This window comes from Sardina pilchardus, chromosome 1 (genome assembly GCF_963854185.1).
Source record: "Sardina pilchardus chromosome 1, fSarPil1.1, whole genome shotgun sequence".
NCBI lineage: Eukaryota > Metazoa > Chordata > Actinopteri > Clupeiformes > Clupeidae > Sardina > Sardina pilchardus.
The window spans coordinates 45627763-45680835 of record NC_084994.1 but is presented as its reverse complement, the minus strand read 5'-3'; the positions used below and the strand labels follow the sequence as shown (position 1 = coordinate 45680835).

Here is a 53073-nt window from a genome sequence, read left to right as displayed (position 1 = left end):
TGGTGGAAGTAAATAATAATACAAATCATCAAAAGTTTTCAGGAAGACTGCAGCATGCATCAATAACCTAGAAATACACGGCATGAGACAACACAGCCATTTAGATATAATGTCAAAAAAGCCTGAGCTCCTGTTGTCCAGATATACCTGAAGTCAGTGTTTACAGAAACTAGCCACATGATCTTGTACCACATTCTACCATGTGTGACCACTGTAAAAAAAGACAATGTAAGCATGTACTATTTTCTACACCTCTCATAACCAACAGAATTCTGCATGTATTCTTTGACCAGAACAAGCCATAACCTTTACATTTCACACTTCCATGGCTCCACCCCACCCCCACCTGTTCTCCTTTGTGAACTTTGAGCAGTGTGACGTCTGACCATGTCCATTTGAGGACCATCAGCTGTGTGAAGAGAGCTCATACATATGGAATTCCCTCCCACATCAGATTTGCATTCCAAAAGCCCTTGCAGCTGATTGGTTAGGAGTGAGCTCTAGAAGCTAATGGGGCAGGCAAAAGGACTATATTATGAACACACAACAGACTGGGGTCTCAATACTGAAGTCACATTTGGGACACGAATCTACTGGACTAAATCTGTCTTTGTATTGAATGATTGTTTGATTGCTATTATTCTTTAAACTGACATTTGAAATGTCAGGATCTGACCAGCTCACGTCAGTGAAGAAGGAGAGTGAAGAAGAATTTGATGATTTCCTACAAGAGTATCTGTTTACAACTCAGAAATTGAAAGAAGAACCTGGGCTGGAACATGAATGTAAGATGAATATCCATGAAATATCCATGTCAACACAGGAAATTAAAAAGGAAGACATATCTTCAGATCCTCATGATCACAGAGATTATTTTCCAAGAGGTGAGTTTCTTAACAGTTTGTATCATGATTAAAGAAAAGTTGCAATGTGAATATATATTATTGCAAACACTAGATTTGTCATTCTGTTGTAGGAGACATTCAAAGTAATCAAGCTATGAAATCAGAACACAGGAAGGAAAAAGGAAACCAAGTGTGTTACAAGCACTCATGTAGCAAGGAGACTTCATACCAGAAATTACACCAGGAGTTGGAAACCAGGAAGGAACTGCTCACTGACCATCAGATTACAGATTCTGGAGAAAAGCCACATCTGTGTTTGCTGTGTGGAAAGGCTTTTACACAGAAGGATGATCTCACGCTACATCAGAGGATCCATACTGGAGAAAAGCCACATCAGTGTTTGCAGTGTGGAAAGGCCTTTACACAAAAGAGTCATCTCAAGGAACATCAGAGGATCCATTCTGGAGAAAAGTCACATCAGTGTTCTCAGTGTGGAAAGGCCTTTAGACTAAAGGGTAATCTCAAGACACATCAGAAGATCCATACTGGAGAAAAGCCACATCAGTGTTCTCAGTGTGGAAAGGCCTTTACACAAAGGAGTCATCTCAAGGAACATCAGAGGATCCATACTGGAGAAAAGCCACATCAGTGTTTGCAGTGTGGAAAGGCCTTTACACAAAAGAGTGATCTCAAGACACATCAGATGATCCACTCTGGAGAAAAGCCACATCAGTGTTCTCAGTGTGGAAAGGCCTTTGCATTGAAGGGTAATCTCACGGTACATCAGAGGACCCATACTAGAGAAAAGCCACATCAATGTACTCAGTGTGGAAAGGCCTTTACACAGAAGGGTCATCTCAAGACACATCACAAGATCCATTCTGGAGAAAAACCACATCTGTTTTCGCAGTATGGAAAGGCCTTTATATGGAAGCGCGATCTCAACATACATCAGATGATCCACTCTGGAGAAAAGCCACATCAGTGTTCTCAGTGTGGAAAGGCCTTTATATGGAAGAGTGATCTCAAGACACATCAGAAGATCCATACTGGAGAAAAGCCACATCAATGTACCCAGTGTGGAAAGGCCTTTAAACAGAAGGGTCATCTCAAGACACATCAGAGGATCCATACGGGAGAAAAGCCATATCCATGTTCTCAGTGTGGGAAGTGTTTTGGGTTCAACTCAGATCTCAAAAAACACCAGAGGATTCATACTCGAAAACGAAAAACATACCACACTAGGACTTTTACACAACTGGCTCAATTGAGCAGACATCAGAAACCTCACAAGAACTGAATGACAATTGGATGTGATTTTCCTCTAAAACAAAGAACTTAAGTGAAATGTGAGGACACTATATCAATTGTCAGAATTCAAAAGCAATTATTAGAATATCTCATCTAAAGATGAGAAAAGATTATCCATTCTGAAAAAAAAACACATCTTACATTTCTCACTGTATGATGAAGCCTTTAGACACAGGTCTCATCTCAAGGCACAGCAGAGGATCCATTTTGTGGGAAACTCTAGGACATTTTTATCCAATGTGGAAAGGCTTCCGCTCAAATTGCTCAAATAGAAATACCAGAAGATCCATACCGGACAGAAGCTGTAAATGGTCTCAGAACTGGGTAGCCAGCTGTTCAAATATAAAAGTGTTAGTGTGTGATAAAGTCTTCATTCTAAGATCCAAAATTAAAAGACATTTGCAGGGTACTTTAGACAACTAAAACAAATTGCTTTCTATACAAAAGGGATATTATGCTGATTGTGTTATGCTACTGTTGGAGCATGGATCTGTAGTGGAGTATGTTTTTCTTTTGAAAGGTTGAACTCATGCTTTTGTCTTTAGATTATGCTGAAGCCATTAAATGTCTGGCACAGTCTTGCCAGCACCTTGAACTTCCGTGTCCATGTTTATTATGAGTCGTGAAGCGTCATACATACATACACACACACACACAGGTACACACCTTCATATTCATACACATACACAAACACAAGCATAAACACACACACAAAGACACACACATATACACACACAGTGGACAGGCAGGCATAGCCACGCACACACGCACCTGCATGCACAAACACAACCGCATGCATGCAACCCCCCCCCCCCCACACACACATACATAAACACACACACACCACACACACCCACACACACATTCACAAGTGAACATACACACACACAGACACATAAGACACACACAAACACAGGCTAGCAGACGGGCACACACACACACACACACATCCCTTTACCCCCACCATACTGTACACACAAGCGAAAATCCACAGAGAAGCACACATGCACAAAAACAAACGCACATACTGTATGCACAAACTAATTATGACCGCCTGAATTTGGTGGTCCACGATTCCCGGAACATCGTAGCACCAGGGCACATGAAACTTGGTGGGCATGTAGCCGCAGTAGACTTTTACGCAAAAATGTTGTGTGGTCCCCGGGGGCCTCTCCAAAATATGCAGTTTTTCCTAAATAACCACCTGAACCGTGGCACCGAGGATGACAAAATGTTTTTGGTATGTTGATCTCAAGAGCCCACATCAACTTAGCTTATAACCACTCATTTGTGATTTGCACCCCCATGGAAAAAATGCCAATGCAATATCATAGGCTATTGCTGTAATCACCGCTATCTTCAGATGAAATGTTATGAACTGCACCAAATTTCATGTGTTTGATTAACCTGACATACTCTCGAGACCATGAAGCAGTCTGGGCTCCTTCTGCAGACAGGTACACACACACACACACACACACACACACACACAGACACACACACACACAGAGACACACACACACACACACACACACACACACACATACACTCACACACAGACATACACACACACACACACAGAGAGAGACACACACAGACACACACACACACACACACTGTCTATATCCCCCTGCTCCCCCACGCTCACACTTTTTATTGCATCACCCTCTCCTTTTCTCCAAACTCCTTCACCAATACATAGTCTTTCACCAATCCCAATTACCAAGGCACGTCATCACTACAGATGTTAGGGCGATGGGCCGGTAGTCATTCAGACAAGTCACAGAGCTTTTCTTGGGCAGTGGCACTATTGTTGTTTTTTTAAAACACAAAGGCACCAGGATAGGGACAAGTTGAAAATGTCTGTGTTCACCTGTGACAGCTGAATGGCGCACGTCTTAAGAACACGAGATCGGATACCATCAGGGCCAGCAGCTTTGCGAACATTAACCCGTTGAACACAGGTCCCTCTAGAGGCCATCGGGCCCTCAGGTCACCCTCATGAAGTCTGTTTCTGACAATGTGGTCTGAGACATTCACACCAGCGGCCTGCTGGAGGTCATTCTGTAGGGCTCTAGCAAAGCTCCTACTGTTCCTCCTTGCACAAAGGAGCAGATACTGGCCCTGCTACTGGGTTAAGGACCTTCTACCACTCTGCCCTGCTCTCCTAGAGCAACTGCCTGTGTCCTGAGATCTCTTCCATGCTCTTGAGACTGCAGTGTGAGACACGGCAATCTTTTTGGCAATGGAAAGTATTGGTGTGCCATTCTGGAGGAGTTGGACTACCCTGTGCAACCTCTGTAGGATCCAGATACTGGCTTATGCTACCAGTAGTAACACTGACCCTATCCAAATGCAAAACTAGTGACAAATCAGTCAAGAAGGATGAAGATGGAAAATATACCAGTTGCCACCACCTGTAAAGCCTGGGGGTCGTCTCACAGTTGGCCCTCTAGTACGCCTGCAGTAAATTTTGTTGACATCAAAGCAGATCAACCTGATTCACAACGCCCTCTGTTACATAACTGGCCAGATCAATATCCCACAAGTGTGACTAACTTGATGCTATACTCCTATGAACCAGCCCACTGAGCAAGCAACATCTATGGACGTCCAAAAAAACAGTGGTGTGATCTGGACTTCTATTTTACAGTCAAAATGAGTTGATAAATGACACTGGGACAATAGTCCAGCCTGACCCGGTTCAGGACGTCTATGGACAACCAACAAACTCCCAAAAACGTTTCTTCCTTGGGCCATGTCCGACCTTCGCATCACCTTCAAATTCATCGAAATCCATCCATTACTTTTTGAGTTACAGCGCACTCCATAATTATTGGCACCCCCGGTTAAGATGTGTTCTTTAGCTTCTAATAAATTCTTTTTTTTTTCAAATAATATAGGACCACAATGAAAAAAAGTGTAAAATCCAACCTTTAATTCAAGTGCATTTATTCAGAAGGAAAAAAATCACACATTAAGAAATAATTATTTTACCTCAAATAATGTGTGCCACACTTATTCGCCCCCCGATTATTCGACTTTGTACAACCCCCTTTTGCTAATAAAACAGCACCTAATCTTCTCTTATAATGTTTCACAAGATTAGAGGGATCTTCGACCATTCCTCTTTGCACAAAATCTCCAAATCATCCAGCGACTTGGGTCCTCTCCTCTGCACTCTCGTCTTCAGCTCACCCCAAAGGTTTTCAATGGGGTTGAGGTCGGGGAACTGAGATGGCCATGGTATGAGCTTGATACGGTGTCTGCTTGATACGGTGTCTTACTGAAAGACCCAGTGACGACCCATCTTCAGCTTTCGGGCAGAGGCCACCAGATTTTGATTTAAAATGTCCTGGTATTTCAAAGCATTCATGATGCCATGCACCCTAACAAGGTTCCCAGGCGCTTTGGAAGAGAAACAGGCCCACAGCATCACCGATCCTCCCCATACTTCACAGTGGGCATGAGGTGCTTTTCTGCATACTCATCTTTTTGTTACGCCAGACCCACTTAGAGTGTTTGTTGCCAAAAAGCTCTAACTTTGTCTCATCTGACCAAAGCAAATGGTCCCAGTTGAAGGCCCAGTACCGCTTAGCGAACTCCAGACGTTTGTGCTTATGATTTTGAGTGAGAAAGGGTTTTTTCCGTGCATGCCTCTCAAACAACTTGTTGGCATCTAGATAGCGCCTGATGGTTGTTTTGGAGACTTTGTGACCCCAAGATGCAACCATTTGATGCAATTCTGTAACAGTTGGCTTTTGAGATTTTTTATTTCTCTTTCCATCCTCCACACTGTGCGTGGTGGCAAAATAAGCTTGTGTCCTCTTCCAGGTTTGTTTACCACTGTTCCAGTTGTTTTACAGTAAGGGGACACCTCACCGATTAGCATTAAGCTTTGTAGAAATCCTGGGAGAAATACGGATTTCAATGAAACCCATGAATAGGACTTCCTTCTTTCAATGATATAAGATTATGATTTTTACATCATTGAACGCAGGAAGTCCAACATTGAAATATGTATTTCTCCCATCTCAAGGCAAACTGAGGGAATGATGCACGGCCATTCAAAAACATGACTGGTTTTCTAAAGATACTATACAAAGCTTAATGCAAATCGGTGAAGTGTCCCTTTAAACAATTCCTCTGACCGTAGATATGGGCAGGTGTAGGCGAGTGGCTATTTTCTTGTAGCCATTGCCTGACTTGTGAAGGTCGACACACATCTGCCTTACTTAAATATATAAATTGCCAGCGTGGTTCTTCTTGTTCCTTACGCGTTTCAGCCTTTCAGATGTAAAAAAGGAGCGATCGTCTCCTGAACAAACTACAAGGTTGCAGTAGTGGATAGGGACACTGGTGGCGGGAGGAAATATGACTGTTTTCGATGAAAAAAACTGGTCAGTCAAGCAAACACTGATTTATAAGCGATTTTATGACTATGAAAAAGTTGCATAGGGTCTCTTTAAGAATTACTAATAAAATGTTAATCTAATGAAATGTTCATGTACATATTCTGATCAACTTCAAGGAATTGTTAGGGGTGCCAATAATTGTGGAACAGGTAATTTTATGAAGAATAATCATTTCTTTATCAAGGATTTATTTTTTCCCCTTACAATTAACTTCAGTTGAAGGTTACATTTTTACACAATTTTCAGTGTGAGAGTATATGAGAATTTATTTCAAGGCTTTTAACACATCTTAACCAGGGGTGCCAATAAGGAGAGCGCTGTATCTTGCTAACAAACAGACAGACAGACAGACAAACGCCGGTCCCCGATGAAAACATATACTTCCTTGGTGGAGGTAAATAATGATAATAATAAAAATCAGGCAGAGACTATTTGCACCCGGGTGTAAATAATGAACATTACTATTTACACCCGGGTGCAAATAATCAACATTACTATTTACACCCGGGTGTAAATAGTGTAATAATCAACATTACTATTTACACCCGGGTGTAAATAGTGTAATAATCAACATTACTATTTACACCCGGGTGTAAATAGTGTAATAATCAACAATACTATTTACACCCGATGTCTAACATCCATGTTCTCTGTCAATAGGCCTGTGTATTTACCAGCTCTACAGTAGGCTAGGCCTAATAGTTTTGAACAGTTTTTAGCTGTTTTGCCATGTCTGGGTTACTTGGAAGTGATTATACAAATATTAGGGTAATGAGTGGTCATGTGGTAGCTTCATCAAAGACAAGCTACTTTAAAGAGTTGTTTTCTGAGTTGTCTTCCAGGCAGCGCTGCCACTGTTGACTTAAAAACACTTAATCCTACTCCTAACCTTAACCCTAACCTTAACCTAACCTTAACCTAACCTTAACCCTAACCTTAACCCTAACCTTAACCTTAACCCACGCCTAAGCGCCTTCCAGGCAGCGTTGGGGGCTCAAAGTCAAAACACAACCTTTCTAACAACTACTGAAGCCTACTTCTACTTAACTCTACTCATAACTGAAATAAAACCAGTAAATCTTTGACAGGTTCAAAAAGCACAAACTCTTATTTGCCGCGAGGTAACGTCATCTAAGAAAAAAGAAGTCATGGTGCGTACTTTGGCAGGCAAAAAAAAAAAACTCATCTGATATTCGAACCCAGCACCTCGAGCATGGTAGCTCAGTCACTTTACCGCTGTACTGCGCCCCGTCGAGGAAGAAGGGGAGAATACTAATTATTGACTCACTTGTTGGGGTTGCTAGGTAACGGTAAACAAAACAAAAAGATCGTGTTTCTTGATTGTGCTTGCAAACGGACGGCTTTACCCGTTCACTGAATAAAGTTTGTGGAAATTTAGCACCACTTTCCCATCTCAAATATAGTTTTAATAATCCTAACTTGTTAGATTTAGGTAGGCCATCTCCTGCCAAGATGGTCCCGCTATGTTGGATAGCACGCATTTCCGGTTTGGGTGCAAATAAGAAAATGCCTCCATTCCACTATTTACACCCGGGTGCAAATAATCACTCCGTAAAAATCATCAAAAGTTTTCAGGAAGAATGCAGCATGCATCAATAACCTAGAAATACACGGCATGAGACAACACAGCCATTTAGATAAAATGTCAAAAAAGCCTGAGCTCCTGTTGTCCAGATATACCTGAAGTCAGTGTTTACAGAAACTAGCCACATGATCTTGTACCACATTCTACCATGTGTGACCACTGTAAAAAAAGACGTAAACGTGTACTATTTTCTACACCTCTCATAACCTACAGAATTCTGCATGCATCCTTTAACCAGAACAAGCCATAACCTTTACATTTCACACTTCCATGGCTCCACCCCACCCCCACCTGTTCTCCTTTGTGAACTTTGAGCAGTGTGACGTCTGACCATGTCCATTTGAGGACCATCAGCTGTGTGAAGAGAGCTCATACATATGGAATTCCCTCCCACATCAGATTTGCATTCCAAAAGCCCTTGTAGCTGATTGGTTAGGTGTGAGCTCTAGAAGCTAATGGGGCAGGCAAAAGGACTATATTATGAACACGCAACAGACTGGGGTCTCAATACTGAAGTCACATTTGGGACAAATCTACAGGACTACATCTGTCTTTGTATTGAATGATTGTTTGATTGCTATTATTCTCTAAACTGACATTTGAAATGTCAGGATCTGACCAGCTCACGGCAGTGAAGAAGGAGAGTGAAGAAGAATTTGATGATTTCCTGCAAGAGTATCTGTTTACTCAGAAATTGAAAGAAGAACCTGAACTGGAGCATGAATGTAAGACTGAAATATCCATGTCACCACAGGAAATTAAAAAGGAAGACATATCTTCAGATCCTCATGATCACAGAGATTATGTTCCAAGAGGTGAGTTTCTTAACAGTTTGTATTATGATAAAAAAAAATTGAATATATATTATTGCAAACACTCGATTTGTTATGATGTTGTAGGAGACATTCAAAGGAAGAATCAAGCTATTAAATCAGAACACAGGAAGGAAAAAGGAAACCAAGTGTGTTACAAGCACTCATGTAGCAAGGAGACTTCATACCAGAAATTACACCAGGAGTTGGAAACGAGGAAGGAACTGCTCACTGACCATCAGATTACAGATTCTGGAGACAAGCTACATGAATGTTCTCAGTGTGGAAAAGCCTTTATTAACAAGTACACTCTTAAGAAACATCAGAGGATCCATACTGGAGAAAAGCCACATCAGTGTTTTCAGTGTGGAAAGGCTTTTACACGGAAGGGTGATCTCAAGCTACATCAGAGGATCCATACTGGAGAAAAGCCACATCAATGTACTCAGTGTGGGAAGTTCTTTGCATTGAAGGGTCATCTCACGCTACATCAGAGGATCCATACTGGAGAAAAGCCACATCAATGTTCGCAGTGTGGAAAGGCCTTTACACAAAAGGGTTATCTCAAGACACATCAGATGATCCATACTGGAGAAAAGCCACATCTGTGTTTGCTGTGTGGGAAGGCTTTTACACGGAAGGGTGAACTCAAGCTACATCAGAGCATCCATACTGGAGAAAAGCCACATCAATGTACTCAGTGTGGAAAGGCCTTTGCATTGAAGGGTCATCTCACGCTACATCAGAGGATCCATACTGGAGAAAAGCCACATCAATGTTCCCATTGTGGAAAGGCCTTTACACGGAAGGGTCATCTCAAGACACATCAGAGGATCCATTCTGGAGAAAAGCCACATCAGTGTTCTCAGTGTGGAAAGGCCTTTGCATTGAAGGGTGATCTCACGGTTCATCAGAGGATCCATACTGGAGAAAAGCCACATCAATGTACTCAGTGTGGAAAGGCCTTTACACGGAAGGGTCATCTCAAGCGACATCAGAGGATCCATTCTGGAGAAAAGCCACATCAATGTACTCAGTGTGGGAAGTTCTTTGCATTGAAGGGTCATCTCACGGTTCATCAGAGGATCCATACTGGAGAAAAGCCACATCAATGTACTCAGTGTGGAAAGGCCTTTACACAAAAGGGTTATCTCAAGACACATCAGATGATCCATACTGGAGAAAAGCCACATCTGTGTTTGCTGTGTGGAATGACCTTTACACAAAAGGGTGATCTCAACATACATCAGAGGATCCATACTGGAGAAAAGCCACATCAGTGTTCTCAGTGTGGAAAGGCCTTTAGTCGCAACGCCAGCCTCAAGGTACATCAGATGATGCACTCTAGAGAATAGTCATGTCAGTGTACTACTGTACATGGGAAGTGTTTCAGGTTCAACTCAGATCTCAAGAGACCAGAGGATTCATACTTGAGACAAAAGCATACCACACTAGGACTTTCACACAACTGGCTTAATTGAATTTGAAGAATCAGAAACTTCAGAAGAACTGAATGACAATTGGATGTGATTTTCTTCTAAAACAAAGAACTTAAAGAGATATTCTGCCATTTTTGGAAATAAGCTAATTTTCCACCTCCCCTCGAGCAAAACAATCGATATTTACCTTTTTCCCATTCATCCAGCCATTCTGTGAGTCTGGCGATACAACTTTTAGCTTCAGCCTAGCATAGATCATTGAAACGGATTAGACCAGTAGCATCTTGCCTGCTAGCATCATGTTTAAAAGTGACTAAGATTCCCGGTAATTTTCCCATTTAAAATGTGTCTCTTCTCAACTTAGAAAATGCAGTAAGACCAACTGAAAATGAAACCTGCCGTTTTTCTAGGCTGATTTGACATGGAACTACACTCTCATCTGGCGTAATAATCAAGGCAAGTTGCAAACGTACCATGGGCGCAATGATATCAGGCACTACTACGGCTTGTTGTGTATGGGGACTATTTTCAGATGATTCAGTTGTATCGCCAGACTCACAGAATGGCTGGATGAACGGGAAAAAGGTAAATATCGATTGTCTTGCTCGAGGGGAGGTGGAAAACAAGCTTATTTCCAAAAATGGCGGAATATCTCTTTAAGTGAAATGTCAGGACACTATATCAATGTCAGAATTCGAAATCAATTATTAGAATATCTCATTTAAAGATGAGAATAGATGATCCATTCTGAAAAAAACACATCTTACATTTCTCACTGTATGATTAAGCCTTTAAACACAGGTCTCATCTCGAGGCACAGCAGAAGATCCATTTTGTGGAAGAAACTCATTTTTATCCAGTGTGGAAAGGCTTCCACTCAAATTGCTCAAATTCCAGAAGATCCATACCGGACAGAAGCTGTAAATGGTCTCAGAACTGGGTAGCCAACTGTTCAAATATAAAAGTGTTAGTGTGTGATAAAGTCTTCATTCTAAGATCCAAAATTAAAAGACATTTGCAGGGTACTTTAGACAACTAAAACAAATTGCTCTCTATACAAAAGTGATATTATGTTAGCTGATTGTGTTATGCTACTGTTGGAGCATGGATCTGTAGTGGAGTATGTTTTTCTTTTGAAAGGTTGAACTCATGCTTTTGTCTTTAGATGATGCTGAAGACATTAAAAGTCTGGCACAGTCTTGCCAGCACCTTGAACTTCCGTGTCCATGTTTATTATGACCGTCGTGAAGCTTCATACATACAGTACATACACACACACAGGTACACACCTTCACATTCATACACATACACAAACACATGCATAAACACACACACAAAGACACACACATATACACACACAGTGGACAGGCAGGCATAGCCACGCACACACGCACCTGCATGCACATACACACATGCACAAACACAACCGCATGCATGCAAACGCCCCCCCCCCCCCACACACACACACATAAACACACACACACCACACCCCCCCACACACACACATTCACAAGTGAACATACACACACAGACACATAAGACACACACAAACACAGGCTAGCAGACAGGCACACACACACACACACACATCCCTTTACCCCCACCATACTGTACACATACGCAAAAATCCACAGAGAAGCACACATGCACAAAAACAAATGCACATACCGTATGCACAAACTAATTATGACCGCCTGAATTTTTGATCCACGATTCCCGGGAAATCGTAGCACCAGGGGCAGATGAAACTTGGTGGGCATGTAGCCGCAGTAGACTTTTACGCAAAAATGTTGTGTGGTCCCCGGGGGCCTCTCCAAAAAATGCAGTTTTTCCTAAATAACCACCTGAACCGTGGCACCGAGGATGACAAAATGTTTTTGGTATGTTGATCTCAAGAGCCCACATCAACTTAGCTTATAGCCACTCATTTGTGATTTGCACCCCCATGGAAAAAATGGCAATGCAATATCATAGGCTATTGCTGTAATCACCGCTATCTTCAGATGAAATGTTATGAACTGCACCAAATTTCATGTGTTTGATTAACCTGACATACTCTCGAGACCATGAAGCAGTCTGGGCTCCTTCTGCAGACAGGTACACACACACACACACACACACACTCACAGACACTCACTCACACACACACACACACACACACACACACACACACACACACTCATAGACACTCACACACACACACACACACACACACACACACTGTCATTATCCCCCTGCTCCCCCACGCTCACACTTTTTATTGCATCACCCTCTCCTTCTCTCCAAACTCCTTCACCAATACAGAATCTTTCACCAATCCCAATCACCAAGGCACTTCATCACTACAGATGTTAGGGCGATGGGCCGGTAGTCATTCAGACAAGTCACAGAGCTTTTCTTGGGCAGTGGCACTATTGTTGTTTTTTTAAAACACAAAGGCACCAGGATAGGGACAAGTTGAAAATGTCCCTACCTCAAATAATGTGTGCCACACTTATTCGCCCCCCGATTATTCGACTTTGTACAACCCCCTTTTGCTAATAAAACAGCACGTAATCTTCTCTTATAATGTTTCACAAGATTAGAGGGATCTTCGACCATTCCTCTTTGCACAAAATCTCCAAATCATCCAGCAACTTGGGTCCTCTCCTCTGCACTCTCCTCTTCAGCTCACCCCAAAGGTTTTCAATGGGGTTGAGGTCGGGGAACTGAGATGGCCATGGTAGGAGCTTGATACGGTGTCTGCTTGATACGGTGTCTTACTGAAAGACCCAGTGACGACCCATCTTCAGCTTTCGGGCAGAGGCCACCAGATTTTGATTTAAAATGTCCTGGTATTTCAAAGCATTCATGATGCCATGCACCCTAACAAGGTTCCCAGGCGCTTTGGAAAAGAAACAGGCCCACAGCATCACCGATCCTCCCCATACTTCACAGTGGGCATGAGGTGCTTTTCTGCATACTCATCTTTTTGTTACGCCAGACCCACTTAGAGTGTTTGTTGCCAAAAAGCTCTAACTTTGTCTCATCTGACCAAAGCAAATGGTCCCAGTTGAAGGCCCAGTACCGCTTAGCGAACTCCAGACGTTTGTGCTTATGATTTTGAGTGAGAATGGGTTTTTTCCGTGCATGCCTCCCAAACAACTTGTTGGCATCTAGATAGCGTCTGATGGTTGTTTTGGAGACTTTGTGACCCCAAGATGCAACCATTTGATGCAATTCTGTAACAGTTGGCTTTTGAGATTTCTCTTTCCATCCTCCACACTGTGCGTGGTGACAAAATAAGCTTGTGTCCTCTTCCAGGTTTGTTTACCACTGTTCCAGTTGTTTTACAGTAAGGGGACACCTCACCGATTAGCATTAAGCTTTGTATCTTTAGAAATCCTGTCATGTTCTTGAATGGTCATGAATCATTCCCTCAGTTTGCCTTGAGATGGGAGAAATACGGATTTCAATGAAACCCATGGATAGGACTTCCTGCTTTCAATGATGTAAAATGATGATTTTTACATCATTGAAAGCAGGAAGTCCAACATTGAAATACGTATTTCTCCCATCTCAAGGCAAACTGAGGGAATGATGCACTACCATTCAAAAACATGACTGGTTTTCTAAAGATACTATACAAAGCTTAATGCTAATCGGTGAATATCCCTTTAAACAACTCCTCTGACCGTAGATATGGGCAGGTGTAGGCGAGTGGCTATTTTCTTGTAGCCATTGCCTGACTTGTGAAGGTCGACACACATCTGCCTTACTTAAATATATAAATTGCCAGCGTGGTTCTTCTTGTTCCTTACGCGTCTCAGCCTTTCAGATGTAAACAAGGAGCGATCGTCTCCTGAACAAACTGCAAGGTTGCAGTAGTGGATAGGGACACTGGTGGCGGGAGGAAATATTACTGTTTTCGATAAAAAAAAAAAAACTGGTCAGTCAAGCAAACAACGATTTATAAGCGATTTTATGACCATGAAAAAGTTGCATAGGGTCTCTTTAAGAATTACTAATGAAATGTTCATCTAATGAAATGTTCATGTACATATTCTGATCAACTTTGTAAACTACTGTAGAAATTTCAAAAATACTTAAATTACATTTATTTCCTAGGAATTGTTAGGGGTGCCAATAATTGTGGAACAGGATTTTATGAAGAATAATCATTTCTTAGTCAGGGATTTATTTTTTCCCCTTACAATTAACTTCAGTTGAAGGTTACATTTTTACACAATTTTCAGTGTGAGAGTATATGAGAATTTATTTTAAGGCTTTTAACACATCTTAACCAGGGGTGCCAATAAGGAGAGCGCTGTATCTTGCTAACAAACAGACAGACAGACAGACAAACGCCGGTCACTGATGAAAACATATACCTCCTTGGTGGAGGTAAATAATGATAATAATAAAAATCATCAAAAGTTTTCAGGAAGACTGCAGCATGCATCAATAACCTAGAAATACACGGCATGAGACAACACAGCCATTTAGATAAAATGTCAAAAAAGCCTGAGCTCCTGTTGTCCAGATATACCTGAAGTCAGTGTTTACAGAAACTAGCCACATGATCTTGTACCACATTCTACCATGTGTGACCACTGTAAAAAAAGACAACGTAAACATGTACTATTTTCTACACCTCTCATAACCTACAGAATTCTGCATGCATCCTTTGACCAGAACAAGCCATAACCTTTACATTTCACACTTCCATGGCTCCACCCCACCCCCACCTGTTCTCCTTTGTGAACTTTGAGCAGTGTGATGTCTGACCATGTCCATTTGAGGACCATCAGCTGTGTGAAGAGAGCTCATACATATGGAATTCCCTCCTACATCAGATTTGCATTCCAAAAGCCCTTGCAGCTGATTGGTTAGGTGTGAGCTCTAGAAGCTAATGGGGCAGGCAAAAGGACTATATTATGAACACACAACAGACTGGGGTCTCAATACTGAAGTCACATTTGGGACACGTATCTACTGGACTACATCTGTCTTTGTATTGAATGATTGTTTGATTGCTATTATTCTTTAAACTGACATTTGAAATGTCAGGATCTGATCAGCTCACGGCAGTGAAGAAGGAGAGTGAAGAAGAATTTGATGATTTCCTGCAAGAGTATCTGTTTACTCAGAAATTGAAAGAAGAACCTGAAGTGGAACATGAATGTAAGATTGAAATATCCATGTCACCACAGGAAATTAAAAAGGAAGACATATCTTCAGATCCTCATGATCACAGAGATTATGTTCCAAGAGGTGAGTTTCTTAACAGTTTGTATTATGATAAAAAGAAAATTGAATATATATTATTGCAAACACTCGATTTGTTATTATGTTGTAGGAGACATTCAAAGGAATCAAGCTATTAAATCAGAACACAGGAAGGAAAAAGGAAACCAAGTGTTTTACAAACACTCATGTTGCAAGGAGACTTCATACCAGAAATTGCACCAGGAGTTGGAAACCAGGAAGGAACTGCTCACTGACCATCAGATTACAGATTCTGGAGACAAGCTACATGAATGTTCTCAGTGTGGAAAAGCCTTTATCAACAAGTACACTCTTAAGAAACATCAGAGGATCCATACTGGAGAAAAGCCACATCAGTGTTTGCTGTGTGGGAAGGCTTTTAAACGGAAGGGTAATCTCACGCTACATCAGAGGATCCATACTGGAGAAAAGCCACATCAATGTTCCCATTGTGGAAAGGCCTTTACACGGAAGGGTCATCTCAAGACACATCAGAGGATCCATTCTGGAGAAAAGCCACATCAGTGTTCTCAGTGTGGAAAGGCCTTTGCATTGAAGGGTGATCTCACGGTTCATCAGAGGATCCATACTGGAGAAAAGCCACATCAATGTACTCAGTGTGGAATGACCTTTACACGGAAGGGTCATCTCAAGCGACATCAGAGGATCCATTCTGGAGAAAAGCCACATCAGTGTTTGCTGTGTGGGAAGGCTTTTACACGGAAGGGTGAACTCAAGCTACATCAGAGGATCCATACTGGAGAAAAGCCACATCAATGTACTCAGTGTGGAAAGGCCTTTGCATGGAAGGGTCATCTCACGCTACATCAGAGGATCCATACTGGAGAAAAGCCACATCAATGTTCCCATTGTGGAAAGGCCTTTACACGGAAGGGTCATCTCAAGACACATCAGAGGATCCATTCTGGAGAAAAGCCACATCAGTGTTCGCAGTGTGGAAAGGCCTTTACACAAAAGGGTTATCTCAACATACATCAGAGGATCCATACTGGAGAAAAGCCACATCAGTGTTCTCAGTGTGGAAAGGCCTTTGCATTGAAGGGTCATCTCACGCTACATCAGAGGATCCATACTGGAGAAAAGCCACATCAATGTTCCCATTGTGGAAAGGCCTTTACACGGAAGGGTTATCTCAAGACACATCAGAGGATCCATTCTGGAGAAAAAACACATCAGTGTTCGCAGTGTGGAAAGGCCTTCATGTGGAAGAGTGCACTCAAGAAACATCAGATTATCCACTCTTGAGAAAAGCCACATCAGTGTTCTCAGTGTGGAATGACCTTTAGTTGCAACGCCAGCCTCAAGGTACACCAGAGGATTCATACTTGAAACAAAAGCATACCACACTTTCACACAACTGGCTCAATTGAATAGACATCAGAAACTTCAGAAGAATTTTTGGAAATAAGCTAATTTTCCACCTCCCCTCGAGCAAATCAATTTATATTTACCTTTTTCCCGTTCATCCAGCCATTCTGTGAGTCTGGTGATACAACTTATAGCTTCAGCCTAGCATAGATCATTGAAACGGATTAGACCAGTAGCATCTCGCCTGCTAGCATCATGTTTAAAGAAAATGAAGTAAGAGGGCTCTAAATTAACTTTTTTCATCACCAGCCAACGTGGCTAGTAGATTTTTTTTTATTACTAGCCAATCAGAAATTCAACTAGCCATTTTTTTTCTGACCAAAATTAGACATGCCCACTAACATACCACTCACACCCCCTGAACCTCCCAACCACCGCCACATTATTTTTTTCGTTCTCCACATTAAATATTAACCTATTAACATATAGAATTATTCAAATGATAATAATGAGAAAGTCATTTTGTTGTAGAAAATAAATTTGTTAAGAAATATGGTTAATATGATGCTGTTTAATTTAGTTTATAAATGGTGCACTGCCACTTTAAGACTCTTGCCAGCTCCACTCACTGGCTGCTGTGTTCCTGGCTGCAGCAACATTTGTAGGCCTACTTTATTTTATCCTCTCACAGTTTACCTTTCAGTAGCCTTGTGGAGCTACTGTTGTCTTCACGTTTTCCTTTTACGTTTTTTATAAAAAGGAGATATCAGTTATCAACAATTCAAGCCTACAAGCCAGCTGGCGCTCTCTCTCCCTTTCATGCGCACTCAAACACGTTCCCAATTACGTTATGAGTAACGTTATTAACATAACGTAGCCTAGGCTAAATTATATTTGCTGCAGAAATTTCAAAGAGTAGCCATCTCTATGTAACATGCTGTTTTGATATTGACATTGTAAACGTTCTCTAAGAAGAGTGTAGGTTAAAGCATTACTTTTAACATCGTTGCTGGAAAAAAATAGCGAACAGCCAATGATAACCTACGTGTGTGGTGGGACGGATCTATGATCAACTATGTTCGGCGGCCGAATTGAAGTGTGTCGCGGCCCGTAGTTTGGGTAGTCCCGCGGCCCTTGCGGCCCACAGGTGCAAAACTGAAAGTTTGTTGCGGCCCTTGGTGGGGTGCTGGCGGCACCGTCTATACCGTTCTAATCAGGACACATTTTTTTCTACCACTCACCACCAGCCAAAGTGGCTAGTAAGGTTTTTTTTATACCCGCCAAAATGAATTTTAACCCGCATTTGGCGGGTTGGTGGATGTTAATTTAGAGCCCTGGGTAAGACCAACTGAAAATTAAACCGGCCATTTTTCTAGGCTGATTTGACATGGAACTACACTCTCATCTGGCGTAATAATCAAGGCAAGTTGCAAACGTACCATGGGCGCAGTGATATCACGCATCTGAAAATAGTCCCCATAGACAACAAGCAATAGTAGTGCCTGATATTACTACGCCCATGGCACGTTTGCAACTTGCCTAGCAGGCGAGATGCTACTGGTCTAATCTGTTTCAATTATTTCGATGATATTTCCAAAAATGGCGTAATATCCCTTTAAGTGAAATGTCAGGACAATTATTAGAATATCTCATCTCAAGATGAGGATAGATGATCCATTCTATTGAAAAAAACACATCTTACATTTCTCACTGTATGATGAAGCCATTATGCACAGGTCTCATCTCGAGGGACAGCAGAGGATCCATTTTGTGGGATACTCTAGGACATTTTTATCCAGTGTGGAAAGGCTTCCGCTCAAATTGCTCAAATAGAAATACCAGAAGATCCATACCGGACAGAAGCTGTAAATGGTCTCAGAACTGGGTAGCCAGCTGTTCAAATATAAAAGTGTTAGTGAGTGATAAAGTCTTCATTCTAAAATCCAAAATTAAAAGACATTTGCAGGGTACTTTAGACAACTAAAACAAATTGCTTTCTATACAAAAGGGATATTATGTTAGCTGATTGTGTTATGCTACTGTTGGAGCATGGATCTGTAGTGGAGTATGTTTTTCTTTTGAAAGGTTGAACTCATGCTTTTGTCTTTAGATTATGCTGAAGCCATTAAATGTCTGGCACAGTCTTGCCAGCACCTTGAACTTCCGTGTCCATGTTTATTATGAAGCTTCATACATACATACACACACACACAGGTACACACCTTCACATTCATACACATACACAAACACAAGCATAAACACACACACAAAGACACACACATATACACACACAGTGGACAGGCAGGCATAGCCACGCACACACGCACCTGCATGCACAAACACAACCGCATGCATGCAACCCCCCCCCCCCCCCCCCCACACACACACACACACATACATACATGTAAACACACACACCACACCCCCCCACATACACATTCACAAGTGAACATACACACACACAGACACATAAGACACACACAAACAGGCTAGCAGACGGGCACACACACACACACACATCCCTTTACCCCCACCATACTGTACACACAAGCGAAAATCCACAGAGAAGCACACATGCACAAAAACAAACGCACATACTGTATGCACAAACTAATTATGACCGCCTGAATTTGGTGGTCCAAAGAATAGAATATATACTTTTTTGATCCCGTGAGGTAAAATTCAGTTCTCTGCATTTAACCCAATTTAACCGAATTAGTGAACACACAGCACACAGTGAACACACAGTGAGGTGAATCACACAACCCAGAGCAGTGAGCTGCCTGGCCAACCAGCGGCGCTCGGGGAGCAGTAAGGGGTTAGGTGCCTTGCTCAAGGGCACTTCAGCCGTGGTGGACTGGTCGGGGATCGAACCGGCAACCCTGCGGTTACAAGCCCGATGCGCTAACCAGTACACCACGGCTGCCCGCGCGCACACACACACACGCACACACACGCACACGCACACACACACACACACACACACACACACACACACACACACACACACACACACACACACACACACACACACACACACACACACACACACACACACACACACACACACACACACACACACTATATCCCCCTGCTCCCCCACGCTCACACTTTTTATTGCATCACCCTCTCCTTCTCTCCAAACTCCTTCACCAATACATAGTCTTTCACCAATCCCAATTACCAAGGCACTTCATCACTACAGATGTTAGGGCGATGGGCCGGTAGTCATTCAGACAAGTCACAGAGCTTTTCTTGGGCAGTGGCACTATTGTTGTTTTTTTAAAACACAAAGGCACCAGGATAGGGACAAGTTGAAAATGTCTGTGTTCACCTGTGACAGCTGAATGGCGCACGTCTTAAGAACACGAGATCGGATACCATCAGGGCCAGCAGCTTTGCGAACATTAACCCGTTGAACACAGCTCCCTCTAGAGGCCATCGGGCCCTCAGGTCACCCTCATGAAGTCTGTTTCTGACAATGTGGTCTGAGACATTCACACCAGCGGCCTGCTGGAGGTCATTCTGTAGGGCTCTAGCAAAGCTCCTACTGTTCCTCCTTGCACAAAGGAGCAGATACTGGCCCTGCTACTGGGTTAAGGACCTTCTACCACTCTGCCCTGCTCTCCTAGAGCAACTGCCTGTGTCCTGAGATCTCTTCCATGCTCTTGAGACTGCAGTGTGAGACACGGCAATCTTTTTGGCAATGGAAAGTATTGGTGTGCCATTCTGGAGGAGTTGGACTACCCTGTGCAACCTCTGTAGGCTCCAGATACTGGCTTATGCTACCAGTAGTAACACTGACCCTATCAACCTGATTCACAACGCCCTCTGTTACATAACTGGCCAGATCAATATCCCACAAGTGTGACTAACTTGATGCTATACTCCTATGAACCAGCCCACTGAGCAAGCAACATCTATGGACGTCCAAAAAAACAGTGGTGTGATCTGGACGTCTATTTTACAGTCAAAATGAGTTGATAAATGACACTGGGACAATAGTCCAGCCTGACCCGGTTCAGGACGTCTATGGACAACCAACAAACTCCCAAAAATGTTTTGTTTCTTCCTTGGGCCATGTCCGACCTTCGCATCACCTTCAAATTCATCGAAATCCATCCATTACTTTTTGAGTTACAGCGCACTCCATAATTATTGGCACCCTCGGTTAAGATGTGTTCTTTAGCTTCTAATAAATTCTTTTTTTTTTTCAAATAATATAGGACCACAATGAAAAAAAGTGTAAAATCCAACCTTTAATTCAAGTGCATTTATTCAGAAGGAAAAAAATCACACATTAAGAAATAATTATTTTACCTCAAATAATGTGTGCCACACTTATTCGCCCCCCGATTATTCGACTTTGTACAACCCATTTTTGCTAATAAAACAGCACCTAATCTTCTCTTATAATGTTTCACAAGATTAGAGGGATCTTCGACCATTCCTCTTTGCACAAAATCTCCAAATCATCCAGCGACTTGGGTCCTCTCCTCTGCACTCTCCTCTTCAGCTCACCCCAAAGGTTTTCAATGGGGTTGAGGTCGGGGAACTGAGATGGCCATGGTAGGAGCTTGATACGGTGTCTGCTTGATACGGTGTCTTACCGAAAGACCCAGTGACGACCCATCTTCAGCTTTCGGGCAGAGGCCACCAGATTTTGATTTAAAATGTCCTGGTATTTCAAAGCATTCATGATGCCATGCACCCTAACAAGGTTCCCAGGCGCTTTGGAAAAGAAACAGGCCCACAGCATCACCGATCCTCCCCATACTTCACAGTGGGCATGAGGTGCTTTTCTGCATACTCATCTTTTTGTTACGCCAGACCCACTTAGAGTGTTTGTTGCCAAAAAGCTCTAACTTTGTCTCATCTGACCAAAGCAAATGGTCCCAGTTGAAGGCCCAGTACCGCTTAGCGAACTCCAGACGTTTGTGCTTATGATTTTGAGTGAGAAAGGGTTTTTTCCGTGCATGCCTCCCAAACAACTTGTTGGCATCTAGATAGCATCTGATGGTTGTTTTGGAGACTTTGTGACCCCAAGATGCAACCATTTGATGCAATTCTGTAACAGTTGGCTTTTGAGATTTTTTATTTATTATTATTTATATCCAAAGCGCCTGGGAACCTTGTTAGGGTGCATGGCATCATGAATGCTTTGAAATACCAGGACATTTTAAATCAAAATAAGCTTGTGTCCTCTTCCAGGTTTGTTTACCACTGTTCCAGTTGTTTTACAGTAAGGGGACACCTCACCGATTAGCATTAAGCTTTGTATCTTTAGAAATCCTGTCATGTTTTTGAATGGTCATGAATCATTCCCTCAGTTTGCCTTGAGATGGGAGAAATACGGATTTCAATGAAACCCATGAATAGGACTTCCTGCTTTCAATGATGTAAAATGATGATTTTTACATCATTGAAAGCAGGAAGTCCAACATTGAAATACGTATTTCGGTAACACTTTATAATAAGGGTACATGAATTCTCATGAACTAATGCATGAATTACGCATTAGTTAATCCATTAATATATCATGAATCATTATGACTTAACATGAATTCACTGATTGTCATTAATGAATTAATACATAAATAACTCATCATCTTAAGCATTAAGTACGGTTGGCACATCATCATGAATCATGATTAATTAAGCATGATCATGATGACTTTTTGTCAGACAAAATTTTGAACATCACCGTCATGGAGAAAAAAGAAAAGTAATTACACATGAATTCATATTAACTAAATGTCATGAATTATCATGAGTTAATTCATTAACTAATGCATTAATTATACATGAAAATCTCATTAATAAACATGAATTAATAGTATGTCATTAATGACATCAGGTATGGACAACAAATTCATCTTGAGCATTACAGTGGGTAAATCATTATGAATAATGATCAAGTAAACTATACATTAACTCATCATGAACTAATTAAGACCATTTTCAGAGAATATCGAAGAATCCACATCGTTCAAGTATAGGCATGTCCTCATTAGCTAAGCATTATCTTTTCATTAGTTAATCATGTCTGTGGCCCCTCACATAAAGTGATGAACAGGTGGTGCTTTAAATGCATGAAGTTTGAAGTCATGCAAAAATGGTCAATTTACATTAATTAATGATGAATTACTCATGAGTTCATCATGTTTGTGGCCCCTCACCTAAAGTGGTAAATGGACCCTTCTTTATCACTGACGAAAGAAGTGGATTCTTCGATATTCTCTGAAAATGGTCTTAATTAGTTCATGATGAGTTAATGTATAGTTAACTTACCCCTTGGAGCACATTTCAAAAACCTAGAAATCACCATGATCATCTGTAATTGATCATTATTCATAATGATTTACCCACTGTACCTAATGCTCAAGATGAATTTGTTGTCCATACCTGATGTCATTAATGACATACTATTAATTCATGTTTATTAATGAGATTTTAATGTATAATTAATGCATGACTTATTGAATTAACTCATGATAATTCATGACATTTAGTTAACATGAATTCATGTGTAATTCTCCATGACGGTGATGTCCAAAATTTTGTCTGACAAAAAGTCATCATGATCATGCTTAATTAATCATGATTCATGATGATGTGCCAACCGTACTTAATGCTTAAGATGATGAGTTATTTATGTATTAATTCATTCATGACAATCAGTGAATTCATGTTAAGTCATAATGATTCATGATATATTAATGGATTAACTAATGCGTAATTCATGCATTAATTCATGCATTAGTTCATGAGAATTCATGTACCCTTATTATAAAGTGTTACCCGTATTTCTCCCATCTCAAGGCAAACTGAGGGAATGATGCACGACCATTCAAAAACATGACTGGTTTTCTAAAGATACAAAGCTTAATGCAAATCGGTGAAGTGTCCCTTTAAACAATTCCTCTGACCGTAGATATGGGCAGGTGTAGGCGAGTGGCTATTTTCTTGTAGCCATTGCCTGACTTGTGAAGGTCGACACACATCTGCCTTACTTAAATATATAAATTGCCAGCGTGGTTCTTCTTGCTCCTTACGCGTCTCAGCCTTTCAGATGTAAAAAAGGAGCGATCGTCTCCTGAACAAACTGCAAGGTTGCAGTAGTGGATAGGGACACTGGTGGCGGGAGGAAATATTGCTGTTTTCGATAAAAAAAAACTGGTCAGTCAAGCAAACACCGATTTATAAGCGATTTTATGACAAAGTTGCATGGTCTCTTTAAGAATTACTAATAAAATGTTAATCTAATGAAATGTTCATGTACATATTCTGATCAACTTTGTAAACTACTGTAGAAATGTCAAAAATACTTTAATCACATGTATTTCCTAGGAATTGTTAGGGGTGCCAATAATTGTGGAACAGGTAATTTTATGAAGAATAATTATTTCTTTGTCAGGGATTTATTTTTTCCCCTTACAATTCACTTCAGTTGAAGGTTACATTTTTACACAATTTTCAGTGTGAGAGTATATGAGAATTTATTTCAAGGCTTTTAACACATCTTAACCAGGGGTGCCAATAAGGAGAGCGCTGTATCTTGCTAACAAACAGACAGACAGACAGACAAACGCCGGTCCCCGATGAAAACATATACCTCCTTGGTGGAGGTAAATAATGATAATAATAAAAATCATCAAAAGTTTTCAGGAAGAATGCAGCATGCATCAATAACCTAGAAATACACGGCATGAGACAACACAGCCATTTAGATATAATGTCAAAAAAGCCTGAGCTCCTGTTGTCCAGATATACCTGAAGTCAGTGTTTACAGAAACTAGCCACATGATCTTGTACCACATTCTACCATGTGTGACCACTGTAAAAAAAGATGTAAACGTGTACTATTTTCTACACCTCTCATAACCTACAGAATTCTGCATGCATCCTTTAACCAGAACAAGCCATAACCTTTACATTTCACACTTCCATGGCTCCACCCCACCCCCACCTGTTCTCCTTTGTGAACTTTGAGCAGTGGGACGTCTGACCATGTCCATTTGAGGACCATCAGCTGTGTGAAGAGAGCTCATACATATGGAATTCTCTCCCACATCAGATTTGCATTCCAAAAGCCCTTGCAGCCGATTGGTTAGGTGTGAGCTCTAGAAGCTAATGGGGCAGGCAAAAGGACTATATTATGAACACACAACAGACTGGGGTCTCAATACTGAAGTCACATTTGGGACACGAATCTACTGGACTACATCTGTCTTTGTATTGAATGATTGTTTGATTGCTATTATTCTCTAAACTGACATTTGAAATGTCAGGATCTGACCAGCTCACGGCAGTGAAGAAGGAGAGTAAAGAAGAATTTGATGATTTCCTGCAAGAGTATCTGTTTACTCAGAAATTGAAAGAAGAACCTGAACTGGAACATGAATGTAAGATTGAAATATCCATGTCACCACAGGAAATTAAAAAGGAAGACATATCTTCAGATCCTCATGATCACAGAGATTATTTTCCAAGAGGTGAGTTTTTTAACAGTTTGTATTATGATAAAAAAAAAAAAAAATTGAATATATATTATTGCAAACACTCGATTTGTTATGATGTTGTAGGAGACATTCAAAGGAATCAAGCTATTAAATCAGAACACAGGAAGGAAAAAGGAAACCAAGTGTGTTACAAGCACTCATGTAGCAAGGAGACTTCATACCAGAAATTGCACCAGGAGTTGGAAACCAGGAAGGAACTGCTCACTGACCATCAGATTACAGATTCTGGAGACAAGCTACATGAATGTTCTCAGTGTGGAAAAGCCTTTATCAACAAGTACACTCTTAAGAAACATCAGAGGATCCATACTGGAGAAAAGCCACATCAGTGTTTTCAGTGTGGAAAGGCTTTTACACGGAAGGGTCATCTCACACTACATCAGAGGATCCATACTGGAGAAAAGCCACATCAATGTTCGCAGTGTGGAAAGGCCTTTACACAAAAGGGTTATCTCAAGACACATCAGAGGATCCATACTGGAGAAAAGCCACATCAGTGTTTGCTGTGTGGGAAGGCTTTTACACGGAAGGGTGATCTCAAGCTACATCAGAGGATCCATACTGGAGAAAAGCCACATCAATGTACTCAGTGTGGAAAGGCCTTTGCATTGAAGGGTGATCTCATGCTACATCAGAGGATCCATACTGGAGAAAAGCCACATCAATGTTCCCATTGTGGAAAGGCCTTTACACGGAAGGGTTATCTCAAGACACATCAGAGGATCCATTCTGGAGAAAAGCCACATCAGTGTTCGCAGTGTGGAAAGGCCTTTACACAAAAGGGTTATCTCAACATACATCAGAGGTTCCATACTGGAGAAAAGCCACATCAGTGTTCTCAGTGTGGAAAAGCCTTTGCATTGAAGGGTCATCTCACGGTACATCAGAGGATCCATACTGGAGAAAAGCCACATCAATGTTCCCATTGTGGAAAGGCCTTTACACGGAAGGGTAATCTCAAGACACATCAGAGGATCCATTCTGGAGAGAAGCCACATCAGTGTTCGCAGTGTGGAAAGGCCTTTATGTGGAAGAGTGAACTCAAGAAACATCAGATTATCCACTCTTGAGAAAAGCCACATCAGTGTTCTCAGTGTGGAAAGGCCTTTACACAAAAGTGTGATCTCAACATACAACAACAACAACATCTCAACAGCTACATCAGAGGATCCATACTGGAGAAAATCCACATCAATGTACTCAGTGTGGAAAGGTCTTTGCATTGAAGGGTCATCTCACGCTACATCAGAGGATCCATACTGGAGAAAAGCCACATCAATGTTCACATTGTGGAAAGGCCTTTACACGGAAGGGTTATCTCAAGACACATCAGATGATCCATTCTGGAGAAAAGCCACATCAGTGTTCGCAGTGTGGAAAGGCCTTTACACAAAAGGGTTATCTCAACATACATCAGAGGCTCCATACTGGAGAAAAGCCACATCAGTGTTCTCAGTGTGGAAAGGCCTTTGCATTGAAGGGTCATCTCACGGTACATCAGAGGATCCATACTGGAGAAATGCCACATCAATGTTCCCATTGTGGAAAGGCCTTTACACGGAAGGGTAATCTCAACATACATCAGAGGTTCCATACTGGAGAAAAGCCACATCAGTGTTCTCAGTGTGGAATGACCTTTAGTCGCAACGCCAGCCTCAAGGTACACCAGAGGATTCATACTTGAAACAAAAGCATACCACACTTTCCCACAACTGGCTCAATTGAATAGACATCAGAAACTTCAGAAGAATTTTTGGAAATAAGCTAATTTTCCACCTCCCCTCCAGCAAATCAATTGATATTTACCTTTTTCCCGTTCATCCAGCCATTCTGTGAGTCTGGTGATACAACTTATAGCTTCAGCCTAGCATAGATCATTGAAACGGACTAGACCAGTAGCATCTCGCCTGCTAGCATCATGTTTAAAAGTGACTAAGATTTCCGGTATTTTTCCCATTTAAAACTGGTCTCTTCTCAACTTTGAAAATGCAGTAAGAGGGCTCTAAATGAACTTTTTTCATCACCAGCCAACATGGCTAGTAGATTTTTTTTCTTACTAGCCAATCAGAAATTCAACTAGCCATTTTTTTTCTGACCAAAATTAGACATGCCCACTAACATACCACTCACACCCCCCGAACCTCCCAACCACCGCCACATTCTTTTTTTTGTTCTCCACATTAAATATTAACCTATTAACATATAGAATTATTCAAATGATAATAATGAGGAAGTCATTTTGTTGTAGAAAATAAATTTGTCAAGAAATATGGTTAATATGATGCTGTTTAATTTAGTTTATAAATGGTGCACTGCCACTTTAAGACTCTTGCCAGCTCTACTCACTGGCTGCTGTGTTCCTGGCTGCAGCAACATTTGTAGGCCTACTTTATTTTATCCTCTCACAGTTTACCTTTCAGTAGCCTTGTGGAGCTACTGTTGTCTTCACGTTTTCCTTTTACGTTTCTTATAAAAAGGAGATATCAGTTATCAACAATTCAAGCCTACAAGCCAGCTGGCGCTCTCTCTCCCTTTCATGCGCACTCAAACACGTTCCCAATTACGTTATGAGTAACGTTATTAACATAACGTAGCCTAGGCTAAATTAGATTTGCTGCAGAAATTTCAAAGAGTAGCCATCTCTATGTAACATGCTGTTTTGATATTGACATTGTAAACGTTCTCTAAGAAGAGTGTAGCCTAAAGCATTACTTTTAACATCGTTGCTGGAAAAAAAATAGCGAACAGCCAATGATAACCTACGTGCATGGTGGGACGGATCTATGATCAACTATGTTCGGCGGCCGCATTGAAGTGTGTCGCGGACCGTAGTTTGGGTAGTCCCGCGGCCCTTGCGGCCCACAGGTGCAAAACTGAAAGTTTGTTGCGGCCCTTGGTGGGGTGCTGGCGGCACCGTCTATACCGTTCTAATCAGGACACATTTTTTTCTACCCCTCACCACCAGCCAAAGTGGCTAGTAAGGTTTTTTTTATGCCCGCCAAAATGAATTTTAACGTGCATTTGGCGGGTTGGCGGGTGTTAATTTAGAGCCCTGGGTAAGACCAACTGAAAATTAAACCTGCCATTTTTCTAGGCTGATTTGACATGGAACTACACTCTCATCTGGCGTAATAATCAAGGCAAGTTGCAAACGTACCATGGGCGCAGTGATATCACGCATCTGAAAATAGTCCCCATAGACAACAAGCAATAGTAGTGCCTGATATTACTGCGCCCATGGCACGTTTGCCACTTGCCTAGCAGGCGAGATGCTACTGGTCTAATCTGTTTCAATTATTTCGATGATATTTCCAAAAATGGTGTAATATCCCTTTAAGTGAAGTGTCAGGACACTATATGAATGTCAGAATTCGAAAGCAATTATTAGAATATCTCATCTCAAGATGAGAATAGATGATCCATTCTATAAAAAAAACACATCTTACATTTCTCACTGTATGATGAAGCCATTATGCACAGGTCTCATCTCGAGGGACAGCAGAGGATCCATTTTGTGGGAAACTCTTGGGCATTTGTATCCAGTGTGGAAAGGCTTCCACTCAAATTGCTCAAATAGAAATACCAGAAGATCCATACCGGACAGAAGCTGTAAATGGTCTCAGAACTGGGTAGCCAGCTGTTCAAATATAAAAGTGTTAGTGAGTGATAAAGTCTTCATTCTAAGATCCAAAATTAAAAGACATTTGCAGGGTACTTTAGATAACTAAAACAAATTGATTTCTATACAAAAGTGATATTATGTTAGCTGATTGTGTTATGCTACTGGTTGAGCATGAATCTGTAGTGGAGTGTGTTTTTCTTCTGAAAGGTTGATCTCATGCTTTTGTCTTTAGATAATGCTGAAGCCATTAAAAGTTTGGCACAGTCTTGCCAGCACCCTGAACCTCCGTGTCCATGTTTATTATGACCGTTGTGAAGCGTCATATATACATACATACACACAGGTACACACACCTTCACATTCATGCACGTACACACACACATGCATGAACACACACACAAAGACACACATATACACACACAATGGACAGGCAGGCATAGCCACGCACACACGCACACACATGCACAAACACAACCACATGCATGCACCCCCCCCCCCCCCCCCCCCCCCACACACACACACATAAACACACACACACCACACTCCCCCCCACACACATTTACAAGTGAACATACACAAACACAGACAAATAAAACACGCACAAACACAGGCTAGCAGACGGGCACACACACACACACATCCCTTTACCCCCACCATACACACAAGTGAAAATTCACAGACAGAGAAGCACACATACACAAAAGCAAATGCACATATGCTAACTAATTATGACCGCCTGAATTTTTGGTCAACGATTCCCGGGAGATCGTAGCACCAGGGCACATGAAACTTGGTGGGCATGTAGCCGCAGTAGACTTTTACGCAAAAATGTTGTGTGGTCCCCGGGGGCCACTCCAAAAAATGCAGTTTTTCCTAAATAACCACCTGAACCGTGGCACCGAGGATGACAAAATGTTTTTGGTATGTTGATCTCAAGAGGCTGCATCAACTTATCTTATACACTCATTTGTGATTTGCACCCCCATGGAAAAAAATGACAATGCAATATTATAGGCTATTGCTGTAATCACCCCTATCTTCAGATGAAATGTTATGAACTGCACCAAATTTCATGTGTATGATTAACCTGCCGTCCTCCGGGAGTATGCTAAGTTTTGTGGAATTTCATCCATGGGGGGCTATAAAATAAATCAATTTGTGTATATTTAGTGATTGTACACCCATCGGCCTGCAGATGGTGCTATTCATTGGTTTCATCAGGTTCCTTTCCACAGGTGTATTACAGTTTTTTTCAATTGCTTACACACAATTTTTCAAACCGAGTTCTTTTTAACAAAATTTAAGCACAGGTATCCAAACGCCACACTCAGTTTGCATAATTCCTAGATTCTTTGCAAAATGAAACACTTCAGTCAAAACAAACACACTTCAGTCAAAACATACACACTTCAGTCAAAACATATACACATATTTGTAAAAATGCTATTAGTTGTCATTTAACAAACACAGTCCTCAATGATCAGACACTATTGCAGCCAGTTTCACACTGCAGTGATAAATGCAAAACGCATTTGTAAAAAGAAAAATTAGGAAATAGCATGTGCTAGATTTTTGCCCAGACATTGTTATGTAAGGGATCATTTAGATGTCCAAAAAATAGTGACAAACCCACAACATTCTTCATGATTAGTTCGACATAGGGAAAGTGTACATAAATAGGTCTATAAACTTGCACTTGCACTGTACAACACTGAAGACTGCTGTAGACTGAATATTTCAAGTATTTCTTTCAATACTTACAGTATTTCTAACCATAATCAGTTACAGTAATCAACCAACAATGAAATCAATTGAACAAATAAAATCTGTAGACAAACAAAAACTACTGCATAAAGTACACTTCGACTCTGAAGAGCAACTACTGTAAAAGCAACAAGACTGTATAGCACACCTGAGTGCTGCGTTTTCAATTTTGCACATGTGTGCTTACACACCTGGTGGATGTGATTATCCAATTCGTTCATTACTGTAGTGTAGTCATTGGCAATCTGGGGCTTTGTAATGACAAGGAAGTAACCTCACAATCCTTATCTGTGTCTAAGGTGTGGAAATGTGTGTAGAGTTGTACAAATCACTGTGTGTAATGTTTTGCAAAAAGGGTGAAGTAGACATTGTGTGTAATGTTGTGCAAATCGGTGGAGGTGTTTAACTCCTTTGCAAATTGTGTGAAAAAAATATTTTAGTGTGTAAACAATCGTAAAAAACTGTAATCAAGCACCATGCAGTCTGCATTGATACTCCAGGTGATTGATTTTATACACCTGTGGAAAGGGACCTGATGATCCCATGAATTGAGCGAAGGGTTGCTGGTTAAGAATGACACACACTTACTCACTCACACACACATCCACAGATTCCACACACGCACACACACACACATATGCAATGCACGCACACATACGCGCACACACACACACACACACACACACACACACACACACACACACACACTCATACACAAAGGCAAACTCACATGCACACACTCATTTATATACACAAGAGCTGCAAGAGGAGATATGTGTATATAAATTGCACAAATAGGAGATACAGGAAAGTTGACAAGCATCATTTACGTCCACCAAGGAGGTATATGTTTTCATCAGGGACCGGTGTATGTCTGTCTGTCTGTCTGTGTGTTGTCTGTTTGTTAGCAAGAGAACTCAAAAAGTAATGGGTGGATTTCGATGACCCAAGAAAGATTACATTTTGGGAGTGATCCGTAATTCCATCGGGATTCTGGAGGCGTTTATGTATTTAGCTTAGGGATGTAATGGCATGGTCTGGCCACGTGGTGGCGATCTAAATAGTTTCAGACCAATCAAAGGTAAACTATGCAAGGTTTTTTTTTAGCTTAATTTGCCTTAACTAATCAGCTTCGGAGTCAATGGGTAATGGTTATTTGACTTATTTTGGGTTGAATGACGACGATGTCTTGCTTCCCCCTAGCGCCTACGAGCGGAAAAACCATGCATGCAAGATTTGTGCCACCGGGGTGGTGGCACTTCCGGCACTTCCTAACAGAAAGTCTCCAGCCTCGCAATCATGCTCATGAAAAGGCAGACTGACCGAGGAGTTTTGTAAAATATACATGCTAAAGCTGTAGGGGAAGCTCTGCAGAGAAATCTGCAAGCATAAAATGAGCCAAAACGAAAAGCGAAAGCAAAACCGGCGATGAAATCCCCAAACCTGCATATAGTTTCCCTTTAACCAAGCTGTTGTCAATGTCTGGCACATTTTCTGTTTGGTCAGTTGGTGGCACTAGACCAGGTTAGCCGTTTGGGCATGTGGATATCATCAGATTTATATTAAATAAAACCAAAATCTAAACTAAATTCCAAAAACTATTCTGACTTTAGTCAACTGGTGGCGTTACGCTTGACAAGCACATTGGGTGCTTAGATATCATATACACCTAATCTGACTAATCTGATTGTGATATCCAACATAAGTGAAGAAAATAGAATAGAATAGAAACTTTAATTGCCACACAACAATGTTGGTGGTGTTTTTGTAGCTCAGTCCGGGGGGTGGGGCTGGGGGTGCTAAGTAGCAGGAGGAACACATTCCTTCTCTTGTCAATTGGTGGTGCTTTGCCAGGCACGGTAATAGGACATTATTACAAAATTATCATCCTGATAATACTTTATAAAATTTCAGATCAAGCAGTCAAAGCATGGAACATTTCTGGCACATTTCCTGATTGGCCACATGGTGGCGCTATGCTATGCATATGAATTACACATATGAATATCATCACAATCATGATATCCAATATTTTGTAACACTTCAGATCAATCCATCAAAAAGATTTCTGCCATATATTTCTGCCATATTTCCTGCTTGGCCAGATGGTGGCGTTGTCCCAGGACCCTTTGTGGCTGTCGCAGAACCTGTTCTGACTGTCCTAGAACCGTTGTGGCTGTCTCAGACCAAATGGTGACTGTCCCAGACCAAATGGTGACTGTCCCAGAACCTGTTGTGGCTGTCCCAGACCAAATGGTGACTGTCCCAGAACCTGTTGTGACTGTCCCAGACCGAATGGTGACTGTCCCAGACCAAATGGTGACTGTCCCAGACCCCGTCGTGGCTGTCCCAGACCGAATGGTGACTGTCCCAGAACCTGTTGTGACTGTCCCAGACCGAATGGTGACTGTCCCAGAACCTGTTGTGACTGTCCCAGACCGAATGGTGACTGTCCCAGACCAAATGGTGACTGTCCCAGACCGAATGGTGACTGTCCCAGAACCTGTTGTGACTGTCCCAGAACGAATGGTGACTGTCCCAGAACCCGTTGTGGCCATTCTGCTGCCAGTGGCACACGTTGAACCTTCTTATGTTGCATCATGGTACCAGCTAAAGCCTGTGCAATCTCAGCCTCCACTATCGGCATGCAGGCTCTAGTAGCAGGATTGCTGTACACCATTTTGGACACTGCTCCCCTGTAAGGCTCAGGAAGAATTATCCTGATTTTCCTGAATGTGACGTTGTGAGTAAGTAGTCTGTTCCTGGGCCTGATGACCAGCTCAGCGATGACCTTGCCCATTGCCCAGACGTCTGAGCGCTTGTCCCGCACACCATTCTGCAGCAGGATTTCAGGAGCGGAGTAAGCAATATTGCCTAAGTTCTGGGCCGACGTTATTCCACCCTTGAAGAATTTAGCCAGTCCTAGATCTATGATGACGGCACGGTTTGTTCCATGTTCCACCTGTAACAGTACACAACAGCAGTAGAAACAATTATAAAGAATGGCACTCTGCAATATCTTTGTGTAATGTGGGTAAGGTCAGATACCATGGGTGCGAGCTGGGGCTAGAACATACTTAAGGTAGAAGAGGAAGGTATTTAAGCAGGTCACAATGCAAAAAGACAGCTTTGAACATGATTCCATGACTTCATGATGTGGAGCAAACATCTCAATTGAGAGTTCGATTCTAATTTCCTTGTCCGAATTGTGCAACTCTTACCATGATGTTGTCAGGTTTAATGTCCTGGTGCACAATGTCTTTACTGTGAAGATGACTCAGCCCTGCACACATGCCCTTGATAATGGTTGCTGTGACAATAGGGGTCAACTGTAGGACACATTTGAATTGTTTTTTAACAGAACATATTTTACAAGAACATGTACTGTATCTACAAGAAAATCCGATTGGCAATAGCAAATTAAAGATCACAAACACTCATATACAAACCTGTATTTTAGACTTCTCTGGGCAGAAGATTGTTGTCTCCAGCTCTTCCCCTGAGATGAACTCCAGAGGAATGTTAAATTTCAAATCCTCAAACCAGGGGACACCCAGAAGCCTCACCACATTTTCATGCTGTACATTGCTGCAATTTTACAGTGCTATGTCACAACAGGTATAATTATCTAATTGTACTATCTTTCTAGTCTATGTCATAACAATGTCAATATCTTTATTTATAAACATTATCCTTATCCTAAGCTCGAAGTATTGCCAATTGGTCTGTGAAGAACACTACCCAGATAGCAAAACTACACTGAGACGGAACTGGGCCACACCTACCACAACATCCGGCACGGATCTGCATAATGGACCTGATCCGGCGTCCAAACGCACATCGGTCCAAAATTTGACTGATCTGGTGCCAATAAGGGCCAAGACTGGCCCAGTTCCGTATGATACTCGTGTTACTGACGTATCACTCCAATGAAGTGATACGTCCATTGAAACTTTCGTATCACTCCAATTCCAGCATAAGAATAAACCTGTGTTGATAAATGTGGCGGCTGGAAACAAGCGTATTCTCGTAGAGAGAACGCACCTGTATACTATAATTACATGCATCACAAAAGCATAGACACTGCTTTTTGCCCAATTGGAAATAAATAAAAAATATATAATTTATGAATGTTGCGTTTGCCAAAGAGAAAGTAATCATCTCCTACTGTATATGGCTATCCTAAGCCATCAAATGTGTCAACATACTGTATTTGGCTACATTACAGCAAATAGGCTATACATGTGCAGGAAAAGTGTGATGTTGAGATATTCCATGTATTCAACTCTTCAACTTTCTAATCCACCGCCGATTTACTGCTGCACTGCTGCACAAAACTTGCGTACACGACTTGAGACTAGACGTGATGGACTATCTTGGACAGAACACCTTTCCTGTACATGTGCAACCATAGGCGATGACTACTTTCTCTTTGGCAAACGCAACATTCATGAATTAGGCCTAGGCCTATATATTTAAAATTATTTTCAAAGGGCAAATATAATAACATACAATAACAACACTCTTTCCTCTGCCTTGAACACGCCTCTACCCAGAGCCGTTGAAGCTGCTCAAAGTTGATTGGTTCTCGACCAAAGGGGGCAGTTCCGCAGTTTTGCGGAATTCAGAAATCCTGCCTGATGAGCAGTTGGCCAGACCAGCGACAGCAATGCCGAAGGTGTTAGGCTACGTCACTGGGAGGGCGTGACAGGCTTACTGCTTATTGGCCCTCATTTATCACCGAGCGTAGAAACCAGCATTGATCTGAGCACAGAAAACATCTTACGACAGGGCTCATGTGTGATTCATCAAACTTTCATATCACCCCAATACCAGCGTAAGAACAAACGTGTGTTGATAAAAAATAGCGGCTGGAAACAAGCGTGATTTAAATATCACGCCCCTATAATGCTCGTTTTAATGACCTCGCCCCTAGAATTTACGACATGAAGATGCATTATACGTCCAAAACAGATCATTTGTGATCTCTAGCCACAGTGACGTCAAGCTGAACCTTGTTCACTTTGACAGCTAGAAGTGTCATCAAGGAAGGCGGGAAACTAGAGCGATTTAAGCGCAACAGACTTTATTTTCGCAGAGAGAACGCATCATACTATAAATATATTCGTTACAAAACCATACGACACTGCCATTTGCCCATTGAAATAATTAACAAATATATAATTCATGAATGTTGCGTTTACCACAGAGAAAGTAATTATCTCCTATATTGCTATCCTAAGCCATCAAGTGTGTCAACATAATAGGCTATTATAGCAAATAGACTACACTTGTGCAGGAAGAGTGTTATGTCCGAGATATTTCATGTATTCAACTCTTCAACTTTCTAAACCACCGCCGATTTACTGCTGCATAAAACTTGCGTACACGACTTGAGACTAGACGTGAGATTCGAGCATAGCCACCAGTCACGTTCAAATTGATATGCGTGGAATTAAGCGTACGCCTGTCGTACGCCTGTTCTAGGTCGTACGCACGTTTCATAAATGAGGGCCAGTGTGTGTGCTATCTGGGTAGCCACTATTCATTCACTCATTGTTGACTTTCACAGACTACCAACCTCCACCTCACCATTCACCATGAACTCCTGCCCTCACACGGAACTCACCAATACACTTTGCACTCTCTCTCTAGATCTGTCATGCTGATAACGCCCTGAGGGACCCTCTTAACACAAGCCCACTGGCCCTTATACCACTTCTTGTAGACCTTCCCGAAGTGGCCTTTGGCCAGAGTGCTGGCGTCTTGCTGTGCCATCTGAAGAAATGGGAACATGGAATCACAGCAGAATTAAGTAGATGGACGGAGTGAAGTAAATGGGCCAGCCCAGAGCAGTAGATAAAACAGAGTGGCGACACTCCCAGAACTCAGTGAACTCCCAAGGCAGTCCTTTTTCCAGGCTACTTCCAAGTTGTGGGAGTTTTGGAACTATTAACAGCAAATCTCTTGGTCAGTAGTCAATGAGTTAATTGATTACACCCTCCAACATCCAGAAGTACAGCCCACCCTCCTGCAGTTCAGCCATTCAGCATAGGTGTTTTGGAACTTTTGATCGTGTGGCGGTGACATCAGAGTGTCACAACTCTCTTTTTATGGCTCTGGGCCAGCCGTTATGAGGGAGAATCCTGAGTTTAAACGCAAAGGTTGATTCAAAGAAACAATTTAAAGACATCATTGGTTACTGCAGAGAGTCTCAAAACTACTCTAAAAGAACACAATTATAAAGCCTAAAACCAATGTAGTTTCTACATCTGTAGCTTCACTGTAAATGTAGAATATTGCTGAGCTAGGATGATATATCGTACATACAAGGAAGAAGGTCTTTGCTATTCTGAAGAGAAACATCTTTGCTAATTTAAATATTCTGAAGTGGAAAAGATGAATAGCACAAAAGCAACAATAACAACATACAGTTCAATGGCAACAATTAGCATGCTATTTACAGTACACAAGATGCTATACTTTAACAGGTTGAATGAAAATGAAACGCACTTTACTTTAAATTATTTTTTTGTCAGGATATAAGCAGTCAAATGATAAGAACACTTCACATTACAAAACTAGTTCCATTTACAACAAGTGAGATTGCAAACCTTTGCTTCAGCAGTTGTCTGATGACTGATGCAGATATGTTTTTTTTATTAGACCAGTGCACAAGCTGAGCTGTAAGTAGGCCTGCTCCCTCTCCTTATATGCCTGTCATCTTTCTCATGACAGGAATTCAACATGTGGGTGGCGCCATACATTTATTTTATTGCTTGCTTTAGTTATCAGCAGTGTTGGTAGTAACGGCGTTTAAGTATAACGGCGTTACTAACGGCGTTCATTTGTCAGTAACGAAGTAATCTAATTATTTACTTTTCTCATCGTTGCAACGCCGTTATCGTTACTGAGAATTTAAAGCGTCGCGTTACTACAATTTGGCTGAATGAAGCGCGTTCACTGGATAGGATCATGTAGGATGGAATACCCTCCCCCTGAGCTAATAAATAAATGTTTATTAGCCATCACCCTTGACAGACTAGGCATATCTACCAAGATACTACATCAGAGTGGAATCTGGAGATATAATTCATTATAGGCCCACTTCCAACTTCAGGAGGGGAAAAAAGACTTGAATAGGCTACTCACCAAATCCAAGCCATTTCATTTGCACATATGTAGCGAACTTGCCACGATAGCTTATAGACATAATAGTGACAAGTAAATGTGCACTTTCTCTGTCTGTAGGATTTCTATAGTTTCTCACAGGGCTACTTCACTGAAACTGAACGTATCTTCCGCGACCGCACAGCCCTGGCTGCTGAAGTGCCGCGAGAGCGCAGCAAATCGTCAGAAACAATATATTTAAGCTCACAATAATCAGACCGGCCCAAAACGTTAACGGCCCACCGGGAATCCTCCCGCATCTCCCGATAGCCACCCCGGGCCTGGGCTGGGTGGGCGGATGCCATGCGCACGTTCTGACTTCCACCCACTAATTGTACCGAATAATTGTGTTTTTATTCTTCAATCAGTTAGGCTATAATAAATATGTTTGACGTAATAGCGTTATAGAACATCAAAATTCACGTCAGTTACTTTGCTGAGTAACTAATTATTTTTACAGTGTGGTAACTGAGTTACTAACTCAATTACTTTTTGGCAGAATTAATTTGTAACGGTAACTAATTACTTTTTTAAAGTAAGATGACCAACACTGGTTATCAGGGGCCAATAGGGTGCCACTGTACTATGAACTCTGGCCACCCCATTGGCCACCCCTACTACAGTATGATTTTTTTCAGTGTGTGTGTGCGTATATATATATATATATGTATATATATATATATATATATATATATATATATATATATTTCCTTACTGGGTTTAATTTCATGGTTATACCATAAGAAAAAATCCTTACACTTGTTATTTGATAATGAAGAATCTTATCGGATTCTTACCTTTTTGTAACTTTTTTGTTGTATTTTTCCACATTTCCACTCTTCCAGAAAACTCTCTGAAGGCTAAGGGGAAGTTGTAGCTTCAAGCTATTTGGTATTCAAATAGTGATGGTGATTTAAATGAAAGCTGAAGAAGGTTATAAAGTTTATGGTCGAAAGTTTCTATCACCATGAGTTATGGAAATTATGTCAAATGGCCTACTACAGTGTTGTTTAGTAACATAGACTGATAGGCCTACTCATTTTTAAGACAATTTATTTCCCTTTATTTCCAAAGTGATGCATTTGATAGTTTTTCTTTATTTAATTACTTTTGTACAGTGAATAGCAATACATACACCAGACCTGTGCTTTTGGGAGGATTTAGCCTACATTGTGTGAAGCATTCTAAATATGATATCTGCTATTGGTTCATGCAAATTGGAATTAAACTGAACTATGATCCTCATGCCAATAGGGTGGCCACTGTACTCTGGCCACCTCTGCTAGAATTTTTATTTTATTTTTTTCAGTGTGGAAGTACTATTAATTCAAATGCATAATGTGTAAATCCACAATAGCTCATGACCTGCTGCCGCGCCACCGAAAGATTATCAAGAGCCATAACAACAATCGAGGTCCAACAGTGCTCTCATAAGCCGCTTCACTCTTGAAAACACAAAACGCATTTTGACATCACAAAGTAGATCTAGGAGAGTTTCAATGAATAAAACAAGTTAATCATGAGTGGAACAAGAACAAATGTTAGAAACAGTGGTAAGAAGTGGTAAGAACAGCAGATGAACAATTGATAAAGTTTGGATGTATAGTATGACCATGTTTTTTGGCACATCCTTGATTCACTGCTGTAGGGTAGCCTGTTAAATGAGTGGTTATGGAATGGGTTGACCCAGGCCCTACGCTTTCAGTGGACTGGGACTCCTTGACGGATAATTGCGCATATGAAAAAAAAGAAGAAAAAAAAATGGACTAAACCTTCGCTGCGTGGCAGTCATAATAATGGACCGGGGAACATAGGAGCTTTTTAAAAATAAAAATGTCCTATGTTCCCCTCTTTGTATGGGACCGGGGAACATAGGACCTTTTTTCAAAAAAGGGTCTTATGTTCCCTGGGTCTCCTAAGATTTCTGGTAATTTTCCCATTTAAAACGTGTCTCCTCTCAAGTTAGAAAGTGCAATAAGACCAACTGAAAATGAAACCTGGCGTTTTTCTAGACTGATTTGACATGGAACTACACTCTCATCTGGCGTAATAATCAAGGCAACTTGCAAACTACTGGCACTACTACTGCTTGTTGTCTATGGAGACTATTTTCAGATGCTGCGTACGATATCACTGCGCCTATGGTACGTTTGCAAGAACAGAAATGTACCCCCAGACCCTTGTAGTTCCGCCATGCTCCACCAGAGGCGTTTCGCTAAGCTCCACACAAGGGTCTGGGCTCGAGGGCTATAGAGCTCGACAGTCCCGCCCCTTCTCCAAGAGAGCTTACGTTCCGGATGTAAGTTTCTCATTCATTTCTCCCATTGACGTCTGGAAAAATCCGTATGTAAAGAGTTTTTGACCATGCCTTAGGCTACCCAGTTACGGCGTGACTCGTACTTATACAACACATCATATCGAGCAAAAAAACTATCAAAAAAAGGCAAAGGTACAAGACCGTGTACATATTTTAAATTCCGAGCTAAAGACTACTATCCCAGGATCCTTTGCAAACGTACACACATTTCGAACATTTGCAGCCTAACGATAGTTTAACATGGTTCCATATTAATCTGAGAAAAGAAGATGATTACTTCCTACTGTTTCCATAGAGTAAATTCCACCTTCAAGATGAGATAACCGTTCTTTTTCGGACGGCACACATCGGTTCCGACAGCCCTGTGTTGCGTTTTGTGTCTACTCTGGTGAATAAAGGGCTACTATAATCACAGTTGAGATCGCTACTCCGTGTGTATTTCTTCGAAAATCAGCGAGGCTCTCGCTTTTTCAAGAAGAGAAGTGTGGTGTATTTGTCTTTGGATTCTGTGTTTTTTCACACCTTACCAAAGAGTGTGCGCTTGTCTTTAGACTCTTCGAGTTCTTCGCCTTGCTAAAACGCGCGTGCTTCCTGTTCTGTCTCTGCAAAACTTGCCTTGCAGAAGAGGAAGTGACTGTCAGTATCGTGTTTGTTGCAGGGGCCCCTTTTCAACGGGTTTAGGATGTACAAAAGGACTGATGCAAAAGAGAGACTTTCTCTACTTGGACCAAAAATCCTTGATCAGGACTCTGGGGTCAACAAGTGGAACTATTTAGGAGGCTCTCCTTAATCTAGTCCCTTTTTACTGCTGACCCTATTGCCTGCAATCGTCCCTCTAATAAAGTGTCTTCTCACTTTCGGAGAAAATAGGTTTTGTTTGTGGCAGATGATTTGTGACTATGGTTACTGAGGTCGACCTCCGGTCACAGAGACTGCATCGCAGACGTTGTCTGTCGAACAAGGGACCACAGAAAGCATCACAGTCACTGTCAAAGCTAACCACATATATACATATTATTTCTCCAGTGACAGACCCTTTTTAATTCATGAAACAGTTCAGTAAATCTAAAATTCTAAATTTTAATTCTAAAATCAGAAATTCTCAGTTATTAGTACACATCTGCTTGCAATAGGTTAAAATAAGTTGTTTACATACAACAAACTCAATTTAATTTACTAACAGTGTGAAAAGATAATACAAATTTGTCAAAGGTGAATCTGCAAATTATGCATGATATTATGCATATTTTAATTTTATTCGTAACAATTTGTGCTCAGCTTTTACATAAGTTTATTTATTAAAAAACGATTTCCATATCCCTGCTTGTGTTGTATGCATATAGACCTTATTTTACAGAAATACAACGAAGCCTAGTTAGTTTTGTGACCGCTATGGTGTATAGGACTATCCTTCCTAAATACACAGCTGAGTTTGCTACTCCTGTGTGTGTCAGTGCGTTGTGCAGTAGGTGTTTGCCCATTAACGGTGTCCTAGAAAGTAAGCCCAACTTACACAACTTACCCACCTTGCTGGGTCCCCTCTGTAGGCTTGCGCCTCTTGCGAGAGGTTCGATGTTGTCTTTGACACAGGGGAGGCAGGAAACACGAAAAAGAACTCTCGGCGGCTTTTAAACAACGCCCTAAGAAAAGGTTAGGGCTTTGACTTTATTAAAAAATAAAATACAAAATATAAAATTTCTATTTGTCTCAAAATGCAAAGTTCAGAGTCCAAAAGAAAAAGGAGAAGAACCCACCCAAAGCCCCAGCGAAGGAGACCTTTTATACTACTTTCACGCCCAAGCCTAGACCTATCACGCTTCGACACGACCAAGTGCCTTTGTTTCTCTATTTCCTCTTTCTGGGGACCTTGCTTTGAACTCAGACCTGCATATGAACTACAAGCTTTTTCCTCTATACTTATTCTAAGCACATTTCATTAAACATGACATACTATATAAGCTTAAATAAAACACTTTTTTTTTTTGATTAAACATTCTATCAAATTCAAGGAAAGATACATTTTAAGTTTAAACGGTTATTCTTTAAAGTTTAAGTAATAAATACAGTTTTTTAATCTACTGCAAAATCACACTAATTATTCTAAGTAAAGCTACATTTTTATTTAAGCAAAATCACACTTTAAAAATCTGAGTAAATATTATTTTCATAAGTTTATCTATCATTGCTGCATTTGCACAATTATAGCAAACCTTCTAGCAAACCTAATGGGTACAATCATACTTTTCCAAGGTTTCACTTTCTACCACCTTCTACACCTGTCAGACATCTTGATTTTTGAAATTACAGCGAGACCACAGCGGACGACAGGCGCAGGAAAAGTTGACAGGATTTGTTTGGGATTGCCATGGCAACGGCGATCTCTACCAATCAAAGGCTCTGCTTTCAGCAGTTTTACACGTTAGGATGTTGGGTAGTGCAGTAAATCGCGAATACATTTTTTTTTCTCAAAACAAGATTGATGCCCCATTAACTTTTGGCATCTATATAAGCAGGTATAATCGCTTAGTCACGCCGTAGCTGGTTTTAAGTCTACCATGGACGGTTACGATTTTATGGCTTATTCTCCAGTTGTTGGAGAAATTGTATTGGAATCTTACTTCCGGAATGGGAGCCGGGCGGGACTGTCGAGCTCTATGCAAACTCCTTCAAGGGAGCAAAAAATAATGAACCAATCAGGATCGCCGGAGGGGATTTCATACATGTGACGTAGCGCCGAAGTGACTGTCTGAACAACAATGGCGGCACGCAGCGAGGAGTCTAGTGCTGACATTGATTCTGCTATTTCAACCGTTTTGTCGAATCTATTGAGTATTCATTCTTTAAAAGATGAACAGAGAATGGTTGTGAAGGCATTTATTGGTGGCAAGGATGTTTTCACTCTTCTTCCGAACGGGTTTGGCAAGAGCTTGAAGTAGCCTAGCACATCATTCAAGATAACGGACAAGTGGTTTATCAAATCACATGCAAGGATTTTTTACAAGGCCCCGCCTTCAGTAATACATCTCCTTTCAAGAAGTCCCAGATCCTTGTGTGAAGCTCTACAGTGGGTACGGGTTGAGAATGCACCTTCTCCCGCGGGACTCCCGAAGAGATCCCGCAGTGCGTCAAGCCGATTTTTTTCGAGGCTAAGGCAATGTACCCAAACAACCACCAGGTGGCAGAAAGTTTCAACTGCATTTAATGATGAAGACCGCATATCCGTCAATAGTCGACTCCTTAATCTCACTGAATCATTAAAATGAAGGTGATGACTGGCGAAATTATTCAAACGACACTTCAATGAACCATTGTTGAAATGAATGAAAATGGTTATAGAAATCGCCTACAGCCAGCGTTATAAGAAATATATAAGTAATAGTTAAAGTCTTCTTCCGTATTAAACAGATACGGGACGCTCTTTGTTCCGTAGGCTATTTTAAGGAACTACTCAATGCACACACACTGGGTAAACTGGCGCGCTACAAACATTAAAATGTCAAATCATATTTATTTCTCTTTGTCGCCATGATATTGGGGGAAACGCGGAGAGGCGAGATGGTCAGTCCTCGTATTTGTTCTTCGCGTTTCGTTATAAGAAATATATAAGTAATAGTTAAAGTCTTCTTCTGTATTAAACAGATAGCCTACGGGACGCTCTTTGTTCCGTATTTTAAGGAACTGCTCAATTCACACACACTGGGTAAACTGGCGCGCTACAAACATTAAAATGTCAAATCATATTTATTTCTCTTTGTCGCCATGATATTGGGGGAAACGCGGAGAGGCGAGATGGTCAGTCCTCGTATTTTTTCTTCGCGTTTCGTTATAAGAAATATATAAGTAATAGTTAAAGTCTTCTTCTGTATTAAGCACTCATTCACAACTGTCCCATCGCTAAATGCTCTCTTGTGTTGCGTGATCACACAAGTATACCTGTCGTAGTGTGCTTTTAATTTGATATGCCTAATTATTATCTCCGCCAAGGATATAGGATGAACAAAGTCTATGGATTTGCTATCCAGCCTAATAATTAGGCTATGTGCCACGTCCGATTTCGCAAGTGGTGTAGTAGGCTACATTTAAAAACAGACAGCCGCCTGTGAGATCCATTTCATGAAGAGCATTATTGTCTTGTGCGATCATTCCCCCTCCCCCACACTCGTCTAACCAGTTCACTAGGCTACATTATAGCCTATAGCCTATGCGGCACTGAGGACGACACTTGAGCCCGACACTATGTCAATGTAAAAATGTGTGTGAGTGCGCGCTGAACCACGAATTAACATATTAACTTTTCTTTTCAGCAGACATCGCAAACATAAAAAGAATCTCAAAACAGGAAATCTTTCATTTCTTTTAATAAATCGATTCATTTTGTTTTGACGGGTTCCGGAGAGGTTCTTCGACTGGGTTTCGAACCCCGGTCGCTGGAGTACGATACCTATGCTTCAACCACATGCGCCACAACTGGATGTGAATTTCGAGAGGCTTTATTCGGCATATGTACTTGAACGTCGCCGTAGCCTACTTGAACGTCGCCGGTTAAAATGAACAAGCCTCCGTTTTAAAATAGCTTAGGCCTACACATTTCTAAGTATTCCTAGCATGTAAATGTTGCCAAAATGTCCATCTTGTCCATCTCTTTCGTCTTCGCCTTGACGTTGACAATAACAGCCTATTCACGGAAATGCGGTCTTGTAACCGTAGCCTAATGAATTCATGAATTAATCTAAGGTTGCCTTTCGAGTAGCCTATTTCAGGTTGAATTGAAGGCTATTTCCTTCTGATAGGCCTATAGGTTTCTAAAACCATTTTCATTCATTTCAACAATGGTTTATTGAAACGTCGTTTGATTAATTTCGCCAGTCATCACTTTCATTTTAAGGATATAGGATGAACAAAGTCTATGGATTTGCTATCCAGTAGCCTAATAATTAGGCTATGTGCCACGTCCGATTTCGCAAGTGGTGTAGTAGGCTACATTTAAAAACAGACAGCCGCCTGTGAGATCCATTTCATGAAGAGCATTATTGTCTTGTGCGATCATTCCCCCTCCCCCACACTCGTCTAACCAGGTCACTACATTATAGCCTATATGCGGCACTGAGGACGACACGACACTTGAGCCCGACACTATGTCAATGTAAAAATGTGTGTGAGTGCGCGCTGAACCACGAATTAACATATTAACTTTTCTTTTCAGCAGACATCGCAAACATAAAAAGAATCTCAAAACAGGAAGTCTTTCGTTTCTTTTAATAAATCGATGCATTTTCTTTTGATGGGTTCCGGAGAGGTTCTTCGACTAGGTTTCGAACCCCGGTCGCTGGCATACGATACCTATGCATCAACCACTTGCGCCACAGCTGGATGAGAAATTCAATAGGCTTTATTCGGGAAATGTACTTGAAACGTCGCCGGTTAAAATGAACAAGCCTCCGTTTTAAAATAGCTTACACATTTCTAAGTATTCCTAGCATGTAAATGTTGCCAAAATGTCCATCTTGTCCATCTCTTTCGTCTTCGCCTTGACGTTGACAATAATAGCCTATTCACGGAAATGCGGTCTTGTAACCGTAATGAATTCATGAATTAATCTAAGGTTGCCTTTCGAGTAGCCTATTTCAGGTTGAATTGAAGGAAATAGTCCTTCTGATAGGCCTATAGGTTTCTAAAACCATTTTCATTCATTTCAACAATGGTTTATTCAAACGTCGTTTGATTAATTTCGCCAATCACTTTCATTTTAATGATTAAATGAGACGGATATGCGGAGCATTTCTCTCCCTCTCCGTTGACCAAAACATTGCTCTGGCATCTCTGCTGGACTGACTGAGTTATAGGCTACGTCGAGTGAGAGAGCTGTGAGGTAGGCTGTAAACATTCGAAAACTCGGGCGGTCTATGTTGCCCCCTTGCGGTTGCAGTTTTCCCGATGCTTCGGGAGTCCCGATGTGCGGGAATGAAAGGAGCATTCTCAACCCGTACCATCTGTACAAGGATCTGGCGAGAGTCAGGTTAGCAACTTCACTTTTAAATGACAATATCTTGGCCGGACTACTGTTGTCAGTTATATAAATATTTTAAATGAGCATGATTTCTTATTGTTTAGTGACATATCAGTAACCTGACTCTCGCCAGATAGGAGATGTATTTATGAAGGCGGGTCCTTGTAAAACATCCTTGCATGTGATTTGATAAACCACTTGCCTGTTATCTTGAATGACGTACTAGGCTTTTTCAAGCTCTTGCCAAACCCGGTCGGAAGAATAGTAAAAACATCCTTGCCACCAATAAATGTCTTCAAAACTATTCTCTGTTAATCTTTTAAAGAATGAATACTCAATAGATTCGACAAAACGGTTGAAATAGCAGAATCAATGTCAGCACAAGACTCCTCGCTGCGTGCCGCCATTGTTGTTTGAATCAAACACTCGCTTCAGCGCTCCTGATTGGTTCATCATTTTTTGCTCCCTAGAAGGAGTTAGGATTGCCCTCGAGTCCAGACCCTTGTGTGGAGCTCAGCGAAACGCCTCTGGTGGAGCATGGCGGAACTACAAGCGTCTGGCGAGAGTCAGGCTAACATATCAGGGCCATTTCTTACATATGGTTCCAAGACATTTCTTACACACGGTTCTTTTAAGCTCCATTAGCATTTCATCAGCTTTATCGGCAACTGTCAGCATGCAGGTCCTATCAGCGGGATCTCTGTGCACCATTTCGGACACTACTCCTCCGTAAGGAGTCTCAGATAGCGTTTGCCTGATTTTCCTGGACTTGACGTCGCGAGTAGTTAGCCTGTGCTTGGGCCTGATGCACAGCTCAGCGATGACCTTGCCCATTGCCCAGACGTCTGAGCGCTTGTCCCGCACACCGTTCTTCAGGATTTCAGGAGCGGAGTAAGCAATATTGCCTAAGTTCTGGGCCGACGTTATTCCACCCTTGAAGAATTTGGCCAGTCCTAGATCTATGATGACGGCGCGGTTTGTTCCGTGTTCCACCTGTAACAGTGCACAACAGCAGAAGGAACAATTGTTAAGAATGACACTCTGTAATCTCTTTGTGTAATGTGGGTAAGGTCAGATACCATGGGTGTGACGCTATTAAGGTAGAAGAGGAAGGTATTTAAGCTGGTCACAATGCAAAAAAGACAGCTTTGAACATGATTCCATGACTTCATAATGTGAATCAAAAATCTCATTCAAACTTCCTTGTGTGAATTGTGCAACTCTTACCATGATGTTGTCAGGTTTAATGTCCTGGTGCACAATGTCTTTACTGTGAAGATGACTCAGCCCTGCACACATGCCCTTGATAATGGTTGCTGTGACAGTAGGGGTATACTGTAACACACATTTGAATGGTTTTTAAAATAACATATTTTATTATATACTGTATATAGTAAGTAAGTAGCCTAAGTATTTTTTATTTATATGGCGCATTTAACGTCCACTGAGTGCAACCCAAAGTGCTTCACAGAAGACAGAGACAGTGCCGAAATGGAGTGGCGTAGTCGCCAACAACACAACAAACAAATTCACAAAATAACAAGACACAGGCAAAAGATGCCGGACGGAGCGGCGTCATCGCCAGCGTACCCGTGACACCAAGACATTACAAGACAGACAAACAAATAAACAAATGTCAAATAAATAATAAAACTAGAAAAGCACTCAGAGAGTGCAGCTACATTTGAACATTAAGTATTCAGATTGCCACCACGTGGCCATACCATGCCAGTACACCACTAAGGGAAACACATAAACGGCTCCATTCCGACGGAATTACGGATCACTCCCAAAATGTAATCTTTTCTTCCTTGGGTCATGCCTGACGATCGCTGAAAATTTCAGCGAAATCCATCCATTACTTTTTGAGTTATCTTGCTAACAGACAGACAAACAAACAGACAGACAGACAGACAAACGCCGGTCCCCGATGAAAACATATACCTCCTTGGCGGAGGTAAACAAACATAAACAGAAAAGTCCACGTTAACTTAGTCCAACCGATCGCATCCAAGCAAGCGTCAGTGTGCTGCAATCGCTGGAGCAGAAGCTCAGACGAGATGGCTTGTAGGCTAGATGACATGACACATCGCTGCCGACAGGTGCTAGGAAGATGTGTTTAGGCGCTGTACCAGAGTGCAGGGACACAGGAGGATCCTCTGGTGCTCTCCCGAAGCCGCGTCTCTCTCCTGTGCCAGACCAGCTGCCAGACCAGCCACCGATGTCCCAGCTGACAGTCAACCGACCGAGTCCGCAGGCCGCGCTGGCGATTTGAAATAGTCCAGCCAGCAGCAGAAAACCAGCCTTGGAACCACAGCCAACAACACCAGCAGCACCAGTCACAGGTGCCTCATTGATCGCAGATGGCAAGAAAACAGCTGAGATCCGAAAAACAGCGTAGGTCGAACGTAGAGCACAGACGCCACTTCTTAAGATGCAGAAAAGTATGGGAACGCAAAATAAACAATTAACCCATTTCAACCCATCGGTCACAATTGTGACCGAAGAAAAAAATCATGTTTTTAAGGCTCTAAAGCTGTTACTAAAAAAAATCCCAACACTCTTTTGGTAAATATTGAAATAATAGAGTCTTTCAATGAAATGTGTGGAGTGTCAAATGTTTTGAGTAAATTGTCACATGACCAGAGCTGTTTACTTCCTGGGTGCACCTTGAGAAGAGAATTACTCCCTCACAGCCCCGAAATAAAAGGTTATTAGAGTATGTTAAAATAAACATAGGACAAATATTTTTTGTACACATGCTCTTTAAGGTGTCTAGTTATGATATATACATTTGCAGATATTCAAATGTCTTTGGTGTGTCTGCTAAATGAGTAAATATGTTAACGGTCACAATAGTGACCGGTGGGATAGAATGTTGTATCAAGAAGCCCACTTACTTCTATACAAACAATACAACAGTACTGTCACTATACAACAATTATTGTATCTTACCTACACACACATTCTCACACACACATGCACACATACACACAGATACACACACTCTCTCTAACACACACACACACACACACACACACACACACACACACACACACACACACACACACACACAGTCAAAGGGGACTTCACATTGCACAAGGCATGCACTCTGCTCTCACACACATACACACACACACATACATATAAACTCACACACACAGACACGGACATGCATAGACACACACACATTCTCTCACACACACACACACACACACACACACACACACACACACACACACAGACACACATACATACACACACACACACACACACACACACACACACACTCATACCTACATACATACGAGCACACACAGACAGACATACACATACACACACACACACCAACAAACACAGACATACACACTCACACACATACAATATACACACACACACACACGTATGAGAGGCCGTATAGGCCATAAATATCAGATATTCGCTCTCACACACTATCAAACTCTCGCTCACACGCTATCAAACTCTCACTCAAACACTATCAAACTCTCGCTCACACACTATCAAACCCTCTCTCACACACTGTCAAACCACTCTCTCACACTGTCAAACTCTCTCGCACACACTATCAAACTCTCTCTCACACACTATCAAACTCTCGCTCACACGCTATCAAACTCTCACTCAAACACTATCAAACTCTCGCTCACACACTATCAAACCCTCTCTCACACACTGTCAAACCACTCTCTCACACTGTCAAACTCTCTCGCACACACTATCAAACTCTCTCTCACACACTATCAAACTCTCTCGCACACACTATCAAACTCTCTCGCACACACCATCAAACCCTCTCTCGCACACACTGTCAAACCACTCTCGCACACACTGTCAAACTGTCACGCTGTCACTCAAACTTTGAGACTGACCGTGTTTGATAGTACGTGAGAGAGAGCGTATGAGAGAGAGTTTGATAGTGTGCGCAAGAGAGTTTCACTGCGTTGTTTGACAGAGTTGACAGAGACAAGCAGTTGTCTCACATTAATAACGATAGACAAGCCTTGCTTTTTCGCGAGAATGAGAACATTTATTACGTTGATTTTCCTTTTTGAAGTTACCTGGTTTGTTCAGGTAAGGGGAAACGATGATGTTACTACGTTTTTTAGCAATGCCTTACAATGTCTTCAGGACATTCAGCGGCTGACTGATAGGCCTGAATCGGACCGTTTGGATCGACTCTATAGTGAATTGGTGGACCACACAAGGACCATTTCTTTCTTCATCCGTGTTATCCAAGACTCCCAAGACCCAGCAAGTATTGATTGCCAACGAACACTGGAAAGGATGTACAGGACATTTGGCCGGGTTTTATCTGACAGAGGGCGTGGGTCGGATCTAAACTCGACTGTGTCTTCTATTCCACCAACAGTTTGCAATGGTCAAGCTGGCCGCCCCGTGTATGACATTTCTAATGGACAGATTTCTCTCTGCACGTCAATAGGAATGAACTGGCGAGCTATTGCATCCTGTTTCGGCATTAGCCGACGTACATTATATCGCCACAGGCAGCGCCTCGGAATCCAGCCTCGGTCTTTTACGGTCTTATCTGATGAAGCACTCCAAGCTCTAGTCGCTGAAATATTGAGGACTACTCCGAACTCGGGTGAGCGGTATATCATGGCAAGTCTGAGAGCACGCAGCATTCTTATACAGCGCCGGCGTCTCAGACTCTGCCTCCAACAACTTGACCCAATTGGAAGAGCCTTCAGACGCCGAAAAGCAATTCGGAGGCGTGTCTATTGTGTACGGACCCCCAACGAGTTATGGTAGGTGCATGTTATTAACAGTAGGCTAATTGTATTTGATTCAGTATTTGTATAAGCTAATTGTATTTGATTCAGTCAGATTGGGTGTGCGGCTGCGGCACCAGGATCACTCACTCACTCAAGCCTCAGCGAGCCAGGCCTTCCTTAGGCCTACCTTAGCAATAACAATTAACCCGTTTAATCCCAAATTTTTCCCAGACATGAAAATATCAAAATCATGTGTCTTGAGTAACCCTTTGAAGTAATCAATTACTATTTTTTAAAATTTTAATAAAAAAGTGGGTGAAAAGGAGGTTTTATTTTCGGTCACAATTGTGACCGCTAGGCAACTACAGAGTCAGATTTTGGGGATTTTCTCTTTTTTTGACACATATCTTTGTCCAATCATCTAATTTCCAATAAATTCCAAACAGAGATGATATGGGGACATTGTCCCAGGTCTGTTATTTACATTTAAATGTGTATCACAATACAATACTCAACATTGCCTCTGCAATTCTCTGCAATATTCTAAGTGTGCCGATTTTTACATAGAGAAGCCATTATATCACACTATTATAAATAGCTATTGTAATAGCTGATTTTCTATGCTGTTCTTTATCTTAATTTTACTTTCAGTCATTACCTGCACATATCAGATCTAACTGACTGTCCAGATTTGATAATCATACCTCAAAAACAGTAAATTATTGTCCTCGATTAGCTGGCAATTTGGATCAACATTGAGAAGTAGGCTATTGATTAGGGTGGTCCTTATTTTAAGAAGTCTTCAATTGTCATGCTCTTAACCCTTCATATTAATAAAAATAAATCGCCATAAAAGCATCTAATGCACCATATATTCCTAAATAGATTGAATGATTAAGATGGACTAAATTATTCTGAAAGAGAAACATTTTTGACTGGACTTCACAAAAAACACTAATAATAATAATAATTAGAAATACACAATCTAATACATTAAGATGAAATTGCCTCAGTATTTACATGTTACATTTCCTTTATTTCAGGCACATTGATGGGAACCACAAGCTTGTTAGGTGGAGAATGGTTTTCCATGGTTGTGTAGATGGCTATAGCAGGACCATTATCTACCTCCACTGTCTGAACAACAACAGAGCTTCAAGTGTCTTAGAACTGTTTCTTGGTGGAGTTGCTGACTTTGGATTACCTTCACGAGTTCGCTGTGACCACGGGATGGAAAACGTGGCAGTGGCTCGCTATATGCTACAGAGAAGGGGATTAGAAGCACACTGCGTTATTACAGGACGCAGTGTGCATAATCAACGGATCGAAAGATTATGGGCAGAATTGAACAGGGTAGTATCATTCCATTTCAGCAATCTTTTCAGTTTCATGGAAAATGAAGGTGTGCTTGATTCCACCAATGAACTACACTTGTTTTGTCTACACTGCGTTTTCATGCCTAGAATTCAAAGAGCAGTCAGTGAATTTACAGAGCAATGGAACCACCATGGTTTATCGACAGAAAGAGGACAAACTCCCTTGCAGTTATGGCATGGGGGTATGATTAATTTTGCAGGAATTCCCAATACAGCAGCCGAGAGCCTATTCCAACCAGACCCTGATTTTGGGAGAATGCCAGATGTGGATCTGCTTGACATAGAAACAGCAAACAATGTTGTAGTTCCAGAAAACAACATTCCTATAAATGGCACCACAATGAGCTGGATTGAGGAAAGTCTGAACCCATTAGAAAATGATAACAATCATGGAATAAACTTGTTCATAGATTTGGTAAATGCTCTCCAAACTAGAATGGCAAGATGAATACTGTAGTTTGAATATACAGTGAGGAGCATATGTATTTGATACCATGCTAAAACAGGAATATAAAATCATCATTTGACAATTGATCT

The 53073-nt window shown here is 41.4% G+C and overlaps 4 protein-coding genes across 6 annotated transcripts; 3 read left to right on the top strand and 1 right to left on the bottom strand.

The window, feature by feature from the left end:
• The first annotated feature begins 999 nt into the window (after positions 1 to 999).
• Positions 1000 to 2145, top strand: LOC134079385 (zinc finger protein OZF-like). Its single transcript, XM_062535519.1, has 2 exons — positions 1000 to 1711; positions 1796 to 2145. The coding sequence occupies exons 1-2, from the start codon at positions 1000 to 1002 to the stop codon at positions 2143 to 2145; spliced, it is 1062 nt and encodes a 353-aa protein (XP_062391503.1).
• Positions 2146 to 8965: 6820 nt separating this feature from the next.
• On the top strand, positions 8966 to 17025 carry LOC134079369 (zinc finger protein 665-like). The gene is given in 3 exon segments (XM_062535518.1): positions 8966 to 8992; positions 13659 to 13698; positions 15926 to 17025. Coding segments are annotated over 3 exon segments (1167 nt in total).
• Positions 17026 to 25288: 8263 nt separating this feature from the next.
• On the top strand, positions 25289 to 27210 carry LOC134079353 (zinc finger protein OZF-like). The gene is made up of 3 exons (XM_062535516.1): positions 25289 to 25359; positions 25672 to 26331; positions 26778 to 27210. Exons 1-3 carry the CDS (start codon positions 25289 to 25291, stop codon positions 27208 to 27210), a joined length of 1164 nt encoding a protein of 387 aa, XP_062391500.1.
• A 5423-nt stretch (positions 27211 to 32633) lies between these two features.
• On the bottom strand, positions 32634 to 42277 carry LOC134078511 (aurora kinase C-like). 3 transcript variants are annotated; one of them, XM_062534505.1, is made up of 5 exons: positions 41922 to 42277; positions 36542 to 36690; positions 34362 to 34500; positions 34134 to 34241; positions 32634 to 33874 (listed from the first exon to the last, which is right to left on the bottom strand). In XM_062534505.1, exons 2-5 carry the CDS (start codon positions 36688 to 36690, stop codon positions 33074 to 33076), a joined length of 1197 nt encoding a protein of 398 aa, XP_062390489.1. In that variant the 5' UTR covers positions 41922 to 42277; the 3' UTR covers positions 32634 to 33073. The 3 variants fall into 3 exon arrangements, with proteins under 3 accessions (XP_062390489.1, XP_062390492.1, XP_062390479.1); XM_062534508.1 differs by having other exon boundaries at positions 41926 to 42277; XM_062534495.1 differs by lacking the exon at positions 41922 to 42277 and having other exon boundaries at positions 36542 to 37329.
• Between the last annotated feature and the right edge of the window lie 10796 nt (positions 42278 to 53073).

What these genes read in the sequence shown, in the direction of transcription:
- LOC134079385 (XM_062535519.1), top strand. Translation starts at nt 1,000, where the DNA reads ATGAAATCAGAACACAGGAAGGAAAAAGGAAACCAAGTGTGTTACAAG. An exon ending in GAAGGGTCATCTCAAGACAC is followed by an intron (nt 1,712 to 1,795) that starts ATCACAAGATCC and finishes ATCTCAACATAC; the next exon opens with ATCAGATGATCCACTCTGGA.
- LOC134079353 (XM_062535516.1), top strand. Translation starts at nt 25,289, where the DNA reads ATGTCAGGATCTGACCAGCTCACGGCAGTGAAGAAGGAGAGTAAAGAA. An exon ending in TTTGATGATTTCCTGCAAGA is followed by an intron (nt 25,360 to 25,671) that starts GTATCTGTTTAC and finishes GCACTCATGTAG; the next exon opens with CAAGGAGACTTCATACCAGA. An exon ending in TATCTCAACATACATCAGAG is followed by an intron (nt 26,332 to 26,777) that starts GTTCCATACTGG and finishes GCTACATCAGAG; the next exon opens with GATCCATACTGGAGAAAAGC.
- LOC134078511 (XM_062534495.1), bottom strand. Translation starts at nt 36,708, where the DNA reads ATGTTCCCATTTCTTCAGATGGCACAGCAAGACGCCAGCACTCTGGCC. An exon ending in CAGAGAAGTCTAAAATACAG is followed by an intron (nt 34,242 to 34,361) that starts GTTTGTATATGA and finishes TGTGTCCTACAG; the next exon opens with TTGACCCCTATTGTCACAGC. An exon ending in TTAAACCTGACAACATCATG is followed by an intron (nt 33,875 to 34,133) that starts GTAAGAGTTGCA and finishes GTACTGTTACAG; the next exon opens with GTGGAACATGGAACAAACCG.